This window comes from Castor canadensis, chromosome 5 (assembly GCF_047511655.1).
Source record: "Castor canadensis chromosome 5, mCasCan1.hap1v2, whole genome shotgun sequence".
NCBI classification, from domain to species: domain Eukaryota; kingdom Metazoa; phylum Chordata; class Mammalia; order Rodentia; family Castoridae; genus Castor; species Castor canadensis.
In genome coordinates this window covers 139,184,824-139,256,237 of record NC_133390.1, presented here as the reverse complement: position 1 = coordinate 139,256,237, position 71,414 = coordinate 139,184,824, and the positions used below count along the sequence as shown (strand labels likewise).

At 41.8% G+C, this 71,414-nt stretch overlaps 2 protein-coding genes and 1 non-coding gene across 12 annotated transcripts; 1 reads left to right on the top strand and 2 right to left on the bottom strand.

Moving 5' to 3' along the window:
- Positions 1 to 24,599: 24,599 nt before the first annotated feature.
- On the bottom strand, positions 24,600 to 44,756 carry Snx5 (sorting nexin 5). Of its 2 annotated transcripts, XM_074074267.1 has the most exons (14): positions 44,568 to 44,703; positions 35,614 to 35,715; positions 34,688 to 34,792; positions 33,819 to 33,929; positions 32,869 to 32,990; positions 32,186 to 32,309; positions 31,320 to 31,415; positions 29,695 to 29,800; positions 29,541 to 29,616; positions 28,872 to 28,911; positions 28,691 to 28,777; positions 27,527 to 27,686; positions 25,216 to 25,301; positions 24,600 to 24,793 (listed from the first exon to the last, which is right to left on the bottom strand). In XM_074074267.1, the coding sequence occupies exons 2-14, from the start codon at positions 35,623 to 35,625 to the stop codon at positions 24,743 to 24,745; spliced, it is 1,176 nt and encodes a 391-aa protein (XP_073930368.1). In that variant the 5' UTR covers positions 35,626 to 35,715; positions 44,568 to 44,703; the 3' UTR covers positions 24,600 to 24,742. The 2 variants fall into 2 exon arrangements, with proteins under 2 accessions (XP_073930368.1, XP_020035087.1); XM_020179498.2 differs by lacking the exon at positions 35,614 to 35,715 and having other exon boundaries at positions 44,568 to 44,756.
- LOC141423775 (small nucleolar RNA SNORD17) lies at positions 39,667 to 39,902 on the bottom strand. The gene has a single exon (XR_012448583.1). It is a non-coding gene; the product is annotated as a small nucleolar RNA SNORD17 (small nucleolar RNA).
- Positions 44,757 to 44,987: 231 nt separating the features above from the next.
- Mgme1 (mitochondrial genome maintenance exonuclease 1) lies at positions 44,988 to 56,958 on the top strand. 9 transcript variants are annotated; one of them, XM_074074269.1, is made up of 6 exons: positions 45,147 to 45,537; positions 45,679 to 45,817; positions 46,002 to 46,578; positions 51,112 to 51,331; positions 55,336 to 55,468; positions 55,872 to 56,953. In XM_074074269.1, the coding sequence occupies exons 3-6, from the start codon at positions 46,071 to 46,073 to the stop codon at positions 56,031 to 56,033; spliced, it is 1,023 nt and encodes a 340-aa protein (XP_073930370.1). In that variant the 5' UTR covers positions 45,147 to 45,537; positions 45,679 to 45,817; positions 46,002 to 46,070; the 3' UTR covers positions 56,034 to 56,953. The 9 variants fall into 9 exon arrangements, with proteins under 9 accessions (XP_073930375.1, XP_073930373.1, XP_073930371.1 ...); XM_020179503.2 differs by having other exon boundaries at positions 45,180 to 45,255; XM_074074274.1 differs by lacking the exons at positions 45,147 to 45,537; positions 45,679 to 45,817 and adding an exon at positions 44,988 to 45,107 and having other exon boundaries at positions 55,872 to 56,954.
- Positions 56,959 to 71,414: the final 14,456 nt, after the last annotated feature.

The following is a 71,414-nucleotide window of genomic DNA, read 5'->3' as shown; positions in this document are numbered from 1 at the left end:
AGCCCAAGAAGTACAGAGCCTGCCTAGTAGGTACAAGGCCTTGAGTTTAAGCCCCAGAAAAAAAAGAGCAAGGAGGCAGCCACTTGACTTGCCAACATGGAGTCTGTTGGGACCTTGACAAGAGCAGTTTAAGGGCCATGAGGGGTGGGGAGAGGGAGGGATCTGCAAGGAATTGAAAGCATTGAGTGCCAGTGACTCTTTCTGGAAGTCTAACTGACAACAGCAGCCAAATGGGATGTAGCTATCAGCAGATATGGGTCAAGAGAAATGCTTTTTTCACTTCTGCTCAGCTTTTTATCTTGAAAGTTTCACACCTGCAGAAAGTCAAACTAGTTCAACACACACCTCCACACCCTTCACCGTAAGACATCATTTGTTAACACTTTGTCACATTGATTTCCCCACACACACACCCATATGTATTGATTGTGGGGTGAATCATTGGAAGTAAATCACAGACACCCCTAAGTACTTCAGCATGCTTTTCCTAAAATTAAGACCATTCTCTACATGACCTCAATGCCATGGCCCAATTGGGAAATGTAGCATTGAATCAAAATTGACCAATAAACAGACCACATTCCCATCTCCCCAATGGCCCAAAAATATCCTTCATGGCAGTTTTCTTTTCTTCTGGTCCAGAATCTGATGGAGACTCATGCATTCCATTTGGCTGTTGTGCCTCTGCGGTCTCCTGTAATCAGAAACAGTCCTCTGTGGTTTTTCTGTTTTATGCCATTGACTCACTTGAAGAGTCTAGGTCACTTGTCACGTAGCATGTCCCACATTCTGGATTCATCTGATTGTTTCCTCATGACTGGATTCAGGTTAGACATTTTTGGCAAGAATATCACATCGGTGATGTGGACCATCAAGGGAGAGTTGTTTTTTAAAGGTGGAAACTCAGCCTGCTAAAATGTTGAGGAAAATGATCCAGTTAGGGATGGGTGATGGAGAAGGAAGTTGGGAAAATGAATTAAGGAATGAAATGTTGAGTTGGCAAGATGGGTAGGAGCACAGGCCAAAGGAGTTTCCTTTCCTGAGAGGGGATATGGCTCATGAGTCATGACAGACAGGAAATTCTAAGGGAAGATGGAGTCAGTAAATGGAGTGAAGGGAAGGTGAGTGTGGCTGAATCTGATGGCTTCTACTCTCTAAGTGAAATCAGGCAAAGTCAGCAACAGACCCTGACTGGAGGAGTAGAGAGAGTGGAGGTGGGCGGGGGTTAGATGAAGATAAAGTATGACATGGTCATTGGTGGAAGTAGCAAAGTAGGCTTCTCAGAGAAAACAAAAGGATAGGCAGTGAAATGGTATAGCTGTGGAAAGCAGTGTGGTGCTTCCTAAAACAAATAAAAATAGAATTACCAGGTGACTTATTGATCCCATTTCTGGCTATATGCCAACAGAAGGGAAATCAGGGTCTCTAACAGATATTTGGGATATTTGGGAAAAGAGCTCCCTGCCCTCATTGCCTTTGGTCTGGACGATGTGTCTTGCTTGGACCAAAAGGCAGGGGGCCAGTTCCAAGATTAGGCCTTAAGACTGTAGCACAAATTCCCACTTCTTCTCCAGCTCCTGCCACTGACCAAGGAAAGAGCATGCCCAGCCAACCACTGCTGCTTCTGGAAGGACAGATTCTGGAGCACCAGCAGGACTATTGGTAAGAAGTTGTCTTTGCCGTGGAAGCCACTGAGATTTGGGGAGGTCACTCAGGTGAATTTTAGGGTTTTGTACTTGCTTCCTTCCCTTGACGATTTATCTTGAGAAGTTACTATGTTACTTAAAACTTCAAAGATATCATTCTTTTTCTTTCTTTTTTTTTGTTTTCTTTTTTTTTTTTTTTTTTTTTGTGGGTCTGGGGTTTTAACTCAGGGCTTCACGCTTGCAAAGACACTCTACCACTTGAGTCACACCTGCAGTCTATTTTGCTCTCGTTAATGTGGAGATGGGGTCTTGTGAACTATTTGCCCAGGCCAGCCTGGAACTACCACCCTCCAGATCTCAGCTTCCCAAGTAGCTAGAATTACAAGCATGAGTCACTAGTGCCCAGCTCAAAGATATTATTCTTAATGGTTATATAATGTTCTATTTAATAAATATATCATAATTTCTTTAATTTTCCTCTTATGGACACTTGGGATTTTCAATTTTTTCCATTGTATCAAATCACACTGCAGAAAATATTCTAATATATAACTTTTTATCCTTAGACTAGATTGCAGAAATAGGCTATAAATATGTTTAAATTTATATTTCTACTGAAGTACACAATGCATATAGGCTTTAAAGAATTAAATGAAGCTTGGTGCTGGTGGCTCACACCTGTAATCCTAGCTACTCAGGCGGCAGAGATCAGGAGGATCGAAATTCAAAGCCAGTCCAGGCAAATAGATCCTATCTTGAAAAAACTCATCACAAAAAAAGTGATGAAGTAGCTTAAGGTGTAGGCCCTGAGTTCAAATTCCAGTACCAAAAAAAAAAATCACAGAAAAAGACCGGCACTTTGTCTCAAATGGTAACAGAACCTGCCTTGCAAGCAGGAGGACCCAACTTCAAAACCCAGTACTGCCAAAAAACAAAAACAAAAAAAAACAGGTGAATGCACAGAATTTAGTCTGCAGAGACCTGGCCAGGAAAACATGGCAGGAGCCAGTTGGAAGCAGCGTGGGGCTGGAAAGCCAGAAGTGTAAGTGACAAATTGCTGGGAGCAGGGGTGCATAGGTCTGAGAGGTAAAAACTCCAGGAGGCTGGTGGGAGAGGGACACCAGTGGAAGAGGGGCACCCACACGTCTGTGAGTTCCACTTCCAGGAGCCCCACCACGTCCTCACAGCAAAGAAATACTCTGTGCTTTTGGCAGGGAGATGGGAAAGCAGTCATTTTGAAATATGCCAGAGCATATTTCTCTGAACAAGGCCTGCCTCCAAGAGAATCATGGCCTAGCTTGAGCGATGACTCACACCTGTAATATCAGCTACTCAGGAGGAGAGATTGAGTCTGAGAGACTCCATCTCAATCAATAAGCTGGAGATGGTGTTGCACATCTGTGGTCCCTGCTATGAGGGTGGCTATAGGTAGGACTGCATCTGAGGCTAGTCTGGGGCAAAAAACGTGAGACTTTGCCTGAAAAATAACTAAAGCAAAAAAGGGCTGGGGGTGTGGCTCAAGTGGTACAGCTCCTGCCTAGCAAGTGTAAGGCCCTGATTTCAAACCCCAGTACCACCGAGAGAGAGAGAGAGAGAGAGAGAGAGAGAGAGAGAGAACCAGGGCCTAATCTGGGTAAAAGAAAAACCCAACTCCAGCTCCCCCAGCCATCCTCTCCCACCTAATGGGGGTGGAGGGAAGTGCTGAGAAACACCTGTGAAGTCACAGTCCAGCTCACTGAAGGCTGAGACCCCATCATAGGACTGCAGCATGCTTCCCTACCCCACACCTTGCCACCACGTTGTTGATGGCCTATTTGCCATATGATAATGACGCTGAATTCGCAATTCAAAAACTCCTCCAAAAGCGATTCCCCAGACCCCTGTGGTTTCACTGGGGAAGTCCATGGAACATGTAAGGAAGAATTAGCACCAGTTCTACATGATTTTTTCAAGAAAATAGAAAAGGAAGCACTTCCCATCCCATCAAGGTGGTGGCACCACCTTGGTACCAAAGCCAGATAGGATGGAATGAAGACAAACTAGAGACCAATACCCTCCCTGAATAGAGACAGGAAAATCCTTAACAAATATTAATTAGCAAGAAGAGTAAGTAACATATAAAACAAATCATAAATGACAAACAAGTGGGGTTTATTTCACAGATGCAAGGCTGGTTCAAAATTCAAAACTCTATCAATACAGTCCACCATACTAAGTCTAGAGAAGATAATCACATGGGGCCAGGCACAGTGGCTCATGCCTGTAATCCCAGCTACTTGGGAGGCAGAGATGGGGGAAGACTGTAGTTTGAAGCCAGTTAGCCTCAACAAAAGTTAGCAAGACCTCATCTCAATAAATAAGCCAGGTATGGTGGTATACATCTGTGGTCCCCAGCTATGCCAGAGGCATAGATGGGAGGATATAGGTACAAGACTGGCCCCGGGCAAAAACAGAGAGACCCTATTTGAAAAAGCAAAAAGGGTTTGAAGTATGGCTCAGGCGATAGAGTGCCTGCCTTAACAAGCACAAGGCCCTGAGTTTAAACCCCATCAACACCACCACCACCAAAAAAAAAAGACAACCACATGATCGTGTCAATCAATGCAAAAAAAGCATTTGACAAAATTTAACAACCATTTATGGCTTTGAAAAACTCTGAAAAAAATAGCTATAAAGGGAACTTCCTCAACTTAATAAAGAATATCCACACACAAAAAACTATAGCTAGCATTTTAATTAATGGCAAAATTCTGGGTGTTCTCCCCGAAAGATCAGGAGAAAAGCAAAGGTCTTGTGGTCTTATTCAACACCACACCGGAAGTTCCAGCCAGGGCAAAAGCAAAACAAAACTAAAGGGACAGAGAGACAAAAGACATTAAGACTGTAAAGGAGAAATAAAACTGTCCCTGGCTAGGAGTGAGACTTGGTGGTGGAGCTCCTGCCTAGCATGCACGAGCCTCTGGGTTTGATCCCAGCACCACAAAAAAATAAATAAATAAATAAATAGAACAGTCCTATTTGCAGGTGACATGATGGCCTCTGTAGAGAATCCCAAGGAATCTGAAAAAAAAAAAATCCTAGAACTATGGAATTCAACAAGATAAAGGCTACAAAATAAACATACAAAAATCTATTTTATTTCCTTATACTATTAACAGTTGACACCAAAATTAAAAGTATGCCACTGTTTACAATTGCACAAGGAGAAAATGAAATACCCAGGTGTACATCTAGCTAAACTTGTACAACATCCTGTTTGTTAAAGTGACAAAATACTGACAAAAGAATTTTATATCTAAATAAATGGAGAGACATGATGTGCTTATGGATTAAAAAAAAAAAACCAACAGCAAAAAGATGTCGATTCTCCATAAACTGCTATATGGATTTAAAGCAATTGCTATCAATCTCCCAGCCAGATTTATAGACAAGATAATTTTAAAATTTATTTGGAAAGGCAAAGGAACTAGAAGAACTAAACAATTTTGAGAAAGAGAACTAAAGTAGGAGGAATCAGCCTACACAATTTCAAAATTTGTATTGGAGTTGGTGGAGAGATAGATATAAATCAATGGAACAGAATAGAGAACCCAGAAACAGAGGTACACAATATGCCCAACTGAGTTCTTACAACAGTGCAAAAACAACTTGATGAAGGAAAAAATCAATCTTTTGAAAAGTGATAGTAGCAACTGAACATCCATGGGCCAAAAAATGAACTCAACCTAAACCCCATACCTTATTCAAAAATTAACTCAAAGCCAGGTGCCAGTGGCTCATGCCTGTAATCCTAGCTACTCAGGAGGCAGAGATCAGGAGGATCACAGTTTGAAGCCAGCCAGGGCAAATAGTTTGCAAGACTCTATCTTGAAAAAACCTTCACAAAAAAGGGCTGGTGGAGTGGCTTGAGGTGTGGGCCCTGAGTTCAAACCCCAGTACCAGAAAAAAAAATTAACTCAAAATGGATCACAGACTTAAATACAGACTTAAACATTTTTAGAAATAACAGAACATCTCTGGGATATTAGATTGACATTTGATAAAAAAGTCACAAATGGTTAAATTGGACTTGCCCAAAATTAAAAACTTGCTCTGTGAAAAACCTTGTTAAAACAATGAAGAGACAAGCCACTTGTCTGACAAAGAACTATAAAGAACACTCATAACTCAGCAGGATGAAAACAAGAATCAGGTGAGAACGAGTGAGAGCAGGGAGGGTGAAAATATGATGAAGTACTTCCTATGCACATATGAAAAAAGAATAATGAAATCCATTAAATTTGCTTTAAAAGGAGGGAGATATAAGAATGAGTAATAGAGGGGGTGAATTTGGTTAAAGTACATTATAAGCATAGATTAACATATCACAATGAAACCCCTTTGCACAATGAATATGCACTAATAAAAAAGAAAACAAGTAATCCAATTAAAAATGGGTCAAAATAACATAGAGACAGTTCTGTGAATAGGATATACACAAAGCAAATAAGTAGTTATCAGCCACCTGGGAAATACAAATTGAAAACTCTATCAGAATGGCTAAGACACAAAATAGAGACAGCATCAAATGCTGGTGAGGATGTGAAAAAAAAAAATCCCTCATACCACTGCTGATAGGAATGTAAAATGGAGGAGCCACCCTGGAAAACAGGGTGGCAGTCTCTTTTTAAATGTTTTGTGCCCAGAATGGTGACACTATTCTATAATCTCAGCCGGCAGGACAGATGTGCAGGATGTGCTTGATAATATACCCTATTGGCTGCCTTGACTCTTCCCTGTTTCCCCACAACCCTCCTATCACCTCCCATAAAAAGTACTTGTAACAGGATCAACTTCTGGAGGATCCCAAACTAAGCAACACTCCAGCTTTCCCCCTTGGTAAGCTCAGACAAAGTTCTTGGGCAGAGATCAAGGTTATCATTATGAAATTTTGGCACTATTCTGTATGACAGGCAAGGGGAGCTCCAAGTCAATCTGTGAGGGTATTCTAGGGGGTTTTCAATTCCAGCTGCTCACATAGTGACTTTAGTGAAGGACATATGCCACAACACACAGCAGAGGCTGTGGGTGGAGTGGGTGGTAAGCGCTTGCCTAGTATGCCTCGTTTTAACTGCTGCCAACACAGCATGACTTCCAACCTCCATCTTTCAAAGAACCAGATCTGCCACCAAACCAATCAACTAAAGAACACATAGAGCATTGTTGGTTGGGTTCATGTTGATTTCAAGCAGATAATATGATTTTGGTTTCAGTAGTTCACAATCTATGCAGAATCCAAAGAGAATATCTAAAACTGAATTTGGTAAATCCTAAAACATCATGCAGAACCTGGAAAATATTGGGTTTGGTGAAAGAACACAGAAGCCCCAGAGGAGCAACCAAAGGCCAAGGTTGGAACAATATGAATAGCAAAATAATAGCAGTATCAGAGTATAACTCATAGAATAACATAAATATCCATGAGTTCATACTGATATAAATATTTGATTAACTAAATCAACAGAGAAGTGACAGCTCTTCTTTGAGATAGCAACCCAATCAACCAATATGGAAGGAAGGACGGGAGGAGAAAATTGGGGTGAGGTAAACTCCAGGGAGGTGACTGTTACAGACAAGATCCACCGACAGAGGCTAGGATCAGTGGAAGGTCCTAGGAGAAGGGATTTGCAGAGCTTTGAGGCCTCTCTCCTGGGAGTTTTGTGGCAAGGGTGAGGATGGAGTAGATACAGCGTCACACAGGAAAGGTCTCAACAAGACCACTTGAGCAGGAAATAAAGACCATTGTTGCAGAAGTAAGATTTTAGTGTCATGCACCCCATGATATATTGCACTGAGCAGGACACTGGCCATGTCTGTTGTGCTGTGATGCACAATCAGGATGCATAGCTTCCACTGAAGCAGGAGAAAACAACAGGCCTGGGCTAAGGGTCGTCAGCAAGTAACTGATCAATAGTCCTCGACACAAAGCTCCTAAAAGCTAAAGAATGACAGAGGAGCTGCTGTGGAAGGCAGGAGGCCAGAGAGGAAACACAACGAAATTGCAGACACAAATCCTGAGTGGGATCCTGAAGCAAGAACAGGATTATCAGTAGAAAAACAGGAAAAGAAGTTGGCACTGAGTCTTTAGTTTGTCAAAGAATATTGTACCGAGGTTTAGAAATGTTAGCTGGGGGCTGGCACAATGGCTCAAGTGATAGAGCACCTACCTAGCAAGCATGAAGCCCTGAGTTCAAACCCCAGGGCTGCCAAAAAAAAAAGAAAAAAAAGGGAAAAGAAATATTAGCTGGATATGGTGATGCACACCTGTAATCCCAGTACTAGGGAGGGCTAAGGTAGGAGGATCATTAGCTCAAGGCCAACCTATGCTACATAGCAAGATCCTGCCTCAACCCCCATCCTCTCAAAAGTGCTGTGGTTTTGTAAGATTAAAGGAGGCTGAGGGAGGGATATAGGAAAACTATGTATTGTGCTTGCAACTTTTCTACTACTTTCTACTTTTTTTTCCCAGGGCTTGGGATTTAACCCAGGGCTTGTACGTGTTTCTACACAACCAACCCTGCTACTCCTTCTATTTACTACTACTTTTCTAAAAATAATTCAAAGTACAAAGTTTGAATATTTATTGAAAAAGCAAAGGTACAGTTTTTTAGTGTGTCTTTGTTAGAAAGGTGACATTTACATTTGTGTGGAACAAATAGTCATAATTGGGGTAGCAGATCTCAAAATATTTTGAAATATGGAAGTGGAGCAGTCAGGGCTGAGACGTTCTCTCTTTGAAACCTTCTTCTGAGGTTCAGAGGAGACAAAAATGACAAGATCCTAGCTGAAGAGGTTTAGCAGAAAAGATGCTGTGACCTGTCATACACTTGCCGGCAGCATTAGCAACCCCATGTTCCCAGTTCTGGTCTCTCAGGCCCATACCCTAGCATCTGCCAACACCAGGGTCTGATTCCACAGGAAAGGACGTGCATGTCCATTTCAAACCACGTGACTTTTGCTATAATCTCTTTTGGCTTGTTCAAATTTGGATCAGGGCCAATGCTAGGGTCAGGAGTATTTGGGAGGGCTGTGGGAGAGGGTGTTAGGCAGGCTCTAAGCACCCCCATTCCCAGCTTCTCAAGTGGACAAGCTGTATATATGGAGCTAACATGTGTGTGGATCTAAAGGGCCAAGTCAAGGAGTCTTCCGAGGGAAGTGGAGTCAAGAATGAAGTGAAAGCGGGGATAAGAAAGAGTAACAGAAGGGGTGAATTTTTTTGCAGTACTAGGGCTTGAACTCAGGGCCTCATGCTTGCTAGGCAAGCACTCTACCACTTGAGGCATTCCACCAGCAGAGGGGGTAAATTTGATCAAAGTATATTATATGCTAACAAAATAGTTTTTAAAAAGATGAAACACTAGAGAGAGAGAGAGAGAGAAAGAGAGAGGTGAGAAAGCTCTCGTAAGACCTCAGGCCCTAGCAGGCCCAGGGACAGAGGAAGCCCACCTGCAAATGGCAGGCAGGAAGCAGGTGCAAGGCAAGGAGGAAGGGCAGTCACGTCTGTCCTGCCCTGTAAGCAAATATCAGACTGTTTGAGGCCAGGGAAGAAACAAATATTGACAAAGGTGGGAAGCAGCAGCAAGACCTGGCCCAGAGGAGCTTGTCTCAGGAAGGGTCTCCCTAGAGAACTCTGGGGAAAACCAAGGACAAAGCTGCCCACCCACCCACGAAGAAGGCCTCTTTTATAAAGGTCCTCAGTGCCTCTTTGATGACACTATAGGGCTGGAGACTTGGACTTTGTTCTTGTTGAGCGAAGGCATGGCAGAGAGGGGCACAGAATATCTGAAGTGTGCCACAGCCAGAAGGCCATGGGACAACACCTGTCCTGCCTCAGCTGGGCACTTGTTGGGTCTCCCAGACCATAGAACCTGCTGGTCTTCTGAAAGTGTGGGCTCAGGACTCCTGTCAGAGGTCCTTGGGGTAATGGGTTAAAAGGCACATTCCTGAGCCCCATCCACCCCACCTCTACACCAGAGGCCCTGGGAAAGTGCAATTTTCCCACCTTTCCTGGTAATTCTGATAACTGATCAGGTAAAAGGCCATTAGACCCACTTAGCAGAAGAGAAAGCTGGGGTCCAGAAAGGAGATGGAACTTTCTGTAGCCACTCAAGAAAGGCAGTGAGTGGGAGAGTTCAGGTGTCCTGGCTGCTACCTGACCTTATACAGCAGAGGCTAAGGGAAATGGTCACATCTGCTTCTGCCCTTTTGGCTAGAAATTCTCTCCTCTCCTGCCCCTGAGCTATGGGGACTCCATTCACTTCTGACAAGAAGGCTTTCTGACCCCTCATCTCCAGGCCAAGGGTCCCTGCCTATCTCTGTGCTTTCTTGCCTCCAGTACTGACCACATTGAAGTGTGACTAACCAGACTCTGACTCTCCCACATCCAGGCAATGCCCAGCACACAGTGGGGACTACAAGACTCAGATGCCTGAGCGCCACAATCAGGAATTGCTCCTAGCATCTCAGTCCTGTCTTGCCCTCTACTGCCCCCTGTAGTGCCACACTAACCCCATTTCCACCTGCAGCTCTGACAGAAGCTGACAGCATCCTGAACCCCCAGGCCCAGCACAGTCCTAGGGTTGACTCTCCTTAGCCTGACAGGTCTTGTGCCTGTCTGTGAACTGATCACTGCAGCCTGAGTTGGAGAATGCTCTCCTGGCCAGACCAAGTGCTCTGGCCATACCTGTGTGCAGAGGGTGGGGTTAGCACCACCATAAGGGAACAGAGGAGAGGTACTTTATTGGAGAGCAAGGGAGGCTCTCCCCAAAGGCAAGAGGACAGCTGGATAGGCAAGGAAAGTACTTCAGAATCCAGTCAAATCCTGTCTCCTCATCTCTCCTACCTGCCATATCTAGCTCTGCCTCATTGTTCACTGAGAGGGTTTGCTGGCAGCTCATGACCTTACTAGCCACCCCAAACTCTACCCTCCTCACAGCAGTGGATCCCTGGTTGTGTACTCTCACTTCTTCATACCACTGTCATAGCTCCATCTTCACATCATGGATTCAGACCCCACATGCCAGCTGTCTGCCAAGAAATGAACATCTGTCATTCCCCATGCAATGGACCACTCCCTGCTCAACTCTCCAAATGAATCCCCATTATCTGCCATCCAAAAAAAAAAAAAAAAGCCACTTGATATTGAAGACTGCATTATCAACTTTCCATTACTGCAACAAACTACCTGATACTCAAAAAAGGAGAAATTTCTTTTGACCCATAATTTTGGCAGTTTCAGTTCATGGATCAGTTTGTCCCTTTGCTCTTGGGCCCATGGTAAGGCAGCACATCATCATAGGCGCACATAGCAGAGGAACTTCATTCATCTCATGTCAGGGAAGTGAAAAAGAGAGGAGGAGGAGGGGTTGGGCTCTCAATATCCCCCACCTGTGGCCTGTCTTTTCTTTTACTTCTTTGTCACATGAGATAAGGAAGATACCACCTGAAAATGTATTTGACTGTGAATGTGTTAAAGATCAACTTAAGGAAATTAAGCTAGGGGTTGAATTCAACTATTATATATTGTAAGAACTTTTGTAAATGCCACAATGTGCCCCCCCAGTACTGTAATAATACGATAATAAAGAAAAGAAAATTAAGCAGGGCATGATGGTACACATCTGAAATTCCAGCTACTGGGGAAGGTGAAGCAAGAGGATCATTTGAGCTGAGCCCAGAATTCCAAACTAATGTGGGCAAGACCCTGTCTCAGAAAAGAACAAAATGCAAAAAAGAAAAGAAAGCAAAAGAAACATAATGGCTGGACAAGAGGCAGATTATACCGGAAAAGGCACAAATCATGAAGTTGTGTGGCCTTGGGCAAGTGACTTGTACCTTTAACTAGCCCTAGTTTCTTAGCTGAAAAATTGGGAGTTACAGTAAATTACAGAAGTGGTTATATCTTCGCAGCTCCTCCCATCAAAATACAGTTTTCTCCCCCCTTGAACCTGAGTTGCCCTTATGAGTTGTTTCACTAACAGAATGCAGCAAAAGGCATGGCATACCTGCCTGAAGCCTATTAAAGGGTCCTGCAGCTCCCCCTTCCTCTCTTAGAGCCCTTCCCAGCTGCTGTAGGACCAGCATGAGCCTGGGCTAGCCTGCTGGAAGATGACCACCCACCTGGAGCGGAGTTCAGCCATCCCCTGGGAGGTCATTCTCAGGCTGCCCCAACACACCTGGCAGTTGACCTCCAACAATTGAATGATTTTAGCTACCAGAAGTGCCCAGTGGAATGCAGTCATTAAAACTAAATGACTGCTATTGTAAGCCCCTATGTTTTGGGGTAGTTTGTTATGTAGCAAATGAAAGAAACCATAACATGCCTCCCAGATTCAAAAGGTTGCTGAGCTGAAGACAAGATGCAGGAGCGCTCCTGACCTTCCCTTTCTGTCTACAAGCAGAACAGAGATTTATAAAGAAGAAAGATCTGTCTCTACTCTTCCCCTTCCAGCCTAAAGACAGAAGGTAAATTCTCTTTACAGTCCTTCTCAGCTCAGAGATGATGTTGGAAGATTTTGGAAGCAGACTTTATTCCATTAGTGTTTCCCCACATACTTCTTTTCCCACAATTTCCTGCCACTGGAAGCTTGGGACTGCTTTCCTTTGTCTTGTCACTTTTCTAGAATTTATTGTTGTTAGATATACTGTACAAGTCATGCTCTTAAACCACTGCCTTAAGTTACTTTTCTCCTGCCTGATGTGCATAGCATGAATTAATAAACTTGCTTTTCTCTTGTTAATCTGTCTTTTGTTATAGGACTCTGTCCCAATTATGAACTTAAGAGGGGTGAAGAAAAAGTGTTTTTCCCCTTCACTAACAATAGCTAACTGATATACACACTAAACACATCCCTATCTCACGACCTTTACCCTTGCTCTTTCCTCTGCCTGCAACACTCTTCTCTCAAATTCCATCTTCCTTTGTCCTTCACTGCCCTGAGGTCTCTGCTCCAGGAGGCCTTCCCTGGCCAGTCTCTATAAAATAAGGTTCCGGTCCCATTTATGTTTCCTCATATTTATCTCCCCATAGCCCTAATCACCTTACCTCTTTTGTATTTACAGTCATGCCTTGCTTCACAATGGAGTTATGTTCTAAGAACTGCACTGTTAGCTGATGTTATCATTGTGTAAATATTATAGACTGTAATTCCATGAACTTAAATGGATACAATGTCACAATCTTGGTGGTCACAAACTTGCTGGACCACTAATGTATATCTGGCACATGACCTTCCTTGTTTATTATCTCTCTTCTCTCAACACACAACAGAGCATGAGCTCTACTGGGCAGGGATATTGTCTGTTTCTTCCTCTGCTCTCCTAGATGACCACACACCTAGATGGGGTTGATATTTGTGGGATTAATGAGCTCATCTGACATCCCAGTGCCTCAGGTTCATCTGGCTATGGGCCACACTGAGACTTCTTGGCCTTCCCCATCTTCATCTTATTCTGGGACCTTGCTCCCTCAGTCACAGTGGTCATTGCATTTGCATAACCTGTTAGAGCATGCTTATGTATTTGGTCTTTTCCTCCATCTGCCAGTGGGGTCCATGGGCCCCATTCCCCACTCCCATTTTTCAGATGAGAAAGCACAAGCTAAGTGACTTAGTGACAGTGTTTTGTGGTGCATGTTACCACAGCTCCCTTGACCACTGGACACACATGCCTCCTCCCACTGCCAAGGATGCTGCCAGGCCCCCCAGTGAGGAAACCCCAGTCTGAGACTTTTCTTCTCTGAGCCTGCATTAAGGCCTGAATTTGCGGGGAGACACAAAGCCCTCCCCACAGTCAGGAGCCTTGAACAACCCCGGCACCTGATTACATAGACTGTGCATTGTTCCATATAGAGCAGACACAGGAAAAGAAAACAGGGGCCTTAGACCTTGGCCACACCTCTCAAAGAGTGTTGATGAGGCTGAGAAAGAAGCCCAAGGAGGAGAGCTTGATATGAGGGAAAACCAAGTAAATCCTCTAGCTTCACTTGCTTTTAGCTTCATGCTTTTGTCACCAGTTTCAGAGGCCACCTAGCTTTGCAGTACCCTCCCAGTAGTTTTGCTACAGATAACACCTCTGAGTTATTTTATAGGAATTTGTAGGTAGCCTTGTCCAATTCAGAAAGATTGAAATTACTGACACTTCATTTGTGCCTGTGTGGGGGTCTGGTGGGTGACCTTTTGATGTCAGGGCCCAAACTCCATCCTCAGGGCACGCTAACGCCTCCATTTTCTGAACACATGACCTATAAAGAACCATGAAGTTTGGTGATGCCATGTACAGACCACCAATTACTTCACTTTCCCTGTCTCTAAGGGAAGTCCTCATGTTTCACACTATCCTGCTTCTTTACCCCAGAAATACCCGCAAATGCTGCCCACCAGAAAGCAGATTTGAGTCTTGGTAACACCTGGTTGAATAAGCTCTTTTGAACAACTTGTCATCGCTTCCAGGATTGACCTACTATGCAGTGACCTGGGCAACAGGTCCACCAGGCATGTCCCACTCACCTCCTATCCCAGCTGGAAGCAACTCCACTGTAACAGCTTGGCTTCCCCACTGGGCACCTCAGGGAAAATCCACAGGAACTTGGGAGAAAACACACAGAGCGAGAGGCTCTGCACTTCTTGTGACTGCTCAGTCTGTTGCCTTAAGACAGGCTTCCCCAAGAGTCCATGGAGAGGAGGATTCAGGTAGAAACATCGTACCAGGGGGCTCTGGCAGGAAAGTGTGCAGTGAGAGATCATGAGCAAGCCACATGCAGCTTGACCAGGTTGGGGCCTCCTTGGGTCTGTGTGGAGGCTACCTTTGATTTATCCCAGCTTGGGGGTGAGGGTCCACCCTCACTGACGGATACCATTCAACAGAGCCAGTGCCTGATGCTGGCTGCAGCTGTGTGTATAGGGCCCCTGAGGAGCTTCAGGGGCCTAGGAGAACAGAGCCCTGGGAAAAACAGAGTAGCATTGCTGACCCCAAAGGATGTGCAAGACACAGAACACAAAGGATGACTCTCTAGGGGGCATTTCAGTGAGGAGACTAACTAGAAGTGGGAGGACCCTCCACCTGCAGGCTTTCCTGACCTGTTCTGTAAAGGTGGCAGGCAGCTGCCCTTCATCAAGCCAGGGAGGGGCATCCAGAATGGCAGCCAAGCCTCTGTCCCTGGGGGACTGCTGAGGAGGCAATAAAATTAGAGACAAGGACATGAGCAAATTACAGAGGGGAAACTGCAGGGCCAGAGAGCCTTTCATTAACTGATAAGGCAAGAGGCCCAGCCAAGGGGGAGGAAAGCCCCAGGGGAGGTTATTATCTACCTGGGAGGGTAGGGGTAAGGGCCCCTCCAAATCTAGGGAGCCTTAACCTCTGCCTTTTGATCAGACCCCATCCCTTCATCATAGGGGGGCATTTCTTACCCAGTGATCCTAGGCACCTGACACAGACTTTCTGCACCTCACTTTTTTCACCTGACACATGGGGCTGATGAATCTCCAGCTCCCAGCACATGACCGAGACTGAACTAACCACATGGTTATCAACTTTGGCTGGCTATTGGAATTACCAGATTATTTCTTAAACTACCAACAACCATACTGTTTTTTTTTTTAATTTCATTTGTTTTTTTCCATAGTTAAAAAAATTTTTTTTGCCAGTACTAGGTTTGAGCTCAGTCTATGCTTTCGAGGCAGTCACTCTACCACTTGAATCACTCTGCCAACCGTTTTTTACCTTGGTTATTTTTGCAACAGGGTCTCACTTTATGCCTGGATGGACCTCCATCCTCCTATTTATGCTTCCCACATGGCTGGAATAATAGGTGAATGCCACTAGTTGAGATGGGGTCTCAAGAGCTTTTTGCCCAGGCTGGCCTTGAACTGCAATCATTCTGATTTCCACCTCTCAAGGAGCTGGGCTTGAGCCACCCTACAGTTTTAAAAATTTCTTGTGGTAGGGTAGACATAAAGTGCACACTATAGGCCTGGTGGTACATGCCTGTTATCCCAGCGTTCAGGAGGCTTAGGCAGGAGGATCAGGAGTTCAAGGCTAGCCTAGGGTACACAGTGAGACCTTGTCTCAAAAAACAAAAGTAAACTGCAGAAAAACAAAACAAAAAACTTACCATATTTGGGCAGTACCCATATTTGGGCTGTATCCTGTATCACTGAACTCAGAATCTTTGGAGGTAGGAGGGCAGAAACATTATGGGCACAGAGGGAGCCATGGGAGGTGGGGGCCAGGTGTGTTCAGGAACTTCAAGGCACTGGCTGGAGCAGGAGGAGGGAGAGGGGGTAACCAGGAGAGAAGGACAAGATGGCAGGGAACTTCTAGTTATGCTTGCTGAGTGAGAAGCCAACCATGTTGAAAGCATGGAACCATGACCATTTTATTACAGAGCTGAGTGGGAATGGCTAGCTGTTACGCAACGTTGGAGGCTTTAGCAAGGAACATATGAATGTGTCAGGGTGACAAGAATGCCTAGATCTGGGGCTAGGGATGTAGCTCAGAGGTAGAACACATGCTTAGCACGTGTGAAGCCCTGGGTTTCTAACCTCTACAACACACACACCCACACACACCCACCCACACACACACACACACACACACACAATGTCTAGATCTGGAATCTGAAATTATCTAGAGGGCACTGTCCAATGCCCAGCCACTAGGCACATGTGTTTCTATTTCAGTATAAATTAACTCAAACAAAATTTACGTTTGGGGGTATACCTCAAAGGTAGAGTGCTGTCTACCATGTGCCTGGTGCTACTGCTCAGGTCTGTAATCCTAGTTACTCAGGAGGCAGCAATCAAGAGGATCATAGTTTGAGGCCAATCTGGGAAAATAGTTCTTGCTAGGCAGGCACTCAATCATTTGAGCCACTCCACCAGCCCAGAAAATAGTTCTCAAGACCCTATCTCAAAAATACCCAACACAAAAAAGGGCTTGCAGAGTGACTCAAGTGGTAGAGTGCCTGCTTAGCAAATGTGAGGCCCTGAGTTCAAACTCCAGTACCACCACCAAAAGAAGACAAAAAATTATAAGACTTGGCAAGTAAAAATGCATGATGCTCAGTGAAAAGCTGAATTTCAGATCAATGCCACATTTTTTTTTAGTGTAAGGATGGCCCATGTATGCATGGATACATTACACTAAAGAAATACTGTGTTATCTGAAAATCAAATCTGACATTGTGTCTGTCAGATGTGACTTGGCTCCTCACTACATGGTTAGTTAAGTCCCTGAGATCAAGGCTTCCTCTGCTCTGTCCTTGGAAGCTGTACCCCTAAATGTTACTTCTGTACCATTCTATGGGTTGCACACATGTCATTAAAGTGAACGCAGAGTCAAGAGGAGGGGAATTAGACTCCTTTTGCCAGGGAAGCAGCAAGGTCAAGATCACATTACAGAAGAGCAATATGACATTGGAAATGTTGGTGTGGACACCTTTGGAAAGTATTCTCTTGGGAGGCATCAAATCAGGTAGGGCCTTGTCATCAAAAGACTTGGGCTTTTAGGTGAAATGCGGTCATGAATTATAAAGTTTGCCTAAAAGTTTTCTAAAGTCAAAATTTAATGTACTAATGTGTTTAAAAAAATAGGTTTCTTTAATCAAAATAACTATCAAGATCTTCTGGTGCTATGGGCTGATACAAAATTTTACCAGAACCAAACAAAAGCACACCCTCCAGATGGGATAATAAGACCTTAAGTTTTTAAGCATCTATAAAAAGGTAGTTAACCCTAAAACACTAAATTACACACATCACTGACTCCCAGTGACTGAGCCTGTTACCTTTGGGCTCCAGGGGTTACATGCAGGTTAGCAACAACCTTGCTATGGGTCCCAAGTCATGCTTTTAGTTAACATCAGCAGTCTAGGATTAATCTAACAATATCTAAGCATGGCTCACAGTCATTGAGACCCCAACTTTATGTTTATCCCCTTATCTCTGCTTCTACATCTAATCATTTGAGACATTAGTCTTAACTGGTTTATTATTAAAAATGTGCATGTTCTCCCATTTTTCTCAGTTTACAAGTTGACTACATCCCCATGGCCTGATATGAAAACTGACCACAAGGATGGGTTTGTATCAGCCAAGCTTATCTTGATGTAATTTGGATTTGATAGTTAATTTTGTACAGGTTATACAGTTCAAATGAAGATTGTCTTCCTACATGTTATTATCTTTTCATTGTACATGTTGTTTTGGTATCAGCCTCTTTTCCCAGTGCATAATAGTTCTGATATTTTAATAGATGGGTCAACATTTAGGATCAACATTCCATTTAAAAACCCTTGTGCAGGGGTGGAAGAAGACAGGCCCTTAGGAGAAAGGTTGACTCACAAGACAGGGTACCCTGCCAGTCACTTGATCTAGAGACTTCTGCCAGAAAAAGGTTGGAGGGACCTGTATTAAGGCTTTCAAGATACAAGATGATCTTGAAAACTCTCATTCTCTCTCTGAAAGGACAACTTTCCTTCTTTCCTTTTCCTCTCTCACTTTCCATCAGCCAGCATAAGGGAAGCCAACTTATTCACTTGGCTGTATCCGTAAACACTGGGAGATACTTTGATACTACTAGCCAAAAATAAGATGACTGGTTCTCTTTACGGTCCATTTAAAATTATTTACTATCATTTACATCCTGCTAAAACCCTAAGTTATTTTTCTAATTACACTAAAAAAAAAATAATGCAAGTGCTTGCATAATGTTACAAAATCACTTAAGAGTTAAAAATGTACACATGTAAACAGCTATTTTTTTAATCTAAGGTACATTCTATCTAATAAGATCTTTAACATTTCTGCTGTTTATAATAAATGCTAAGTTATGTCATTTAAGCCTGACATCTGTTCATCATATAAACACTGGTTTATCCGACAATGGCTAAATAAGCATTGTTTTATATATATATGATATATAATTGAGCATCAAAATGGGCTATTTAAAATTACTGACACTGCCTTCCCCTAACCATTGGAAAATTTAGGGTTTTTAATTGTCAGTACTGACAACCACTAACTCATTACTTTACCTAACCAGTATTAAGGTTTTAACTTTAATTAACCATGGTTACTTTAAGTTTTGTCATTACAGTTCTGATCCTTCAGGCGCATTTCCAGACAAGCCCATAAAAAATGACTCTGACAAGTGCTTGCTATCAACCAGGACAAACATTCCTAAGTATTAGGGTCATTTTGTATTTTTCTTGTAAAAGTTGTAACCATTACCTGCTGACACTACAATTGAAAGGTGCTGGTGCAAACCCTATGGGACAGACAACTAATTAAGCGCAGCCTCAGAGCCATTTTTAAATAAGTTTCTTTGTTGCTCAATTGGGCCCAAAAGGTCACACTCTACTGACTTCTGGTCTGTTTGATGTTACTCCCCTCCTCTGTGGGACAAAATCTGACTTTCTGGACTTTCCCACACCAAGGGACAAAACTGCCAAACTGGCAAAATCTTCAGAGATGAATGTTCGGAGAAATTATTTTAAGAGCACGCAACCCCTGAGCAGTCAGCATTCCCCAGCTTCTTAGAGGAACAAATGGTATTCAACCACCCAAAACATCTCAAAAGGACTGCATAAATGAGGGGACTGCTCCAGATCCAGATGGAGTCAACTGTGCCAAACCTCTAGATGTAACCAAAGTTGAGAGGTTCTAAGCCTTCTAGGCGTCTTGCAAAAGGCAAACTTATGTCTTTGGCGTAGGCCTAATGTTTAAACAAAGCCAATATAACTTTCAATGGTATCTAACTTCTGCCTAGGGAACACTGAGAGTCTTTTCTATATAGGACTCATTAATGTTCACTCTCTAACTGGACTAACACCTGCCCCCTAATGTAATCAGCTCTTAACTGCCCACTAAAATGACAGTCCAAAATAGAGGGCCATCTGAGAGTTAAAATAGTTAAGAGATAAACACCTGTAGGCAAAGTAACCATTTGAGACTCTGTCACTTTTCAAAATTACTTTATCCTTTTTCCCACACCTGGCAGGGCCCCTTCTGATGCTCCTATCATTACTGATGTTCAGGTCTTGCTTTCTAAATCGGATATACTTCTTCCAGCATAAAAGCCTTTAAAACCCAAAACCATGACACAACAGGGCCATCAACTTCTGGAGGTGGACAAGATGCCCATAATTCTGATTGGGCTGGACAAAGATTCAGACCATGAACTTCACTGTTCAAGTCACCAGGGACAGCAACAGGAAAGGGGCAATATTCCTGATAGGCAGGTTCTACAGCCCCATGTTGGCTTGAAGCAGCTACTAAAGATGGACACCCCTCTTCAGCAACCCCTAAAGAGAATTTTGGGAATATTGTCCCTCAGGTGGAATTTAAGCAGGCTAGGTTAGGGATAGTGTGGGAGTGCTCCCCCTCTTGGCTCAAGGGCTCCTCCCTCGAGCCCACAGGTGACATATTGTCTCCCCACCTCCAAGTTCAAGGTAGTATAAAAACCTACCAAGACATCCTGGTCGTCTTCTTCCCTTCCCTCACCTGGCAGAAGGCGTGACTGCCCTTCCCTCAATAAAGCTAGTCTATGTGTTCTGCTTGGACTGTTCCATATGGAATGCAAGGACCAAGATCTTCTGAAAACACCATTTGCTGGTAAGTCATAGAGGGTTTGGCAGAGAAGGAGCATAACTTGACTGTCATTTCAAAAAGATTCCTTTGGTTGTGTGAACAAGACCTAAGGGGGTGACAATGGGTTTGGGGAATTTAGGTTAAACCCAGCTCTGAGCTAGGCTAAAATCAGACCCCAACCAAGTCCTCAGTGAGGGAGCGGTCATGACAACTCCAGCCTCCAGACCCCACATCCCTCTTAACTCTCCCCACCAGGGTCCGTGTACCTCATTATTAGCTTCATCTCTTGTCCCCAACTCTAAGGCAAGTCACATCTGGTCCATTTCATTCTCTTCCAGTGTGATAAGCTTTAACAGACTGTAAACCGGGTCACAAAGCACTGCAGACATGAACCAGACTTTAGAAAAACATCTAGTGCAAGGCCTGTTGAGATGCACAGCAGTCATTTGTTCCCAATGTTTCTTCCCAGGCAGCCTCAGACTTGGGATTTCCTGTCTTCTCAGGCATTCGCTGGGCAGGCCAAGATCAGCTTTGCCTGAAGGAGTGGGCTTTGCATGCAGTCTGTTTGCACACTCTCATTGGCTTCTTTTCCTGTGCCTTTAGGATCTTTTCATGAATTCTTCCTCCTATTCCTGTCATGTTTTCTGCCCAGCCACCCAAATCATGGGCTTATGATACAAATAAGAAGTTCAAGGAGAAGAGGCCCCAATAGTCAAAGCTGGACCCAGCTGGGTTCTCAAAGGCCAGCCCATTTGGTTTCCACCCTTCAGTCAAGTGTTCAGCTGCTTTACAAAAATCTCACTGACCTAGGGCAGGGCCTGACAAGAGGAAGCTGGAATTTACATGAACTATGCCAAGAATGACCAGAGGCGTGGGGTCTGGATGGGAAGTCAATGATACACCCAGAGGCACTGTTTGGGGACTTTGCCTCCCTGAGCTTAACCACTGAGAGGACGAATTATCTCCTCCTCTGGTTTTGCAATGTGGAGGGGGGTACAGCAAACAACAAATAAACAATCCCCAACCCATCTCCAAATCCCACCAAAATGACAGGAAAGAATCTGCAAAGTGGCAGTTCAAAGGAAAGGCCCCATAATCAACAGTTCCTAAACAAGAGGCTAGCAAGTCTTCCACGTTATCCTCAAAGCAAGCTTGGTGAAACCACCACCATTACCAGATGAACTAAAGCATGGACAAGAGCTAGAAGGCAACTGTGAATAATAAAAATGGCTGGGCTGGGATTAAAGGCTCTTCTTTTCCTGGATATATCAAGTTTCAAAGTTTTGTGAGTCCTCCCCAAAGTTTCCTAAATTCACAACTCCTAGCTAATGAAGCCTTGCAGAGGGTGGGTGGGGTGAGAGTTGCCAACAGTGGGGAAGAGGCTTGGAGGACCAAGATACCCTTCTCTGCAGGAAACTGTCCTTTTCTGGTGGTAAGCAGAGTAGTAGAAGGGCCTCTGGAGTATTCCATGGAGCTCCATGGGGACTAGTCCAAAAGGAGAGGCTAAGATATGGCTAAGGAATAGAGTACTTGCCAACCATAGGCAATACTTTGTTATATTCCCAGCACCCAACCTGCCAGTAAGACCTCTCCCATTCCACAGGAAGAACAGTTGGACACCTCCAGAAATTCAATTATCTTAAGACACACATAAATGAATAGGAAAGAAATCTACAAACATTTAACCATTATTTATGCAATGTGGTAAAATATGGGATTTTTACTTTGTATTCATTTTGTTTGAATCCCTTACAAATATGTATTACTTTTGCAATTGTATATAAAGATTAAAAGCAAAAAAGTCCACCAAACCTCCAATGAGGAATCACTTTGGAGGGCCCACCCAAGCAAGGAGGACCATGTATGTGTCAATAAAGGGGCAAAGGGAGAGTGTCCTTGGGCCTTTCAGCCCCAATCCTGTTCTCTTCCTGCCTTCCTCTCAGATAGGTTATGCCTAGGGTCACAGGTAGTGCCTCCAACAGGCCTGGGAAGTCACCAAGCAAAACTACTAGAGGACTACAAGATGGTATGGCATTCCTTCCTGCTATAATTATAACTTTAACCATAGGATGATGACCTGAGCAACTCTGCAGTTCTGCCAGGTTATCTGAGCCCCATCAGGATGCCAGGTCTGAATGGGTGGCTGCAGGTCTTGCCTGTTGCCTATAGACAGAAGGTTGATGGTACAACTCACACACTTCCTCATCTGAATACCTTCCAATGGAAAAGCCCAAAGAGGCTAGCCATTATTTCAACGTGCAAAGGTAAGGCAACTGGAGGAAACACACCTGCTGGGTGGAACTAGTGAGGACTTTGGGATGTAAGCTCACCCATCACCAGCAGCCCAATGTGATGTCAACTTTCTACAAAGACTTTAGAGGTGGTCTTCCCTTGCTTACGAACATCACTACTGCTTTTCTTCAGAAGAAATGTGCATCCTGTGGTTTGTGGTTTTGTGTGTGCAATGATGCAACCTTCCAGCTGTGTAACCAGGAGGTTAGTCTTTGGCTTGGTCTCCGAGGTGGCCCAGCTTTAAAACCACTTCCCTTTCACTTCCACCCTTGCTTCCAGAACCCTTCTGGAAAGGTTCCATAGAACTGTGCATTTTGGGATTTCCTTTCAAGGAAGCCTCAAACCACCACCAGGAGGAACAGTTCTGTATGTGGCTTAAGGCCACCTGTACCCTCAGCAGGAGGTAGGGGGAACTCAGATCTTCCTTATATAGACCAAACCAGGCCATTTTGTAAAGCAGGCTAGTGTTTTAAGGGGATCCTGCTGAGAACTGTACTGAGCCTGTTTTCTCAAGTCTCAGCTCCACTGTCCTCAGATTTGACCCCTAGAGTGGTCAGGCAGCATCTAGTTCCCATTTTATTCAGGATATTGGTGGCCACTCAAGCATGGATTCAGTTGGCTCAGAGTAGGAGGCTGCTCAGGCTACTCCTGGCTACCTTATACCCAGCAACATATCTAGTCCAAGGAACCCAAGCTCACTGAACCAGGTCTGATCAAATGGGTGCTCAAGCAGTTGTGGTGCAAGCACCTGCGTACTGAAGCACAAGCTCTTTCCTATCACTCATCCAAACACAGGACAGTGTACTCGTGCTACTATGAACACAGTATGGGGCAAGACAGTTAAGGACAGAGGGTGGAACCAGAAGATTCAATGCCAGAGCTTAAATTCACTTATTTTGTACACATTTTCCACATAAAGGTACTATGGAGGCAGTAGGTGCTGTGCCCACACAACTTTGGCTACCAGTAACTAACTGGGAGGCAAGACATCAGTTGATATATAAGTATTCCTTCCCTGTGGTGTTCAAATACCAGTTCTGTAACCCTCATTACAGTTACTAGTTACAAACAAGCTAATGATGTGGGTAAAATGAATTACCTAGTTTAAAAATATCTTCAGGAGTAAACTATTACAAAAAGTAAGCACTGCAGCAGAGAAAACCTGGCAGACACCAGTGGTGAGTCACCAACAAAGGATGACACACTCTGGGACACAGCATCACTTAAAGACCCAGCTAAATCAAATTGAGAACAGACACAGACAAGGACATCTAAGAAAAACAATACTCAATAATGTTGAGACTAGAAAGGTGGCCTGTGGTAATTAGGCAATGAATCCCTCAGCATGGCCAAGGATTGGGTAACCCAATTGCATTCTTGGGACACACACTGGCCTTGTTTTCCACAGAAACACTCCATCCAGTAGTATGATGTATTATTTTATTATGTACATAAAAAAAAAAAAAAAAAAAAGCCCAAGCACACATGACACCCTCCACACATATCAGGTAGGGGGAACTCAGATCTTCCTTGTATAGACCAAACCAGGCCATTTTGTAAAGCAGGCCATATTATGCTACTGTGCATAGCCCTAAATAACTTCTCTTCCTTTGATAGAAACATAAAAATGGAGGTACAAAGGGTGAATAAAGACAAATGAGATCTTGCCCTTGGTTTAGGAAGACTTGAAATAACTGAAGAACCATGATAGTAACGGAGCAAAGAAATACCAAATGAAGGAATGTCTATTACCTGTAAAATGTAGCTGTTATTGTTTGTTGTATCTGGCACCTCCCTGATAGAATCAGTCTATAGGGACATGGGCACAGGAATTGTTGAGACAGACATGGGCCAGGTGATTGCTTCAACTGTTTCCAGAAGGCACATGTCTCCTACACCTTTTCTTAGTTACTAAAGACAAACTACAGGAGAATCCAATATTTAGATCCTACCCACTTTGAGGTATTAAATGCATAAGGAAAAGATTAGTCATATCCAAGTAGCATGCAATGAAAATATTTTTAAACCAACATGGTTAAGTGTTAAGATTTTTAGAAATCAAAGTATTTATTCACATAATTTTAAACTAAAATCAATACTATTCATCTTCTGTGGTAATGGTAAGTGCAAGTGATGCTGGCTTTCACATTTGTTTCATTCCTTCAGAGTAAAGGCAAATCAGTTGTTCTTGAACAAGTCAATGCAGCTCTGCAAGAGGGAGACATTGTTCTGGGGGGGAGGGGAGAAAAAACAAGTAAACCAAAACCAGCCAAGGTAAATCAACTGCCTCTAGAATCTAAGAAACACAAACCCACTAACACAGCTTTCCAAGAGATCTGAAGCCTGTCAAACTGGGCTGTGCTCCCTCACTAAACCACAATTAAACTCCAACTACTTTGTCCCCTTTCCATTTCACAGGGATATTCTCCCCAGAGCAGCTGGACTGGGAGAGCTGCAGGCCAAGGAGCCAGTGGGTACTATACTAGTCCAACACCTCTGCCCACAATGGAAACTGATGCCTAAAGAAAGACTAAATACAAGTCCCTAGAAATTAGTTATAAGTGGTATTATAAAACAAGTAATAGCCCTTAATGATTCTGTTATTACTGCTTTATGAAGTTCTCACTTAAAGATGTGTAGAAAACACTTACTCTGGCGTGCTTTATTTCCAGTTCAGACATTTCAATTAGATTCTTTCTAAATGCTGCCACTCTCTTCCGTTTGAAATTTATTAGTTCTATTGGGGGGGGAGGGGGGAAAAAATTAAAAATTTTTGTTACCAAACCAAATTCAATTTTCACATTCACTATAGCTTCAAAATACCATTCTCATAAATAACTGATCACCAAATTCAGGAAAAAGGTTCAGCAAAAAAAAAAAAAAAAAAAAAAAGTTATCAAAAGATGAAAAATAACACCGAGTTGAACTTTTTTTTAAATTTTAAAGTGCTGCTTTGCACACAATCTACAGAACGTGCCAACTTTCCATCTGGTTTCCTTTCTATTGTCACAGAAGTCTATTGAAAATTAGGGCAAACCTAGAATGTCCTCCTGCCTGTAATCTCTTCGGTGAAGGTTTGACAGACATTACGCTCTGCCTCCCAGCTTTAGTCTTCACCCCTCTAGTAAGAAACCTCTGTAATCCATGCTGACACTTGAGTTCAAAGGAGCTAACTCATCCTACTGCCCACTGTTTATAGTGCTGCTCAACAGACTACAATGCAAGTAGTCATGCTAAAAAGCAGAAATTCACACAAAAAAAGTTAACACCCATGTTGCCAAAGTCCGACCTACCTATGAACTTAAGATTTCAACTCTACAGTTTCAAAGTGCATTCATTATAAATTTACATGAGTTGAACCCTGTCTCAAAAAGAAAAAAAAAAACAGCTGTTTTAAAACAGGCAAGAATTCAGGGATGGGAGCATAGCTCAAATGGTAAAGCACCTACTTAACAAGCACAAGGCCCTGAGAGTTTAAATCCATTACCATCTAAACCCCAAAGGCAAGAATTCATTCTGAGCATAGAACACCATGAAGGTTACTATAGAAACAGGCATGACTGCATGTCACTTGCCAAGTTACTGTAAAAAAAAACCTCCGTGCCTTGCAGTTAAGCATTATTACCCTGAATAGACATGAAGACAAATGACTAAAACTCTAGACATCCCAACTTTAAACATTGTAGGTAATTTCAAGGATGTTGCTAAATAGACCATCGCTAGTATTAAGGACATTTCCAGATAAAGTTAGATCTCTTTATCATTGCAAACAAGAGTTCTGAGACAACTGTCTTAAAATTTGATAGGAATTTCTCATAGAAACTTTAGGTATGGGGCAAGTCAAATCCAATGTTCCACTATATTCTAAAATATGTACTACAACATTTGCACTGGCATATTTTTCATGACCCTGCAACACCAGGGAAGTTCCACAATGGTAGCAGTACATTAACTCTCAATTAAGTTATCTGTAGGACTAGAGGTGCTGCTGTATGGTAGAATGTTTGTCTAGCATGAATAAGGCCTTAGGCTCAATTCCCAGGACTACACAAGCAAAAACAAAACAAAACATCTAGGTGTGGTGGCCTCTAATCTCAGCATTTGCACAAAGTGTAAGATTGGCATATAACTATTGCTCAAAATAAATGAATAAACATGAACACAAAATGTGCATGTCACAAAAAACATAAAACCTGAGCACCAAAATAATTTAGGACAATGAGTTCTAAAGTGTTTATTTTTAAAGGGTAATGCATTGGACTCTAATAAAGACAATAAATTAGGAAGGGTCTTGTTTGTAGCATGAGGCCCAGTTCTGACATAGGTATGGAATGAATGCTATAGCTGGAGGTACAGTGAACCTTATTTTTGCAACCATCAAAATATAGGCTGGTTCAGGCAACCTTTGAGTCATCAGTACATGCCATGCCTGGAGAGGAAGAGCAGGATATGTGTGGCCTGAAACTGCCCCCCATGAATGTGGGAGGGAGTACACAGCAAACACTGTCTGACTAGATAATTTAAATCAATACCACAAATGGGATGAACACTTATTTGGTATTCTTTTGGAAAACAGACCAACTAAAAATGAGGAACATTCTATTTATGAAGAATTTATACTGTTTAGCTCAAGGGATAGAGCATGAGCACACAAATGAGAAAGCAGACAGGGGAAAGTGTTAACACTAGGTGAAGGATATAGGAGTTTTCTTCTTTTTAAATTATAATTTAAACTTTATTTTTATAAACAACAAAATTTTTATTTACAAATTTTCTCTTCCCTTTATTCCCCGAGACTACGGATGGAACCCAGGGTCCTTGTGCAAGCTAGTCAAGTGCTGTACAGCTGAGGTCGATTCCCAGCCCTATATGGGTGCTTTATAATAATCAATACACCTTTTCCTTTCTATAACTTGAAATTATTTCCAAATAAAATATAAGAAGTACAGAAAAATATTCAACCTTCTTTTGCAGACTCAGAAAGCTGTTCAAATTTCCGGCAGCATTCCTGCTGGTGTGCCTCAGCCAACTTGACATCTTTGCTTTTCAACCGGGCTTTGTCCAAAGCTTTGTTTGAGTTCTCATAGTCAATAAGGGCTTTGGTACGCCTGTATAAGAGATCCTGAGAAGAAAATTAATAGCCATAACATAAAAATCTAGTGTGTGTCTATCATTAGTAAGCACTTGCCTAGTATATGCAAGGTCCTGGGTTCAGCCCCAAGCAACATAAAAAAAGTAAAGGAGAAAAGCAGGTTATCTGCATGTGGCTCTAACTGCCTCATGTCCACTTTTAAAAAAAAAGGCTGGCAGCTTGGCTCAAGGGGTAAAGTACCTGCCCAGCAAGCATGCGAGGTCTGAGACCGTAATACAGGAAAAGATTTAGCAGGGATGCACAACTCCACATTTTTAGAGTATTTTCAGAATTCTGTAAATGGATTAGGTGAAGAAAAAGTCCAATAAACAGTTTCTTTCCTAGTTGACTCAGTTAAGTTTCAGAAAATTAAGCATACTGTATTTAAAACACATGCACAGTTACCACTGAGGAGTCAAGTGGAATGCTGTTAGAACGCTGAGCAATAAAGTAGCAAAGAACACAGGACCCTGGACCTGCACATCCTGCTTCTGAAAATCTACACGGGGGTTCCACCTAATTTTCTTTATAATCTTATGGCAAATAGAAATTATCTCAGTATCTAAAATTGGTAATTATAATGCATGTGTAAAGTGGATTTTACTTAGTTTCTAAAAACTAGTGAATCTATAATCTATTTTTGTGTATGTGAAAATTTGTAAGTGAGCTCTTAATTCTATGAAACTACAAAATAAATTAAAAGTCTAAAAAGAGCATTAAAACATGTACAACTTAAGACTTAGAAAATATGCCAAAAGACCTATGGAGACCTTTTGCGGACAAGAACAAGCATTTTATTCACAAAGGCTGTTCTGCTTACCTTTTCAACTTTAATTACAGTGCAGCAAAAAATTTCACTTACATGATCAAGTCTGGTAAGTTCCTATCTTATTCCTGAACATAAAGTAACTTTTAACAAAAAAGGAGTATCTCTGGCATTAAATTCTGCTCATGGCAGGGTGATAACTGCTGATGGGTTAAACTTCCTACCTTACCTTTGCAGCCTCTATGTTGAGCATGTAGTATCGCAGGAGCTCTGTCAGCTTTAAATCTTCATCTGATGAAACTCGACCCTCTACTTTCTGTTTAAAAAAAAAAAAAAAAGAAAGGGTCACCATCAAGGCAGCCATCTACAGAATATAAAGTACTTATTGAGGATCAACACAAAATCCTTACCCTAAGTTTTTCAAATAGTTCAGCAACCTTCAATAGGTACCTGAAAATATACACAAAGTTGTAGCTTAAAGTCTTGAATTGTCTATGAATTAAAGTCTTGAACTGTCTATGAATTAAGAATCCTAAGTAGTGCTTAACTTCAATTAGCCTAAATAGTAAAGAAGATGGTTATAAAATTGAGCACATTTACAGTGGCCCCATCAGCACCAACTCTCATCTGACTGCCTTGTATCCAGGATGGTTTTTCCAATGTACTAATGCCCTGAACCATGTCAGGTTCTAACACTGGTGTCACAAAGCAGTATGATGTACTAATGCCCTGAACCATGTCAGGTTCCAACACTGGTGTCACAAAGCAATAAATGTTACCTTCTCAACTCGGTTCGGACATTATCCTGATTTTCAAACTCAAGTTACAAACAGGTCCTGAGTTCAACCTCAAGCACCACCAAAAAAAGGTCCCGGGTAATCACTATTCACCTACACAAGAGTTCTGCAAGTTCCCAACAGCTCTCAGAAGCACCTGTGTACAGTCTTATAATTTGGGTGTTGGAGGCCATGCCTTGGGCAGAACTGCAGTTACGGTCATTACTCAGAATTCTTTTAAATATACCACTCAGTAGTCTTCTATTAGGAGGCAGGAGAAATGCTCTTCTAACAAAAACTTACTTTTTGATGACTGTGGGCTCTTCTAAGGCCAGGCTATGCAAGCAGGCTGCAGTGTGGATATAGTCATCAGCAACACCTGGAGAAATAAGCACAGGCCTTTTAATATGGGAGTGCAGGCACACTAGAACAGTGTTCTGTGGGGAAATGTATTTACTTTTATGAGATCTGGTCATTTTGTCAGCTTTAGCACAGGAATCCTTGATCCTGTTGTAATAGTTAATAAGGAAGTTCTTCTCTTGCTCAAAGAAGTCGTCCACTTCCTAAAAAAGGAGGAAAAGATACTTAAAAAAGCAGAATGTCCAAAAACATGAATATGTATTCTGTACTAGAAAAAAACATTATGGGTAATCCCAGTACTCAGGAGATCAAGGCAGAAGGAGCATCAGGAGTTCAAAGGCAGCCTAGGCTCAAACATTATTGAGGCCCCATTTCAAAAAACAAAAAAAATTTGTGGGTAAAAAGTTTAACCTGTGTACAATATAAGCCTAATCGGAATTGCCACTAAGAATTCTCCCACCCTGTAAAATGAATATATCCTAATCAAAAAAAAAAAAAACTTATAAAAGTTTCAACAACTTACAAACTAACTTTGGTTTTCAGAAATCCTATTTCCTAAGGCATAAATAGTTTTGACTAAAGTCTCCTTATAAGGAAAATCCAGCTCTACACACACACACACACACACATTAAGGTACTATTTGATAACCAGGACCGACAAGTGCTGAAAGGATATGTTAGCAAAGAGAACCACTTTGTTGAACAATCTGCCGATGGCCTATAAGCTGATAACCCTCTAAGACTCAGCAATTCTACTAGTGCAATGGTTCTGCCAGAAGAAACACTTACCTTTCCTTGAATACCTAATCCCATATGTGGGTGGGTTATTTAAAACTTCTCCGTTTTTAACTTTTGAAAATTCTTTGATTTCAGACTCAGGCAATAGTGGTACATATGGCAGGCACTGGCCAGGAATATTCCACAGTGCATGGATGCAGAACAATCCACACACCTTAAAACATGATATCAAGTATCACTCTACTTGATAAAGTTTCTCAATTCCTCACACTGCCTACTCTCCAGGGCTCCCTAGTAACTCAGTTTAAAAATTAAAGAAAAAGGAGTATCTGAAGAGGGAAGAAGTTAGTTTTGGCTGAAGGTAAGACTTGTACTTTCTACAGCAGCACTGTTCAAAATAGGTGAAATTCATTTCAGTATCTCATTAAACACTATATTATCTAATAATAGAACCATTTTGCTGGGCAGTGGTGGCTCATGCTTGTAATCCTAGCTACCCAGGAGGCAGAGATCAGGAGGCTCCTGGTTGAAGCCAGCCCTGGCAAAGTTTGTCTGTAAGACCCTATCACAAGGAAAAAAAAAAAACACAACAGCAAGCACGCACACACACACACACACACACACTGGTGGAATGGCTCAAGTTGTAGGCCCTGAGTTCAAAAAGAACCATTTCAAAAAATAAAATCATTACTGAGAAGCATTATATTATTTGTACTCAGTCCTTAAAATCTAGTATGTAAATGAAATATTTTCTTTATCAATCAAGTAACCCCTATCCTTACAGAAAAGGAGAAACAAAAATGTGTCCATGTCACTTCTCTAAAGAGCAAGGTATTTTGAGGAAATAAGTGAAAATTGAGTGAGCAAATTACAACAGTCCATTTCTTAAATTAATGCCTTTGTTTCAAATATCTCTTCTGAAGAAATAAAGACATCTATTTCCATGAAATCAAGAATGTTCTCGAACTCCCAAAAGTTCCTTACCTTGACTCCAGAAAAAAGAACTTCATCAGCACTTTTCACCACACTTTTAAAAAAGCCACCAAACATCTCTTTGGTATTTTTCCGCCTAACGCTTAGCTAAAGGAAGGAAAAGGAACAGCTTATAGTACATGTTTTTCCTTAGATTTCTTAAGTTCTGAACGACGTACCAGGTAATCTACTAGCACAGGCACACACACAAAATGGCTTTCATTCTGCCTTAACCACTAAGTCTAAAATATCCATTAAGCAGTTAATCCTAAATACAGGCCATCTTATTCTAAAAGACTAACCTAAGAGATATTCTGAACAATTATGTAGGTGCCAAGTTTTAAAGAGGCTTTTTAATCCAGTTCTATATACACTGTGTATTATGCTTCAAAGGTTAGAAATTTCCAAGTCAAGGCTTGTCCCACATTAATAAATAAGCATTATGATGTTAAAAAAAAAAAAAAACTATGTGTAGTGACCCATGCTTTTAATCCCAGCTCAAGAGAAGATGAGGCAGAATGATTGTGAGTTCAAGACCAACCTGGGCTACACAGCAAGTTTCAGGTTAGTATGGAATACAATAGCAAGTCCCTATCTCAAAAAAACCTCACAAGTTTGTAAATGCCCTTTCAAAAGTAGTATCAATTTAAGTTCCTTCTAACAATACCAAACTTAATGGGGGGGGGGGGGCCCTAACACAGTCAAACACAAAATGACCTTTATAATGGTTATGGGGAAAGAGGGCATTAGCATCAGTTTTTTGTTTCCAGTACTGATGTGAACTTCAGCAGTTTAAGGGTCTTTCTCCCTCCCAGAAAGTATAAAGTACAGTGATACATTTTAACTGGACGACGGAGATGAAATAAAATTGCCCTTACATCCTGATCATATTCCAGGAATACATGAAAGTTGCGATCTTTACTGAGAACAGGGTGAGAAGAAAGCCGCTGAAGAAAGACTTCATGTGAGGACACAGTCTTCTTAAAGACAGCAAGATACTCACTGAAAAGAGACATGCACACAGAACTCAAATGGCATCATTCAACTATCTGACCTGTAACACTCACTCCTGTTCTGCTCATGCCATTACGTAGTACTACAACAGGGCCAAAACAATACCTTGCACATGTACTTTCTGCTGTTGCAGAACATCTGTGTCTTTTTAAAAAAAGAAAAAGAAAACCCTTTAATTCGGTAGTTACATACACCGCATTAGTCTAATAAAGCTTGGAATTAGCAGGAGTTATAAAGTGACCTTATCTTAGCATAGGCGATGGAAGATCACTTTAAAGCTTTTCAATGGTAGGAAGCTGTTTGGTGTTTCCTTCCTGAGCTGGTCTCCAGTGCGTGTTTAGTGACTCAGTGCCTGGAGGAGGTGTGCATGCTACCCTAAGCAACATGCTGACGGTGGAAGGCAAGGGGTGAATGCATTTGAGCCAAGATCCAGAAGTCCAAGGACGGCCTCACAAGAAAACCTCATAGAAGGCAAAGTGTACAGTATTTTTCTCAGCTAGGTGTTGCCTGCTATACTTAAAGATAGAGCCCAAGAAAACTCACTTACGCTTCCAGTTCTTGCTTCATCTTGGCAAATTCTTCTTTGGTCATAGACCCTTCTCCCTCTCCCAATTTCTGCATCTTCTCTCGAGGGCCATCAAAATCTGGTTTTGTAGGAGCAGGAGGAATCTGCAGCAGAGGTAGGTAACCTGTAAGCCTACTGCCCAGTGCCAAAGAGCCAGTCATCAGTGCCTCACCCAACTCTTGCCAGTGCCCAGATAATCCACCCCAGTGGAATCATCCAAAAGTCAGCAGGAAGTACTCTCCCCAGCCAGGCATTTTGATTGTAATCATCTGTTCAATTTATACACAACTGGCAGAGCACAATGAAATCAATACTAACAACCAACAACCATCAAAGTTACCAATAAAGTCTCCAGGCAGCAGAATGAATTTTTTCCTAATTCGAAATAATCAAGAACTTAACTTTTGGGATGGGGACGTAACTCAGTGGTAGAGTGCATGTCTAGTATGCATACCCTGGGTTCAATCCCCAGTACCAAAAGGGAAAAAACCTTTAAACATAAGTTTTAAGTACTAATTTTGTTCAATTATTGAGATCACCAATTGGTAGATTCTTTAGTCTACCTAGCAGAACAGGATGTCCTTCTCATTTTTACTGAGCACTACCGAGAAATTTCAAACCATCAATAAATACTACGGTTCCCTAGAAATCAATTCTATTAATGCCTGAAAAAAACACCAGAGAAAAATGTAACCTAAAAGTAGATAAAGACGTGAACCATTGAACTGTTTAACCTCACAATGTACACAACCTAAACCTGTATTATGGTTCATCTACACCAACACTCTTCTTTACAAGTAACAGAGTTAGCAAATACTCTAGTAGGAAGATGAAATCAGTCTTTACAACACAGTAAGTGACTGAAAGTCTTAAACAAAATAGTAAGGCAGGAAAAAACAGCTCAATCATTTCATTTTTCAAAATACACTCACAATAAGCCCCGCATAATCTGCTGTTTCAATAAGAGTATCGTGTAGCCACACAAAGTCTTCATGTTGCCTTGTAACAGAAAACTCTGGGCTCTGAAATGTGGGCAGTGTGGTCTGTAAAGAAAGGGAGAAGTTAAGTAGCATCTACCACTTGATAAAGTGGATCAGGTTTCTTGTGCTCCACTATGGGAAATGTTTACGTAACAGAACATCAAAATAAGATCCAATAAAGAACAAAGCAACAATACATGATCTCCTTCACTACAAAGTCACAGCTAGGATCTAACTTGATCTCTAAAGAATTATCCTCACAAAACTCTACCTTCTAAAGCTTAACATAAACATGTAAATAGGCAAGAATCTACTGTAAAGAAAGGATATTAAGAACAATGCTAGTTCTATTTGTCAAAGACTGAACTTACTTCAATTATGATAAAAAGTAGGCCAATGGTTTTTAAGTCTTAGCTACAGTTCACTACTGCTATGGAAATTGTCCTTGGTCTCCTTTTCACTCCAATCATTTTATCTACTTTGATCAGGTCACCTCAGGCAGAGATCTTGCTGCCAGTCTTCAGGCTTATCTCCCCCCCTTCCCCTAAATCAGGTCACTAAGGCACCAAGAGAAGACTAGGGAAGAGAACCAAAGATTACAGCTGTGTAGGTAGGAGGGTCTGGCTAGTAAGTTTCCTTTCCTTAGGGGTCCACCCCAGCAGATGGATGCTGAAGAAACACAACTATAGAACAAGGATAAGCAGTTTGGCACACTGCAAACAAGCCATTTCAGTTCAAGGAATCTCCTCTCATACCCACTGTGAGTAACAAGGCTGTAACCTAGCTCTTGGTGGTAGTACTAAGGCCATCCTGTCACTTACCTTGGTGTGCACTGTAAATTTGACCTTATCTCTCTCGCTGAGTGCATCAGGTATGTCAATCTGAAGTGAGGGATCAACATTCAGGTCCACAGACACAGATCTCAGCTGAAATACATTTTTTGATTATTAGTCTCAACTTCATTTCAGCCCTAAAAAAACTGTCCAAAAATGAGAGGAGTTCTATTACCTGAAATCTAGGAGAAACCCACTGTCTAAATCCACTTGTCCAAAGTATTCCTGCAATCTCCACAAAACAATTTTAAGATCCTAAGATCATATATAGCACATGAAAAATACATTTAGCCAAATATGTGACTACATATTTATGGAGACTTAAGTAGATGAGAATGAAATCTTAACCTTATATAAATGCCAAATTACAAGGAACATTCAAGAGGCCATAAAGAGACCACACAAAGATCTGAAAGAAGAGACTAGAAAAACCTGAGATGTAAAAAACCAGTCAGATGGTATGGGATCCTGGGAGAGATGAGTAAAGTTATTTATATTCAGATTGTTTCAACAACTGAGAAGTGGAGACTGGAAGGGTAAATTTAAACAACAAAAAAAAGTCAAGACAGAATACTATTGTGGCTACACAGGACTCTAAGTTTGGGAGCTGGAAACTGAGGACAACTAATACCCAACTCTTTGTTTAAAAAAACAAAACCCTTGCACTTATCACAAAGGAGAATTAAGAAAACAGTTGTTAACACCAACAATCAGGCTATAAACAAAATATCATTTTCTTATTTCTTTTGCTGTAACTATTGCTAAAGTAGCAAAAACAAAAAACCAAAAATACCCCACCTTTACAGATTAGATTACTTAGCAGACAGAATGCCAAATGCAGACTGGAGATAAAAGAATAAAAATTCAAGATCAAGAGCTGATAAATTTATCTCTAAATAAAAAACCTGGCCTACCTGGTGGCTCATGTCTATAATCCCAGCCACTCAGGAAGCAGAAATCAGGAGGATTGTGGGTTTAAAGCCAGTGCCTGGCGAAACAGCTTGTGAGATCCTATCCTGCAAAAAATCATCACAAAAAAGGGCTGGCAGATTGGCGAGCCTGAGGCCCTGAAAAAAAAAATAAAACAAAAAAAAACTACAAAGCATAGTTGCTTTTCTCTCTCTAGTTGTCTTAGAAGTTACAAGTACTTCCCTTTTCCCTAACCATTGCAACTAAAAAAAATTTCAAATTGTGAACATAAACAGAGGTAGTTCTGTAACTATAGCTTTCCTCTAAGAAATAAGCTTCAAGTTCTATCAACAAACCTGGTGATAGAACACACGTCTGTAATCTCAGCATTTGGGAGGCTGAGGCAGGGAGATCACCAAGTTGGAGGCTATCCTGAACTACCCAGTGAGACCCTATCAGTAAGACTAGTATACAACATTTGTGCTTATTTGGTTTCACAGGTTTACAACATCTGCAAACAGACAAAGCTGGAAGGGTGGGGATACCCTCCTGCCTCAGACTGCAGTGCTGGGATTACAGGTACATACTACCATACCTCGTTTTTGGCACAGAAGCTTTTTGTTGATAAAAAGCGTTTTTCCTTCTTTTAAGTTATTACTAGACAAATACAGCCTTCCAAAATATCAGCAAATAGCTGGAGTCCTGGCCCAAGCAGTAGAGCACTAGCCTAGCAAGCAGGAAGCCCTGAGTTCAAACCCCAATATTGCCAAAAGGAAACAAAAAACGACAAAAACAAAACAAATTTCAATGTGATTGCTGAGAAAAAACTGGCCTCTCCACCTATTATGTCTCTATAAGGGTCAGACAGGCCTAAGTATAGTAGCAAAGCTGATAAAGCCCTCCAGGTTACAGAAATGGCAACAGAAGCTCGTAGACACATGGGGCAGCCCATGGTATCTAAAAGCACATTGCAGAGCTCAGCAAACTTCTGTTTTCAGAGATCCCATTTCCTAAAAAAGCCACAAACCCTAATTTCTAGCATCTCAATATGCTAACAACTGCTTTTTACTCACTACAAATAAAACCTCAGTTAAGTCTGCAAAAGTTCCATATGGACTGCCTTCGGTATTACAGAATCCAAGGAGCTGATCAAGTAAAATGGTTCACATTTAAGTACCACAGCTACAGCTACAATGAATGGACTTTACCACTGAATGTCTTCTAGTCCTGTCTTTTTCTCAGACTTTTTTTTTTTTTTAAATAATTGTGTGATGAAAGCTGGGTTCTAGTGGCTCACACTTGCAATTCTAGCTACTTTACTTGGGAGGCTGCGATCAGCAGGATGAAGGTTTGAGGCCAAACTGGGCAAACAGTTTGGTGAAATGCCATCTTCAAAACCAAAACAAAATGGACTGGAGGTATGGCTCAAGCAGTAGAGCACTTGCTTTTCAAGTGGGAAGCCTTGTTCCTGTCCTATCAAAAAACAACAAAAAACCATGTGACAGGCCAAAGGAACAGTGGAAAAACGGTAGGTCTTGAAAACTCCAACAACAGCATGATGCTTTCCCAGTAGCCATTTTTTCTTGGACATACCAAGAAAAAACCCCTTTGGAAGGGGTTTAAACAAAAGTGTCTACCACCAAATAAGCAGATTAACACTCAGAAGTCTGTGTGAACCTTAGATAGGCTTTCTTACACTAGCATATAACCCTCCAGAGGAAGCTCACACCAAGGAGTAAAAAGCTGTGAAATGCTTAGAGCTTCCAAGTCAGCATTTGTATTCTCATTCTGGAAACACCAAGCATGATGAAAGTTCAGCATTCCTTCTTATGCTTAGTCAACAAAAACCAACACCCTGAATCTCATGTCACAGCACTTGCTAAATAAACCACTAGGCCAAAGGGTAGGAGAGGTAGCAGTTTTCTCCCTGTCATCTCTACCCCATATTTAAAAAAACCTTTGACAGACTTTAAAATATCCAGGACACTTAAATCATCAGGAAAAGGCAGGCTTCAGAACCAAGTCCAACCTCAGGTAAGTCAGACCTTTGATATATAGTTTTTACCTGTTTGAGATTCCCTACATCATTTATGAGAATCAAATTTAAAACAGTATCTACTCTCAATTTAATTTTTAAGTTTTTTTTGTGTGTGTGTATGTGTGCACACTACTGGGTTTGAACTCAGGACCTCATGCTTGCCAGGCAGGCACCCAGTTCAAAGAATCAGTGAATATATCCTTGGAATTTAAGTTTCAAAGCTGACTCTTGTAGATTTTCCTAGAAACCACTGCATCACATACTCATTTCAAATAATTCCAGCTCCCAACCTACTTCCCACCCGCACCAATCCTTATAAGGGGCATCATCACCCTGCTCACAATAAGAAACAAGGGGTAAAGCAGTATTGCTCCATTTAGGAAGCAAAGTCTTAACTTTCTAAGAAATCCAAGAGTGAGGTGTGGCAATACATCTCAGCAGGGAGGGAGGGACGTCTGAATGTTTTCAGTAAGTAACCCACAGCACTTCCCTGAAAGTAGAAAACCTGTTAGGAATCCCCTATACTTTTCTTCACTAGTCCATCAGCTTCCCAGCTGGGCACTACAAATACTGGATGCAGAACAACCCTACAGCACTCTCAGGTGCATCCTACTGGTCTTCCAGGCATTCACTTTTAGTCCAAACCTCACTATGACTTATTTGAGCACAAGACTTAATACAATCAGCAAAGGTTCAATGGTTCACAGATGGCAAAGGGGACCCATGTAACTGAACAACACAAAAGGTAAGATACCAAAACTCAAGATTCCCCACAAGGGAAACAGAAGATCTGTGAAGTATTATAGCCATTGTTACAGTGTTTGCAGGCTCTGGTTTAAGACAAAACACAAGACACAGCGGCAAGTCAAACAGTTAATTTTTAATCTAACCAGTTTTGTATAGGATGTTAAGTTGCACACAACGTTAACCCGTTTCCATATTTATTACAAAGAAACTACTGCAGAGAGAATATATGTATATTTAAATGATTTTCTACTTTTCATTCCCAAAGCAGAAAAAAATTTAGCCAGTACATGCTATCAGTATGCTTTCCCTTCAAATTATTACTCTTACTTTTTTGATGGTACCAGGTTTTTCTTTTTTATTATCATTACTGTTGTACTGGGGGTAGGTACACTGTAACATTTACAGAAGTTCTTACAATATATCACAGTTGAATTCACCCACTCCATCATTCCTTTATCCTCCCTCTCCTGTACTAGGGTTTGAACTCAGGGCTTCAAGCTTGCTATGCAGGCACCCTACCACTTGAGCCACTCTGCTGGCTCACTCTCTTGTCTTTCCCCTCTAAGGATTTTACTTTATCTTTCATCCCACTGCCTAAAGATCTAAGATTTCTGCCAGGAAGAGGGCCAACATGACAAGTCATGCAAGTCATGTCCACTTGGAGGAAAGAAGCCTGCCTCTTGAGCCATATTTTCACTTAAGGAAGCAGAAGCGCAGGGCAGGACATAGTTCAGCTAGAAAGGTATTCATAACTTACCTAGGCCAAAGCTCACTAGCAAGGAAAAGAAACCCAACGATGTTCTGCCACAAATACTGCAGATTTGCCTTAACTTCTGCAAACACTAATGACTCACATGCTTATAATACATGAACACTTTGTTACTGTTTCAACTCACAAGAAAATGCAGAGAAACTCTAACAATCTAACACTATAGTCTTTCTCAACATCCTTTTATAGTTCTAGTGCTTAAAAAGGCTAAAATATTGGTACTCTGAATTGTCAAGTTTTCTCCTACCCTGAAGATAGCCAAAACTTAACATATGTGTGCCAAATGAATCATCTATAAGCATATACTAACTGCTATTCCATGTAATTTGCTCTCATCTCACCCTCTCACTGGCTCTCCCCAATCCTATAACTGAGGTCAGCAATTGTAACTGTCTTCATAAATAACAGAACTAAGGACCTCCAGAAAATTTCAGACTACTGACATAGATGATAACCATGAAATTACTTAGGCACAAGCTCAACAAACTAGAAGGGCTGCAGGTAGTGATCAGATTTCACCACTCATCTTGGTGAGATGGGACCCAGTAGAACCCATCCCTGCTGACACCAACCATTCCTACCAGTAGTCTACCAACACACAAGCAGTCCACAATAGAACACTGCAGGCTGCAGGGCATTTGGAGGCTACATAGTCCCAAGTTCCTAGAACAGGAACTGAGGTTTGGAAGGAGGTCAGTACAGCGTACTCAGCGAATGGATAAACTGAATCATCATGTCACAAGACTGCAAAGCCCATGTACCAGTCAAATCTCAACAAGGCACCAGAAAGCAATTATGTTGAATTACCACCTTAAATAACTAATAATTCATATTAAGAAATCTACGTAATTAGGTATCTGGTCTATGGCTGGCAGAGTGGCTCAAAACCTCACGTGAATTCAGAATTCAGACCCCAAACAGACAACTGATCTATTCAAATGCATTCATAAAGCAAAAGTGCTGAAGTTTATGACCTGTAAGGATTACCCAGCACAGAAATTCTACTGGGAAATCAAATCAGCACCAACACTGCTAATGGAAAAAGCTCCAACAAATGAAAATCAGAAGTTATTCAGAGAGTAAAGCCCTTCACCTACTATTCAATTCTTTTGTATTTGTTTGCCTTTAGGGTTGTTAAAAAGCTCATGAATTCCATGTTCCCAGTAATAGGTGTTGGAGAGGAAAAGATTACTTTTTGGAAAGATCATACAGAAAAACTTATGGATTTATACAGGTATATTTATACAAGATATCCTGCAGCCATCTTCCTTTCCAGTTTCAAAAAGAAAAAGCAGAACCTAACAAAGCTCTGAAATAATGTCTCCCAAAACAGTGTTCAGGGAAACAATCCAACTTGTTCCCTAACTTTACTACTTATGTGACTATCTGGGACATTCAGTTTTCTAACCTGCAGAATTGTTCTCACTTGGTGTACACTGATAACAAAGACAGCAAAGTGTTTATTCAACAACAAGTTTGTTTTTTGAGACAAGGTTTTGATATGCTTTCCAGGTTAGCCTTGAACAAGATTCTTCTGCCTCCACCTCCCTAGTACCATGCTGGGATTATAGAATGCACCATGAGGCCCACAATAGCTGTAATTTAAACTGTGCTCCCTATCTACAACCCATTTCTCAGTGAGCTTTACTTCTGACCCACAATGCTTTCTGGGTGCTGCAATACAAGCACCTCAGATTTCCAAGGTCCAAACCTGGCAAATCACTCACAAAAAAAACAGCTTGTATTATTTTAATCCTTAAAAGCCCAGTGTCTGCTGATGAAAACCATCTTTTATCACCTTCTTATAAGGTTCCTCAATATTGGTGGAAAGTTAATTTTAATAAATACTCAACAATTCAAGTTTTATGTGACATGTACCCTAACACAATTTACTAATCAGAGACCTGAAAAAACTTGCAAATGGCAAACTATATTGGCCCCACCCATATCACATTACTTTAGAACATCAGTGATTCTCAGTCAAGGATAAATTTGATTGATCTCAATAGTCTCTTGGCCAGTTCTTCCCAAGGCCATAAGCACATCTCATGACTTGGTAAAGTAATACAAATGGGGTACTTAAGACACTGTCCAAATTACTGATCCAAAACTAAGGCATGGGCAGCTCTGATAAGCCACACTTCCTGAATTTAAGTCACATGACTGTAGAAAACTTCAGTTCAAAAAACTGGTAAATGTTTGCTTGCTACAGTACTGATCAAAGCTGAGTGCTGTCCTAACAGCTGATGGAGTAAAATGCCTCTAAAGGCATCTTCTATATGTCTGAACAACTTTTCACCTGTGTTGTCCATAAACATTAATGACTGGATCTTAGGAAAGATATCTACAAAGGTCAAACTATTTTCAACAAAAAAGGAGAACCCCCTAGTTTAAAATGGCACTAGGTTGAGAAGGTAGGGCAGGCTAGAAGCAGGAAAAGTTTGGGGCTCAGGTAAGTTTTGTGGGGAAGAGCCAGACAACTACCCGCACCTGGCAGGGAACCACCCATGCTCCTCCCTACTCAAATCTCCTGGGCCTGCCCTCCTATGAGGTAGTGTAGGTTTTAAAGGCACCTGAAAAAGAAAAGGCTGCTGCTCTCTCTGCTAGTGGACTCTACCTGCGCCACTTCTACCTTTTCTTCCCTTTCCTCACAGAACAGGTGACTCCCTGCTTTCTCAGTAAAGCTATCCTACCTCGCCCCATCAAATATCTGCTTGGGTATTTCCACTTGGAGCACAAAAACCAGAATGTTCTGAACACAGACTGCACCAGCACCAGTAACAAAAGGTTATCATCTAGCCCTGACAATATTAAGAAAGGCAGATTTCAATCTCCTCAGAGTTTTCCCCTCTTCTTTTCAGACAAGGTCTTCCTACATATATGTGGCCCAAGCTGACCTTGAACATTGAGATCCTCGTGCCTCAAAATCTTGATGATTACAGGTGTGCACCACTACATCCAGCAAGAACTTTTCCTTTTCATGTATTCAACTTACTTCAGTCCCTTTGGAATCATAAAGATTTTCAGAATCAAAGAAAGTCCCAGAATGGAGCCAGGACTTGAACACTCACAACCAATGCTGCTTTACTTTATTTGCCCTAAGTTAGACGAACAGATGACTCACCTCCAAAGACCCATCAAGACACACTGAATCTGTAAGTGTGCACCTAAACACAAAACGTGGCTACTTCATGACTTTCAGTAAATGGAAGGCCTGGAGAACCTAGAAGGTGCTAGATGACTGTAGACGAATAACTTATTTTTCCTAAAAGTAGGGCTTTTCTGTATAATCTCCAATCGTCTCAACTCCCCCACACACTAAAAATCCCAGACATGTGAGAACTCTCATCCAGTCCATACAGAGGGGGACGACACTATCTCTTAGCTAACAAAGTTGGGACCAAAATGGTGCATTAAACTGGTTTTCAGGACCTAAGCTTGGTAAAACTCTAGCTTCCTTAATATCAAAATTCAAATCTATCACATTAGCAGGAAAACTAAGAACCAAATTAAGGGCTCACAGCATGACTCAGTAATACAGCATACAAAAACCTCACCCAAACCAAATCAACCATGCAACTCTTCCTCTGAACTCTGCTTTTTAAGACACAAGTAAACATCTTGGACTAAAGGTTACAAAAATGAAGCTAGCCACAGGTGGCTCAAACCTGTAATCCTAATTACTTGAGACGATGAGTGAGATCAGGAAGATCGTGGTTAGAGGTCCATCCAGACAAATAGTTAGGGAGACCCCATCTCCAAAATAACCACAGCAAAATGGACTGGAAACATGTCTCAAGCAGTAAAATGCCTACTTTGCAAGTGCAAAGCCTTGGGTTCATCCCCCAGGGGATGGGGGTGGGGAGGTGGGAGAGCTGACAAAAATGGAAGTGATCAGCCAACCAGAACAATACTACTTTCAGTTCTCAACTTGCCAAAATGAGTATTGTACTAGCATTCAAACTTCTGAGCTGTGGCTCAATGGTAGAGTGCAGGCAAGCCCCTGGGAGAAGGAACAACAACAACAAAAAACCCTGTAGAATCAATTTTGATCCTTGTTTTTCCAAACCAAAGCAAATAATCAGAGCGTTCAAGCTAAGAAAAATCTAAAATATTTCAGCTGTCCAAGATGTGGGCTGTTAGTTTCACACTTGCCAAGAATTAACTGTAAAACCATCTAGACCTGACCTCCCAAGGCAGACTAGTATCAGCATAGTCCAGCCACAAAATAAATCTACATGTCTGGGTAATTCATTTCTGTACAACAAACCAGAAGAAAAATGTTATGTAATTTTTTTCACTATGGATATGGGTAACATTCTTGTTACTCACTAAAACCAGTAAGCAAATTCGACTTTTAAAGAAATAAAAAGTTCAAGGCGCTATTTCAATAACTAATACAATTATTAGTAACCCAGTTTCTTAGTGTTCAAGTTCAGCATTTACTTATTAGGTGATAAATAGCTTACCCAAAGATAAATCTAAAAGGTCAAGTTTCTACCATGGCTCCTAGTCTCTTCAATTAGAGAGCGCCTACTATTTTTAGTATTTTTGTCTTAAAAATCTATGTTGGCGGGCTGGCGGAGTGGCTCAAACAGTAAGCGCCTATCAAGCGTGAGGTCCTGAGTTCAAACCCAAGTACAACACACACACCAAAAAAACCTGTGTTAGCAATTCTGCACTTAAAGATTGCAGCTTAAAACCTGTATGCAATGCAAAACGATTTTATTTTAAAGGGCCAATAAATGAATGGTGACTTGTCTTTGAATCTTTAGCTGGCCGTAGTAACCTCAATTTATTGCATTAATAATCTTTTAGTTCAAGATATGCCTGGGGCTTCTATACACAGGATCCAAAAATAAAGGCCTAAGTTCACTAAATATTTAAGCATCTACTACTAAAGATTACACAACTCCCGCTACGATCACTTAGCATTTAGTAAGTTACAAGAAACATGCTACAGATACTTGATGAATTTCCCCAGTTATTTAGGTGGTAAAGTCCTTTTTATTAAGAAGGACTGAGGAGCACCAATTTGGAGGTAGCAACCCCCTGCCGTTTGGTACAGTTCACCTTCCAGTTACCACGCAGTTTTCAACACCTTTAATGCAAAAACACATATCGTGGGGTCTCCTGGGATTGGCCAGAGACTAGCCGAGAATCCGCTCAGTACCGAGTGGAGTACAGGGCCACTAAATAAGGTCCTGTGTGACCGGTTCTCTCCTGGGGTGGAAGGGGAGATTCGGGGTCCACTGAGACCGCTTGAGAGTGGGAAAGGCAGGGAGATGGCTCGCAGATGCTTTCCGTGCTAGGAAAGGCCACGAGCAGCCAGGACCTCGGAGAAGATGGGGGAAGAAATACCCGGTAGCAAGAGGTCAGATGCTGATGCGGGGGGAGGACCTCACCTTGCTGCGGTCCTCCTCCTGCTGCTGCAGCAACTCGGGAACCGCGGCCATGGCGACGCGGGCCTCGAGCAGGAGCCGCTTGGCTGTGCGAGGAAAGAAGAGGCTGGACCGCCGCCGCCGCCGGGGCGCCTCTCAGGGGCGGCCGCGGCCCCGCCTCCGCTGGCCTCCCTGCCCGACGGCAGTAGGAGGCCTCGGGACTCCGCCACCATCCCAGCAGCCCCGGGAGCAGGCGAGCAGCGAGCCACGTGCTCCCCCAGAGCGGCCTCCCCCGTCCCCGCTGCCGTCCATCTTGGAGCCGGGCAAAGAAGCAAGGCGGGCCTACCCTCGCTCCGCACGACGCAGTGTCGACCGCAGGACCGCAGCACAGACGCGGGGCCACAGAACCTCTCTCACCCACGCACGTCTCAAGAAAGAGCGCGCTCTAGGGCAGGGGAATTTATTGCTTAGCCCAAGCCCAAGATGGCGACGAGCAGTGACGTAACAAGATCTCGTGAAAGTGAAAACGCGCGATTTGGAGGCGCCCGCGCTTCCACCTGGCGGGTGGGGGCGGATTGCTAATCTAAGAAGGTGGAAGAGGGGTCAGGGGGTGGGGCGTGGGCGTCGCAGTGCATGCTGGGGCTGCCGTACTTTAGGCGGGACCCGACTCGAGGTTGAAGCGCGGGACTTATGAAAGTACGGGTCCTCAGAGGTAATTCGAGCCCCAGTTAGACCAAGCGTGGTGGCGTCTCAGGTACAGACTTCTGTGGTAGCCTAAGAGTCCATTAAGTCATTTCCACCCTATTCATACTCCTGCATGAGGAGCCATAGCTTTTTGTCCTTATGGGTCCACGCTTGTGACAGTGTGGGAGACCGCTCTTTGGGGATCAGGATGGTGGGCCCTGCTGATCTCGGTTTACCTGCTTCTCCCCGCGACAAAGGGACGTGACCCTTCAGAGGCTCTGGTTCCACTATTGTACCTACCTTAGAGGGTGTGAGTATTCAATGAGAAATGTCCATACAAAATATTTAGCAAAGGACTTTGTATTTAGGGATCCGTGTTTTGTTTTGTTTCAAGACATGGGCTTGCTGTGTAGCCCATGCTGAGTTTGAACTCACGATCCTCCTGCTTCAGCCTCCTGAGTCCTGAGATTACAGTCGTGCACCACCACGCTTGGCTGTGACTGGGGCTTCTGCAGAAAAGTCTCCAGACTCCCTTCCTGAGTGTCATTTCTTCAATTTAAAGATTGGGGCGTCTTGCCCAAAACTATCTGGTAATTGGCATTTAACAAGTGTTCGTCCTTATGGTATTGATGAATCTTTCTTGGGGAAATAGCTTTCTTTAAACATAAACTTGTTCAATACAGTTTTGATGTAGAATATTCTCACTTAGCTTTCACTTTGGTGTTTCAAGTACGTAAACGTCTGGAATCTTAACACCCTTTTTCTCCTTAATAGGAATACAAGATTTAAAAAAAAGATTCTCAGCATTGCAGTCAGACTAGACAAAAGTGGAAAAAAAATCTAATGATGAAGGCATTTCACACCATTTGCAGGCAGCTCAGAAGTTCAAAAGGTTTTTCCCTGGAACGAAGCCCCCATGTGGCTTTCTCTACTTCCTCTTATTCATGTAGCAGGAAGAAAAAAAACCCTTATGAAGAAGTGGACCAAGCAAAATACTCTCATTTGGTAAGGTCTGTCTTGTCATTCCGAGGCCTGACCCAGACCCCAGAATCATTGTTGGAGGAAGATGCTTTACTCTATGGACCTGTGAGTAAACATAAGCCCCCAAAGCAAAATGAGGAGGCAAAAGTTCCACAAAACTGGTTTCCTATCTTCAACCCAGAAAGAAATGTAAAACCAAATACACCTGACTCTTCAATTTTGAAAATCCCTTTGCAAAGAAAAGTGATGCCAAGTGTGACCCGTGTTCTTCAGCAGACCATGACATCAGAACAGATTTTCTTTTTGGAGAGGTGGAAACAGCGGATGATTCTGGAGCTGGGGGAAGATGGATTTGCAGAATATACTTCAAGTAATTCTCTTAATTCTGGTTATGTGTGGTCACTGTTTTCTAGAATATACAGCATTGTTATCAAAAGGATGAGGCTTTTTTAAAAACCCTACTAAGTGAAGAACTTTTAAATAATTAGCATTAAATAGCACTTTTTGTGTATTAACTCAATCTTCATGAAGCATGGATATTTTTTCCCGTTTTACACATGAAACTGAAGCACAGAGATAAGTAATTTCATGCACAAAGTTCATTTAACTCATAAGCTGTAAACAATATCAAAATTACTTGTTTTCCTTGATTAAGGAAAAAAATCAGTCACTTGATGACAGAATTCTTGTTTGGTAGGCATTCTGTTCAGAATCTAGTAATACCCATTACTCTACTGATGAGTGTAAATTGGTAGATTTAAAGATCCTTTAAATCTACCAATTTAAATTTAAATTCCTTTTTTGCCAGAATACATCTTGGTAAATTGTGCCAGTCTGATGCTGTTGATTAGGAACTGAGAGTAAGTAAACTTTAGCCTTCAACTACTAACTTCCTTAAACAAATGAGAATAGCTTCCTTAAAGCAGATTCCATTTAAAAAAAAAAAATAGACCATGAGATGGGCATAGTGGTAAATGTTTGTAATACCTGTATTCAGGAGGTGAGGCATAAGGATGGAGAGTTTGAAGCCAGCCTGGGCCATGTAGGAAAACCCTATCTCAAAAACCGAAAAGAAAAAAATTAAAAAATAAACCCATACCAATAGCACATACAAATTGGCTGGTCCATAGGTGTCTTTTGTTAAAGCCAAGTTTTACATAGGTATTCCTTAACCTATGCTTCCCTAAGAGTAGTCAATGTACCCCCTAAGTGGCACACAAACACTTTTTTTAAGAGTAATATCCTTAATTTTTCAGGTATGTTAGAAAAAGCAGTGTAAGCATGTAGCACCTTAACCATACAGTCACATATGTTTTAAAGAAAAAAATACTATGTAGATGGTACCTGGATATGGCAAAAATGGTCCAGGCTTTAGACCCCTGAATTTTCTTCAGCTGTGGGACAAGTAGGTGCCTTCTTAAGCTAATTAGTGATGACTGCTAAACTAGTTAGTCTCTGCTTTTTAAACATGAAAGTCTTTTTTTTTTTTTTCGACTTGACTTTGTGTTTTATTTCAATGGGCAGACTTCATTGTCTGAAAGAAAACTAGGCCAGGTCTCATTAATGGCATCTTAAGTTTTTTATTTGTGCTTCTAGAATTTAGACTTGATAGTTTCCTCTTGAGGAATTGTTTTGATTTTCCTTAGACCAGGAAGGTCACAGTGAGCTTTCAAGAATTCTGAAATTACTGATTAGAGATGGAAAAGCAGAAGCCTGCTGGGTCATGTGAGAGCTTAAGGAAGTACATTGCTGGCCCCCTTGATGAATTTGTTTGGAGTGCAAGTGAGCCCCAATACCCTGGCAGAATTTCAGAGTTAGCACTCTGCTGTGTTTCTGGTAACCGTCAGCCTTAAGAAATGAGCAGATTCTTTTTTTTATTTTTAATTGTGCAATTAGGGTTTGAACTCAGGGCTTTGCACTTACAAAGCAGGCACTCTACCGCTTGAGACATACTTCCAATTCATTTTGCTCTGGTTATTTTGGAGAAGGGGGTTTCTCAAACTATTTGCCCTGGCTGGCTGAATCTAGATTCATTCTTAAAATTAAGGACAGTCACTTACATATTAGTGTCATGGTGAGAAAGAAAAGGAGGGAGGAAGGAGAAGGAAAGCAAGTGTAGCAGAACTCACTAAATTGATTAATAGATCTGCAAAATACTTGATAAATTCCTTTTTTGCCTGATCTTTCTAAAGTCCATAACAGAGATGTGCTCAGAGCTGTCATTCTTCCAAATACTTGAGCAATTTCCCAAGCATCAGTTCACCTTTTGAAGATTGGTGAGGGTGGGAAAAGTCTGACTTACTCAGATTTATGTTTGAGTTGATCATAGTGAAAAGGGCTAAAGTTTGTTTTAAATGTTTTGTTAAACTGTTCTGTTTTTTGGTGTTACTGCACTGGAGTTTGAACTCAAGGCCTCATGCTTGCTAGGGAGGCACTCTACCACTTGAGCCACTCTGCCAAACATTTTGTGATAGGGTTTTGTGAACTATTTGCTCAGGCTGGCTTCAAACCTTGATCTCTTGATCTCTGCCTCCAGAGTAGCTAGAATTACAGGTGTGAGCCACCAGTGGCTGGGTAAACTGATTTTTTTAAATCCTTAAAATATCAGCCATCCTGTTAGTTCTAGCATCAGAATATAGGAGACGTGGTTTTTTTTTTAGTGCAGTTTTCTGAGACTTTAAAACATTTCACTTTCATTTAATTTATTGAATGAATGCTCTGATTTGATGGAACTATAATAAATCTGTTCTTTTTTGCTTTTTTTTTTTGTTTTTGAGACATTGTCTTGCTATGTAGACTAGGCTGGCTTCAAACTCTGATCCTCCTGCCTCCATCTCTTGAATGCAAATTACAGGCATGCTCCACCAAGCCCAGCTAGTAAGTCTATTCTTAAGTAATTTTTAATTTTATTTTTGTAAATTGAATCATGTTTAATGTTCTGAGCCTTAGATTCTCTGTGATCCTGAAATCTAGATTTCCATGTTTGTGGTCACATACATATAGGAAGAATCTAGCCAGGGCCAGGGATTAGGTCTGCTTGGGGGAGTGAATTATCTATTTGCCTGGCAGAAGATAAAGCTCTTTTCTTGTGGTGCTGGGCATCAAACCCAGAGAGCTTCTTGTGTGCTAGGCAAGCAGTCTATCACTGACCTACTCTCTCAGCCCTCCTCCTATTTTTAACATGTTTGTCTTCTGATTCATTAAACTAGTCTGTACACAGATACTACATCTCTTTTCTTTAGGTTTTAATTCCATCAGCCTTAGATTTCTTGTAGGCTTTTCTTATGCAAATAATGTCAACTGACCCAAGTATATGTGGAGTAGAATAATTTACTTCCTAAATTGAATTCCATTTAACTCTCCAAGTAATTTCCCAGAAGCAATTCCATTTTTCACTAATGGTAGAACTAACCTTTCAAAGTCTTTGTTTAAGAAAAAAAATAACTTGATAAACATATTATGGTTTAGGGTTGGGAATGTGGCTCAAGTGGTAGAGTGGCTGCCTAGCAAGCACAAGGCCTTAAGTTCAAACCCTAGTATTGCCAAAATAAAAACTAATAGGGCTTTATATTGTCTCATTGGACGAGATTGTTTTCCTCCTTTTCTGTGGGTCTGTCTCCAAGCATGTGTATTTCCTATTCTGTTTCTATATGTGTTAAAATGGTGGTCTCTGTTTCACTCCCTTTGCTGTGTGGTGAACTGGAAAAAAAAGACCCTGGTGCCAGAGTGCTGGTCAGCTTTTTACTTTTGGACAAATTAGCAGCACTGCTCAGGCCAGCAGGGCCTCCTTGATTCAAATGAGAGTAATGATCCTTATCTTGCTGGGTTGTTGGAAAATAATGTTTTGAAATCAAGGCTACTGCTTACCCTAACAGCACTCCCTCTTTCTCTCCTTCCCTTACCAACAATCGAATATGTATTATTTCTTGCATTACCTAAATGTTTGTGTTCACTTTTCTTAACTTAAAAGTATCTAAGGAAAAAAATCTAGGACACAGCAACTATCTCAGGCTGTTTTAGTACTAAAAAATAAGTGCAGTCCCACAAATTATTTCGTTTATGCCTTGATTTTCATTCTTTGCCAGTCACTACTTCTGTAAGTAAAAGGATTCTCTCACTTTAATTATGTTTGTAATTACGTTTTGGTTGTAAAAAGAGCCAAAACTTCTAATGATTTTTATTACAATCACTTAGCCTATTGAATACATAGTACTATAAACTAGGTGTTGTCCTGTAGCCCCCAAATCTTCAATTCTTGCTTTGGTCTAATGCTACTAGAAATACTTCATTTTAATACATTTAATTTCTAAATTCTAATCCCTTTGGTTTTTCAAAGTGCTTTTTTTTTTTGCCACAGTGGGGTTTGAACTCAGGGCCTCACAGTGCTAGGCAGGCACTTTTACCACTTGGGCCACTCCACCAGCCCTTTTTTTGTGATGGGTATTTTCAAGATAGGGTCTCAAGAACTATTTGTCTGGGTCTGGCTTTGAACCTGGATCCTCCTGATCTCTGCCTCCTGAATAGCTAGGATTACAGGTGTGAGCCACCAGCACCCAGCTTCAAAGTCATTCTTAGGTTTCACAAGAAACTGAAATTTGCCCAGCATGGTGGAACCTGTCTGTAGTCCCAACATCCTGGAGGGTGAAACAGGATTGAGAGTTCAACTTTAGCCTGGAAAAAAAAAAATGTGTGTGGAGAAGACTGGGTATATAGCCCAGATGTAGAGTGTTTGCTAGCCAGTGAAAGGCCTGAGGTTCAATCCTCAATACCACCAAAAAAAAAAAAAATTTTTTTTTTGTTGTCGTTTTAGGGGTTGCTACTTAAACATAATTTTAGGGTAATTTTTAGAGCTCTAAAAGCTAATGAGGTTTTGTTTTTTTATTTCTCTTGATTTTCTTTTCAGACATTTTTTCACAAGGGAAACGATTCCATGAAGCCTTGGAAAGCATACTGTCTCCCCAGGAGAACTTAAAAGAGAGAGATGAGAAACACCTCCAGTGTGGCTACATCGAAAGCATCCAGCATATTTTGAAAGATATCAGTGGAGTGCTAGCTCTTGAAAGCGCTGTTCATCATGAGACTTTAAAGTATACAGGTCTGCTGGACTGTGTGGCTGAGTATCAGTAAGTTTGAGACCGTTTCCATCACAGTGTGGCTGTGAATTAATGTCAGATGGGACAGATGCTGCTTGTCAATAGATTGTTTTTGCCTGCTAACCCTTGCTTCAAGGTGTGCCTGTAGATATTATGGCCTCTGTCTCTTTAAAGTCAAAGCTATATTATAAGTTTGACTTTAAAAGACAGGAAACAAGGACAAATGGGGGAGGAGGGAGCCACATAATTCTTGGTGGGGAAAAGCTATACTTTTCAGTATCCCTAGCACTAAAAAATAAGTGCATTTCCACAACATCCAGTTATTGTTAATTTGTGTGTGTCTCAATTTTTATTCCTTGGCAGTCACTGCTCCTATTAGTAAAAAGATTCCTTTATCTTAATTATGTTCATAATCAAGTTCTCCAGCCTGTCTTTCAGCCTGTCATTTCCCCACCCCCCAAGAAAGATAATAGCCATAAAAGGCAGTTTGATTCCTGTATTCTCTTTCCTGTTTTCCTAAAGATTGCACCATGATCTGTTGACCCTGAAAATCAACTCTCTTCCTGGCTTCCAGGCAGCAGTTGATATGATAAGAACTCTAAACTTACCAAAGCTTCCTGCAGATTTTAAATTTCTGCTGTGTTACTACTTTTCCCAAGTTGCTTCAGATTCCAAGGGTAACTATAACCTGCAGGACCCCTGTTTCCAAATAAAGCATGTGAGCAATTACAACAGGATGGGGAAAAAAAAAAATCTTGTTGTGTAATCCTTGGGGCCCTAGCTAAAATTTAACTTACAAAATAATTGATAGGACTAGGGATATAACTTAGTGTATACCAGGCTCTGGGTTTGATCTCCAGCACCACACAACACACACACACACACACACACCCCGAAGCATACACAAATTGACAGAATATTAGTCTAGAAACTGTTTAGAATACCTAACAGTTTTGTGGCACAGCTGCCGCATATCTGAGAAGAGCCCTGTGTGTCCAAGAGATAGGCTAGCTTTGGCTACCTTTTTTTTTGTCTTTGTTGTACTTTGGAGTTCTATTCAAGAAATCATTGCCCAGCCAATGTTTGGGACATTTTCCCCATTGTCTTCTAATAATTTTACAGTTTCTGGTCTTACGTATAAGTGTTTCATTTTGAGTTGATTTTTGTATACAGTATGAGATAAGGAACATCCAGTTTCATTTTTCTGCAAGTGGATATCCATTTTTTTCCTAACTACATTTATTAAGGAGACTGTCATTTCCCTCTTGTGTATTCTTGGCTCCTTTGCTGAAAACTAATTGACTGTAAATGCATGGGTTTATTTCTGGCTCTGCCCTGTTCCATTGTTTCATGTGTTTGTTGTTATGCCAGTACCATGCTGTTTGGAGTAGTATAACTTTATAATATGTTTTGAAATCGGGGATTATGATACCTCTAGCTTTGTCCTTATTGTTCAAGATTTCTTTGGCTATTCAGGGTCTTTGTGGTTCCATAAGAATTTTAGGATGTTTTTCTGTTTCTGTGAAAAATGACATTGGGAGAATTTTGTTAGGAGTTGAACTGAATCTGTACATTGCTTTGGGTAGTATGAACATTTTAACAATATACTTCCAATCCATAAACATGGGATATCTTATCATTTATTTGTATCATCAGTTTCTTTCATCAATATTTTATGGTTTTTAGCATGCTACTAAGATTTTTCACACTATAGGCTAAGCATCCCTAATCCGAAATGTGAAATGTTCTAAAATCTGAAACTTTTTGAGCTTTAAGTTTTCAGATTTTGGAATTTCTGGTTAGGGATACTCACTTGGCAAAATATTCTTTGTACTTGTTCTAAAACATAAAGAACTCCAAAATTCCAAAGACCTTAGGTCCCAAGCGTTTTGAATAAAGGGATACCCAACCTATATTCAATTCTACAATTACAGTATATTGCTATAAACAGTAGTCCATGGAAGAAAGCTTTTTTTGAAGTATTTGATTTATTCAAGTAATAACCAGGAATGTCAATGCCCTGGAATTACTGGGTCCCTCTCCTCATTCACTTAGATTATCGAACTTGGCAGTATTACAGAACCATTATAAAGACTCTAGACCTTCACTGTGTGAAAGAGCAGTCACTAACCACATACGGCTATTGAGCACTTGAAAGTGGATAGTCTCAACTGAGGAATGGCTGTAACTGTCTAAAAACTTGATTGTAATGCTTTAGAACAGCAACAGCAAAAATATAAAATGTCCCATTATAGTATCATTTTCATACCGATTATAAGTTAAATGTTAATATTTTAGGTATATTGTTTAAATGAAAATGCTAAAATTTCAACCTTTTTCTCCTTGTTTGACATGCCTACTAGGAAATGTAAAATGACATGTGGCTTATGTTTTCTTTCTTTTTGTTTTATTTTATCTCATTTTTAATTTTTGGCCATGCTGGAGATTGAACCCAGTGCCTCTACATGCTAGGCAAACACTTTATCACTTGAGCCACACTCCCAGCCCTTCCCTTTTGTTTTTGAGACAGGATCTCACTTTTTTTTTTTTTTTTTAATGGAACTGGGATTTGAGCTCAGGGCCTCATACTTGCTAGGCCCCACCCCTTTTTTGCTTTAATTATTTTTCCAGTAGGGTCTCAAGTTTTTGCCCAAGGTCTCAGACCTCAATCCTTCTATATATACTCACATAGCATAGCTGGGATCACAGGTGCACATCACCACACCCAGCTTATTGATTGAGATAGGGTCTCACTAACGTTTCGTCCAGGCTGCCTGGAACTGAGATCCTGCTGATCTCCATCTCCTGAATAGCTAAGATTACAGACTCACTTGAACCACCACACCACGCTTGGGTCTTGCTAACTTCTGCCCATACTGGTCTTAAACTTGTGATCCTCCTGCCTCTGCCTCCCAAATAGCTAGAATTGTAGACATGTGCCACCAATTGTAGACATGTGCCACCACATCTGGCTGCATTTTATTTCTCTTAGACAATGCTGCTCTTGACTGGTCTTGTAGATACTTGAATGAGATGTAACTGTGCCATAGTTACACTTAGTAATATGCTTTCTTTGTATAGAATTGCCCTGTAAACTGCTAGGCTTTAATTGAAGTCATGAAAAACAGATTAAAAAGAGTCCTTTGGCTCTCTGATTCTTTTAATATATACAGTTGGCAAGTATAAAATCCCACTAGAATGGGGAGATTGGGGAAGAGTGTCTTATTGGTAAGACACCCTACCACATATGTAAACTTTTAGTAGAGGAGCCAGGTTTCTTTATATGCATGTCAACATATAGTTGGTGCCTATTAATTGCTGATGGATTGAACCTCAGCTTTAATTTTTGAGCAACAGAATTTTGGAGGCGCCATAATTCATGAAGGTGAAATACTTCATGGTAGAGACTTGATATAGTGTGCTTTATTCTGATAGATATTTGAAGCAAAATCAACCAAGACAATAATAGGTATAATTTCAGTTACTGTCAGCTGTTAAAGGAAAGCAGTCCAAGGAGGTCCCAAGGAATCACAAGAAAGTTGAGAATCACAAGAAAGCAGAAAAGTTGTTTCTCAGCTCTTCCTAATAGCCCACATCTGAATTTCTCACAGATAAATTTTCCATCCTAGCCCCTGGTGTACTCATTACCCATCTGATGAAAGGATCAAGAGGAAACAGCATCACTTCTTTTCTGTCTCTCTCTCCCTTTCTCTTTCTTTTTCCTTCCTTCCTTCTTTCTCCCCCTTCTTGCTTTTGTTCCTTCTTTTGTTCCTCCCCTCCCTTTTTTTTGGTGTTTGTATATGTGTATTGTGGATCCAAAGCTGAGCCTCATGCATGCTAGGAAGGCATCTTTCACTGAGCCTCATCTCCAGCTTCATCATGCTTTTCTAATCTAATCCTAAGAAGTAAAGCCCATTTTGGAAAGTGAAGAACAGATGCAACAGTCATTGGATGACCCATAGTAAACTGTGCATAAGAGGAGAGTTAACCTAGTAGTTTTTCACTTTGACCTATTGCCTTTGGTTTCTCTTTAGGGGCAAGTTGTGTGTGATTGACTGGAAGACATCAGAAAAACCAAAGCCTTTTCTCCGAAATACATATGACAACCCACTACAAATTGTAGCATACATGGGCGCCATAAACCATGATGCCAACTACAGTTTTCAGGTTGGGCGCTGAGCCTCTGCTTACTTAAAGTTTACTTAATACTTATTTACTGCTACTTAACTCTTTATGGCTTTTACTCTATCTTTATACTACTGCTGACTGTTCCTCGCCCTTTTCTCACCTTAAAAGCACTTTTTTTCCCTCTCTCTTCCTGGGCTATTTCTTAAAAATAGTTATTTAGTGAGCACAGTCCATTCTTCAATGCTTTATCTGTCATCTTTGTGTTCTCATATGTCCTCTCAGTCTTTAATCAACAGTCTTTAATCAACCCATCTTAGAAAGTCAGTTAGGAGATAATACTGTAGATTACTTAGAACTGAGTTTGCCCTAGAGCATGAAGGAAATGAACCTAAACTCTGAACCTAATATACAAGTACTGGAATTGCTTTGTGCTTCTTTCTAGGTTCAGTGTGGTTTAATTGTGGTGGCCTACAAAGATGGATCCCCTGCCCACCCACATTTCATGGATGCAGAACTCTGTTCCCAGTACTGGGTCAAGTGGCTTCTTCGACTAGAAGAGTACACAGAAAAGAAAAAGAACCAGAATATTCAGAAACCAGATTAGGGAACAGGGGACTACTTGGGAACACTTAGTACTTTTTCTTTCACTGTTTGGGAAGATATATTATTGTTTACTGTGTTCTAAAGCTAGAGGTGCTACCAAATCTGAAAGCTACATTAATACAAGCAGAAGTATAAATTTGTTGAAATGTTTTGCTACTGAAAAGAGTAAGAAATCAGGAAAGTCCTAAAGAGCTAAAAGTCAACACCTGAAATACCAACTGTGCTACCTATGACTGTTACTTTCCTGAAAAGAAGGCAAGCAGGAATGTTAACCATGTTGGTGAATCTTGGACTCCCTTAAAGACCTTTTTGTGTACCTGGCAAGATGCCCAGTCTTTGAACTGAGATTGCAAGGTAGTGAGACTTGGTGTGCCACGCATTTCCCAGGGCTCCAGGGAGGGAAGGGGCCACACAGGGGCATTCCGTGGATGTATGTGAAGGGAGAACACTTCAATCACCCAACAACACAGTTTTCTAAAACTTGTTTTGTATTTTGGGATCTGTATTATTTCAGTTAAGGACAAAAACTTATGTTTAGCATTAATACATACATTTGTGATTGGCCTGGAGTGTGCACTGCCATCTGGAAAGGTGGAGCATATTCACCACATCATTGGCAGTATTTTGCATACCGCCAGCCCCTGGGAGTAGCCAGACCCCAGTGTGCAAATCACTGTAAGTGTTTCAGTTCCTGTTTCTGGTGTCAGTCAATAGATATATATATAAATGTATATAGAAAAAGTTTATAACTCATGGAAATTTTTAGCTATGAGAAGCACAAATCTTTTTCTTTTTTTTTTTTTTTTTTTTCTGTTTGATAGGTAATAAAAATTTTTGGTTGTCCTTGGGTTTGGGAAAGTTAAATGCCTATTATTGCCTTGGCGTAGAATCTTCTATTTTATAAGTAGCATTTATGTTATAATTGCTGACTTAAAAAAACAGGTTGCTACAATCACATTTTCATTTGTTATTATAAGAAAATAAAAGATAGAGTGATGAAGCTTTTGATTTCTGTTTTTATTTACATGTTTATAGGATAATTCCGTAAGCCTGGACATTGTTTGGACTTTGTCTTTATTTTTGGTGATGCTAGGGATTGAAATCAGAGCCTTGCCACACTGGACATGTTCTCTACAGAGCTGTATGCCCAGTTCTTGCACTGTTTTAGTTTTGTTTTGTTTGGCAGTACTGAGGTTTGAACTCAGAGCTTTGTGCTTGCTAGGCAGGCACTACTACTTGAGCCACACTTGTAGCCTTTTGCACTGTTTTTGTTTTTGTTTTAGCGGGACTGGGGTTTGAACTCAGAGCTTCATTTTGCAAAGCAGACACTGCTGCTTGAGCCACACTTCCAGTCTGTTTTGCTGTCATTTTGGCGATGGGGTCTCACAGCCCAGACTGGCCTCAAACTGCAATCCTCTTGATCTCAGCCTCCCAAGTAGCTAGGATTATAAGCATGAGCCACCAGCACTGGACATTACACTGTTTTTAAATTCACAGTTCACCACTGGCCCAGTAGTTTACTGATTCTAGATAAATGTGTAAAAGAAGGTAAGCTCTCAACCATGGTCACCTGGCAAAGAGTAATACCCAGGTAAGGTGGAGGAGGATTGAGGGAGACCACTGTGCATGCTGTATACATTTCTGTATTCATGCACTTTCTCTTCAAGCAATATATATTCCTGTAACCTACAATTTCTAAAATCAAAAATCCAAGTGAGACCACTGAAAGTTGTACTAATGGATTTTGCCACTCGGGTCTAAGAAACCTCACCCTAGGATTTGGGAGACTAGACCCAGCAAGATTTAATTTTAAGAGCCAGACATGGTGGCACATGCCTGTGATCCCAGCAATCCAGGAAGATCATGCATTCAAGGCCAGCCTGGGCTACACAGGGAGACCCTGTCAACAAAACGACAAAAAAGTTTTCATTTTAATATAGTTGGTCTGTTGGGTTAATATAAATTAACCCAGACCTTCACTTTGAGCCAGGAACCTCCCAAGTTAATGGTGGCCTGAAGAGTCCCATGACCAAGACCTTCAGAAGAGTGACCAGGAAGATGTGATTGGTATAACAAGGCACATCCCTGGGCCTGTTTCCTTGGAAGCATTCAAGGGCCCCACCAGCTTCTCAACGATCCTGATATTCCTACAATCTCACAGACTGAAGAAGTCTCAATCCTCTGAGAGGGAAATGACAGTTTTACAAAGTTACCTACATTCGTGTTCAGAAGGTTCAGGCAGCAGGATCCCTTGAGCCGAGGAACAGACCAGCTTGGGCAACAGTGAAACCCTGTCTTTTTTTTTATTAAAAAAAAAAAAAGGCAGTATTATTAAGGCACAGAAGAAGAAAGCCAAATTTGAGTTTCTAAATGAATCATAATTTTTAAAGAATTGATAATTATATGTTACTAATTTTTGGATACCACCTTTTCCTCTAAGCAATACGTGGTATATTCAGATCCAAAGGAATGAGCCAGGTGCCAGTATGAGCTAATAATCCTAGCCACTTGGGAGACAGAGATCAGAAGGATTTCAGTTTGAAGCCAGACTGGGCAAATAGTTCAAGACACCCTGTCTCAGAAATACTCAACACAAAAAAGGGCTGGTAGAGTAGCTACCTGTCTAGCAAGCATGACCCTAAGTTCCAACCCCAGGATCACCAAAAAAAATGAAATGAGACTAAGGGATCACAACAAGGAGAAATTTTCTAGTTAAGGATAATTTTTAAAGTTTTAAAGGAGGTGTGTATTGCTCTCAGGCTTCCTCATGTAAGTCCAAGATGAAGCCTTGTCATTAATTTTGAGGCAGAGCTAACTGCATTCCCTTTCTGATGCAATTCAGGGATGGGGACATAGCTCAGTGGTACAGCACAAGGCTCTGGATTCCATCCCCAGCACTGCAAAAACAGACCGATATAATTCTATTCATTAATGCAGTTAGCATCTGATGAAAGCTTCAAGCTAACACTAAAAACCAATTTTCAATTTCTTCCAAAAGCAAGAAAAATACAGCTTTTTTTACCCCCTTCAGATTTAGCCTCTTCTTTGGAGCCATTAGCCCGTGATATTCTGAGAACATTGACTTCTATGAAACTTTTATAATTCCAGGAAAACTTGGTAACATGTGACCTGTGGTTTCATACGGTTGACCTTGGTAAATACAGGAAGAGTGTTAGTGGGAAGTCAGTGTGTTTCTAGGTAACCAATTTGCCTACTGAAGTTACAGAGCAGTAATTTGTTCTAATCATTGCAGCTTTCCACCTGAGCTATTAAACATTTGATTATAACCTCCCCTTTCCCCTCCCCCGACATACAGAAAAGTGAGGCAAGGGAATAGTGGGAACTTCTGTTTTTAAAAGCACACTTAAGTTGTTTGAGCTGGTACCCAAAGAAAAGCATTCTTAAAGCAAAAGGCAGAAATGACTCCTCGCCCCAGAGGCTTCAGAGTTAAGCTCTGCTGCTCAAAGTCTAACCCTTAGGTTTTAATACTACAGTAGGGAACTTGAGAGAATTTCTCTGGGGGGATGATCCGATTGAGCAAAAAGTTTGTATGTTGCCTTGACAATGATAGTTTGCATTTGTGAAGATGCAATCATAAAATGACATTCTGGGTTAATGTCTGGGATTTTTCCTTTTCGATTCTTAGAAAATAAATGCAATATGATAGATAAAAGCCCTTGTGTTTGCCTAATCCTATTTGCCCCTCCCCTGGTACAAACAGGAGCATAAATTGGGTGTGTATCTTTCCAGTGTATCCTATGTAGTTTTACTGCATGTGCTGGTCTCCATGAATAAGAAAGTTTTGCTTTTTGTGTTTTTAGGGTTTCCCCCCACCCCCGGTACTGGGGCTTGAACTTAGGGCCTACACCTTGAGTCATTCACCAGCCCTTTTTGTAAAGGGTTTTTTAGAGATAGGGTCTCTCTCATGGTCCTCCTCATCTCTGCTTCCTGAGTGGCTAGGATTACTGGCATGAGCCACTGGCGCCCTGCTGTATATTGTCTCAACTTTTTTTTTTTTCTTTTTGCCATGCTGGGTATCAAACCCAGGGCCTCATACATTGTAGACAAGCACTCTACCACTGATCTAAACCCCCAGCCCTCAACATTTGTTGTTAAAATCTATCCAGGTTGAGGCGGGTGCTGGTGGCTCACCACTGTAATCCTAGTAACTTGGGAGTCTGAGATTGGGAGGATCTTGGTTTGAGGCCAACCCAGGCAAATAGAGCCCATCTCCAAAATAACCAGAGCAAATGGACTGGAGGTGTGGCTCAAGCAGTAGAGTACCTACTTAGCAAGCATGAAACCCTGAGTTCAGAACCCGAGTCCCCACCACAAAAAAAAAAAAAAAAAAAAAAAAATAGAATCCATTGAGGTTGAGCACTTCCAGATATAAGTGCATTGTTTTTAACTGTTCTGCAGCATCCCTCATTCTTTATTGTCACATTAATGAATATTAAGTTAACAATGAATGTTTTGCTCTATAAACAATGCTGTGGTGAACACTCTGTCCAAGTTTTCCCATACATACAAGGCACACACAATATAGTGGAAAGTAGGGTATGGGTCATGGCTCTGCCATTCACTAGCTCTGTGACCATGGACCTGACCTTCTGACCTGATTTCCTCCTTTTAATTGAGGGGAAATAATAACACTTTAGAGTTGTGAGGACTAAATGAGGCAAACATCTGGAACAGTGCCTGCCTCACACTGGGAACAAAATGTTAGTCATCATTATCAGCAATCAAACCTGTCCCTGCTGGGGTCACTGTTTGAGCATCACTGCCAAATTCCTCTCCAAAACAGTGATATTAACTTACACTCCCACCAGTAGTGGCTAAAACGTCCAGATTTCACACATAGTGCTATGAGACTTTTCCCCAAACCTGAGAGGTTGAAAACAATTTAGAACACCATTATTTGCTTGCATGAAATCTGCTTTAAAACCAGATTGCCATCTAGTGGTGGAAGATATGCATTGCAGTTATAGGACAGAAGCCAAAAATGAATATTGGCGTGATTTGGGCATTTTGGTCCATAACACAGGTCTGGCCTGATGACTTGTTTTGGTTTGTTTGTTTGTTTGTTTGTTTTTCATTTTTTTTCATTTTTCTTTTATTCTTCATATGTGCATACAAGGCTTGGTTCATTTCTTCCCCCTGTGTTTGTTTGTTTTGAGACAAGGTCTCACTGTGCACAGGCTGACCTCAAACTTGAGATCCTCCTGCCTTGGACTCCCAAGTGCTGTGATTACAGTAGTGAACCACCATGCCCAACTCTATTTTGAATAAGAGCAAGTAAATGAGAGTTTTCCACTATCCTCTATTTTTAAGCAACTTGTACTTCATTTTTTCTGCCATGATGACATGGAGCCTTTTCTCTCAGTTCCAGGTGAAGGAAGTCTTGTCCGCAAATCCCAGTGAAACCTTTCAGTCAAATGCATTCTGGGTCACTGCTTGGAAAAGAGGAGTGAGATAAATTAGGAATGAGGCTATTTACCACACTGGCAGCTCCACCAAGGTGGGCTTTCCTTGAGCAATGCCAAATCCCAATGGGAGAGACGGTAATGCAATCAGTACCGGTCTCACAAATACCACAGAGGACTGAGCTCAATCTGTGTGAGAATCCCAGCCAACAGCTCTCCAAATTGATCTTGGACTGTCTACTGTGAAGGCTTCTGAAAATCATAGTCTCAAAGGATTTAAGAGAGCTTAAAATGTTAGCTATCACTCATCATTGGAGGCATAGATGCATCTTAAAGATCCATATAAAAATGTTCACGAGGGTTGAACACATGTCTCAAGTGGTAGAGCACCTGCCTAGCAAGTGCTAGACCCTAAGTTCAAACCCCAGTACCACAAAAAAACAAATGTTCATTAAAGGTAAGGCTATAAAAAGCAATGTTGCTGAGATGTTACATAACATTTTTGAATAAGTGCTGTCACTAAAGTAATGGGGTATTAAAAGTTGAAAAAAGAAAACGACTAAACAGCAATTAAGGTCACCTGTAATTAGAAATATCCCACTGTCCCTCTGCACCAGGCTTCTGTCCATTTCTAAGCTTTTGTTTGTGCTGATGCCTCAACCTAGAATAATTTCCCTTTCTCACATCCTTCGGTGATATCTTTTTTTTTTTTTTTTTTTTTTTTGCGGTGGGACTGGGGTTTGAACTCAGGGCTTCACCCTTGCAAAGCAGGTGCTCTACTACTTAAGTCTCACCTCCAGTCCATTTTGCTCTGGTCATTTTGGAGATGGGGGAGAGGGACTCATGAATTACTTGCTCCAGCTGGCCTTGAACTGTGATTCCTCTTGAACTCAGCCTCTCAAGTAGCTAGGATTATAGGTGTGAGCCACTGGCACCCAGCTTATTTACTACTTTTATGTGAATTATCCTACGTACGGATGCTTCATTTTCTATTACTGTAATCAGCAGTTAGATGATATATGGTACATGTGGTCACAAGTTGAAAGACTTTGAATTCAAAGTCAAACAAATTAAAGGAATAGACAAAAGCCACACAGAACAGTGTTTTGAGACAGAGAGAGATAAGAGAAGGGACAAACAGCAGAGGAAACTGCCCTGCCCCAGAAAGCAGTAAAAGATCTGAGGGTCTGACTGGCTCACCAGAACTACAGTAGTTAATATTGGTCAGTCCTTGGCTAAGAGGCTGTTTGTGAGTTTAGAAGGGATGTGTAGAACTAAAGGCATCAGACAGTGAATCAGAACTTTAAAAATGGAAATTGTGAAACAATACAGAGAAGGGTGGGATTGTGAATTGGATGGGGCATTAGTCAGGGTACTCTAGGGACAGAAGCGATAGGATGTATGGATATGTGAGAGACTTTATTAGGGGAATGCACTCACATGATTATGTAGGTTGAGCTACCCCACGATATGTACGCTAGAGAACTAAGGAAGGCGCAAGTGTGGCTCCACTCCACCTGAGGCTAAGGGCCAGAGAGTCCAAAGCCAGAGAACCCAGAGTTTCTGATGACTAAGGGCAGAAGAAGGGTGGCCCAGGCCAAGGCGCAGTAAAGAAAGCAAAGTTGCTTTGCCTCTGCCTTTTTGTTCTATCCTGGTCCTTCAGCCAATTGGACAGTGTCCCCTCCCCCACCCTGACCCCTCACCCCCTCCCCCCCACACACACACTGGAAAAAGATGAATCTTCCTTGGTCTATTGATTCAAATGCTATGGGTTTTTTTTCCCCCCAGAAACAACCCAAGACAGACTCTAAAATAACTCTTTACCAGCTACCTGAGTATCCCTTAATCCCATCAGGCTGACACATAAAGTTAACCCCTCACAGACAGTAATTCATTCCCTTACCCAACAAATGAGGAACTCCAGGCTCAGAGGCTTTCGGTGATTTGCAATGGATCGCGCCATTGGGATGGTTCCAGTTCTTTCCTTCCCTGGTCCCACATGCTTTGCAATGTGATTTTGGCTCCTTTAATCAAGAGGTGGAGTTTATTTCTCCATCCTTTGAAGCCTGCCTTGGCCACCCGACATGCTTTGGTGAATAGGATGTCAGTGAATGTGGCCACACACTGAAGCTGTGAGATGTGTGTGCTCTGTGGCTTCATCCGCCTTTTTTGCCACATATGAAGACTGTTTATTAATGTTTTCCATTAAAAAGGTTCATGCTTTAAAGAAATTGATTTCAAAAGTAAACTTTTGGGGCTGGAGGCATGGCTGAAGTGGTAGAGCACCTGCTTTGCAAGCAAAAACTCCTGAGTTCAAACTCCATTTCTGCCCCAAAAAAAGTTTAAAAGTAAACTCTTATAGCACTACTACAATGCAAAGAAGAATGGCTATCACTTGCCATTAATTCAAGGTACCATAAAATAAAATAAATACAATATAGCTAAAACAGGGTCCTGGGGTTGTAATTCTGTGGTAGAGCACTTGCCTAGCATGTACCAGGGTTTTATCCCCAGCACCACGCATGAGCACTTGTGCAAACGTGCCAGGACTTCATTCCAACCCAATTCTTTCCAAAAGCAGAGTCTAAGGGCTCTCTCTTCTTAAAAAAGAGTGCATTTCAGCAAAACACAGGGGCCAAAGGCTATTACTTATGAAGGTTTTCTTCTCAATATAATCAAGAAAACAGAAAAAGTCTCACTTTTTCACCTTGTGCTCCTGGCTTATTTAGGGCACAGTGCAGTTGCCCCAAATTGTTTAGGAAACACTGAGGCTGTACTAGTAACAAGAGGGAGAAAAATGTCTATGCAATCACTCTCTACCCTTGTGAAGAGTGAGACACATGGGAACCATGGGACACAGGGAAAGGACTAATGCCTCAGAGACCTGCCATGTGTTAGCAGGGAACCTTGGACAAATCAGTTGACATCAGATGACCTGGTTTCCCACCTGAAAGATCCAGTTAATGACATTCTACCTGCCTCACAGAGTCACTGTGAGAAAAAATTGTGAATCTGTATGTCTCAGTGCTCCATACTATGTGAAACACTGAATAAATACAGAGTGGCCCAGGCATGAGGAAGCTGGCACAAAGAGGTGCTCTGGGGAGGAAGGGAGAGCCTGCTCACTTGCCACTGGAACAAAGTACAAAGTAAAGGTTCGTTCTCCTTGCATGTGGGCCATCAAAATCAAGGAACTAGCCAGGTGTGGTACTACAGTGAGTTGTAAGACCTTGGTGGCCTCTCCAACCACCTTCCAGTTTCACGACATCTGGTTTTTCACCAAGACCACCAATCCACCTTCCCTCCCTGAATGGCACCCAAGTGTCACCTCAAGACAGAGAGATGATTGAGAGGCTTCTGTGCCCTTCAGCAGCTTCCTATGCCAAGGGCATGGGAACTATTCCCTCATTAGGAGCTCCAGGAACCCATCACTGACATGTCCCATCACTGAGGGCAGCCCCTACATGGGTGCAGAAACTGAACTGTTGCCAACAGGTGTCTGGCTCCCAAGAACCAGTTCACGTTCCCTGGAAATCCCCAGTGGTCATTCTGCCACCATAGAATTTAATACAGGCATCTGCTCACACTGTGCACCACCTTTCCCCATTAGACTCTGAGTGAGGCCCCAATTTTAGGTTTCATCCATCCCCAGTGCTACCTCAGTGTCTGAGGTGGGGACATGCAAACAGTGTTGGTCACTGCATGTGGAGGGGAACACTGTCTTGCCCTAGCCACATGCTCTCAGCACTCACTGTTCCCAGTGATTCTTTTTCCTGAGAATTTCTGCCTGAAGGTTTTGTCTGGTTACAGATCAGGACAAAGTTCCATGGAGTGAATTCCCTGGGGAGGAGGGGACAACACTTAACTAATGAAATGAAAAACAGGAGTTAGTGGATAACTAACTTGGCCCAAGCCAGCTCTGGGCAGCATTCTGCAGTCACCCAGAAGTACCTGGCATCACTGAGCCCACGTACCCTGCTCAATAACCACCTGGCCTGGCCTTCTCTTCCTGCTTCTTTGCCCCACTCTCTATCACACTACTTGGGGTCAGACAACTATCTCAGGTCCAGCATCCAAGGGCACCCAAACCAAGACAGTTGGTCACTTGCTTAGATGTGTATTCAGTCTGCTTGGCAGGGAAGAGGAAATGGAAGCCAGCCTGCCACTGTCCCCAGCACATGCTCTGCTTCCACAGTGTGTCTAGACTACGTCGAAGCACATGCACAGGAAAAAGCACTCTCGGCTGTCCCCACCATCCTGCTATTTGTCATTCCATCCATCTGCTGTCCCCAAGAAACACTCACCCACGTCAGCTAAAATGGTACACTGGGCTTGGAATCGGCTGAGGAAATGTCAGGCTGATAGAACAGAGGAGAGAACCGAAATAGCAACTGTGCGGACAGCAGTGACACAGGCCTCTCATGGGGAGTTGGGCACTGGGAACCGAGCAGCTGGTCAGGGCACCTCCATCTATCTCCTTGGTACACAGGTGCTCTTGGTCCCTTTCTGGAGCCAGCCCTTTGCATTAGCTACTGCTTCCTGCCCCTTGGCACAAACAGGAGGGTCCCAAACATAGAATTGGGGTTGTTTAAAGTTGATTTTTTTTTTTTGGTGGGACTGGGGTTTGAACTCAGGGTTTCATACTTGCAAAAGGGGCTCTACAGCTTCAGCCACACCTCCAGTTCATTTTGCCCTTGTTATCTTGGAGATGGGGCTCTTAAGAACTACTTGCCTGGGATGATTTTGATCAACATTTCTCCTGATCTCCATCCTCCAAGTAGCTATGATTACAGGTGTGAGCCACCAGTGCCTGGCTGTTGTTGATTTTTAAATGTTTATGTATTAGTTTTCCAATCAGTCTTTCATGTAGCACTGCAACAAAAATTTGCGGATTCTCATGCCAGAGGTCGGTTGCCAGATGTTCCCTGCAGAACAGCATGTGTCATGATCTAGGGATTGGGTTCTTTTTTTCCTCAGAGGGAGAAAAGAGTCATTCTAAATTCAGGGCTGTGTGGAGTTAAAAGATTAGATACTTAAATATTCATTCATCCAACAAATATTTACTTTGGGAGTCTGCTTTGAACAAGGCACTGTCTCAAGCTCCATTAATAAAGCAGGGAGAAAAATTCACAAATTCCCACTCTCAGGGGGCCACAGTCCAGTGGAAGAGATTGATAGTTAACCACTCCAAGTATAAATGGCAGGACATTTTCAGTGCTGTGAAGAAAAGCAGCATAGAGAAAGGGAAGTGGAGAGAGGCAGAGGCTGCAGTTTGAGCTGGGTGGGCAGGGAAAGACTTCAGTTATCTGGTGTTAAATGACAAACCACCTCCAAACTAAGTGACTTGGAACAACAGTCATTGTCATATCTGTCAAGGTTTCATGGACGGGCTGGGCTCAGCTGGGTGGTTCTTTTGGTCCTTGAGAGCTACAGTCATATGGGTCCTGAAGGTCCTAGATGAATCACACACATGCCTAATGTCTTGGCAGGGATAGTTAGAAGGTTGGGCCCATCTCTCCATGTGGTCAGGGCCTTTCCTCTTCATGAGGCCTATTCATGTGGCCTTTCCAGCAGGGTAGCCAGACTTCTTACATTGCTGCTCAGGGCTCTCAAAATTCAAAAGCCAAAGCTACCAGGATGCCTTGAGGCTTTGGCCTGGAATTAGCACAGCATCAATTCTGCCATGTTCTGCTGGTTAAACCAAGTCACAAGGCCAGCTTAGATTCCATGTGGGAGAAGACCACACAGGGAGGGAACACTGGAGAGCAGGGCTCACTGAGGATCAGTCTCCCCAGAAGGCCCCACTGACTGTATGAGAGTGAAAGAGCAGAAAGGGGGCATGGAAAGGTCCTGAGACAGAAATGAGCTTGGGGCGTGTGAGGAAAGAAAAGAAGCCACTATAGCAGGAGTTGAGTAAATAAAGGGTAGGGAGTCTGGTGATGAGGTCAGGAGGCAGCTGGAAGTCAGACCACCTCAGCCCTGCATGATGGTGGATACAGGGATTGTTCTAAGTGTCACAGGAAGTTCTTGGTGTGCCTTGATCCACAACTGTTCCCTGATCTCAATACTGTTGGATTCTGAGCCTGGGGGTACAGTCTCCCTTCATCGTCTTATGAAAGGTCTCCCAGGACCACCAGCAGCCTTCTCTCCCTGCATATTCCAGGCTTATTTTCTACTGGAGGATTTTTTTGTGGTACATGTGTGGCACCTCCTACACCATCAATATTATACAGATTTATCTTATTGGTTGTTTACCTTCTCCCTCTAGAATGTAAACTCAAAACAGGAAATGATCTTGTCTGTTTGGGCTATAGGCCCACAACTAATATTTGGTGTTTGAACTGATCAGTCAATCTTTGAAGCCCCAGCAGTGTCTAACAATGTTTGATGCATATAAGGACCCTAGCAAATACTGAAAGACTGAATTAATTCAGCAACAAGATAAATTTTATAGTTCCACTCAGCTTGTCCAAAAGTCACCTTCTAGAAAGCAATTATCCAGGGAAATAAAAACAAAAAGGCCTTGAAAGCTGTCAAACAGTGACTACAGGTCACAGGATAGCCCTTCATTTACCTGCAACTAGTGCACTTGATAAGCCAGTTATGGAGCAATTGTAGTCTGAAAAGCCTTAGATTTTTTTTTTTTTGGCGGTACCAGGGTCAGGGCCTCACATTTGCTAGGCAGGCGCTCTTACCACTTAAGCCACTCCACTAGCCTTTTGTGATGGGGTTTTTTCAAGATAGGGTCTCGAGAACTATTTGCTTGGGGCTGGTTTTGAATCACAATCCTCCTGATCTCTGCCTCCTGAGTAGCTAGGATTACAGGCGTGAGCCACCAGCACCAGTCTGCACATTGCTTATTCTAAAAGAGCAAATGATGGTCACTGTCCTCTGTTTAAGATGAGGATGTACACATATCTAAGAAAAAAAAATTCATTTAAAACAAAAAGATTGTAGCACTGTGAGCAGGCAGAAAACACAACTGGATGGAAAATGATCCTCACTGCCTCCCAATTCACTGCTATGGTTTGAATGTGGTTTACTATGATTCATTATGATTAGACAATGGTTCCCAAGGTAATTGTATGGAAGATGGAGCCTTTAAGAGGCGGAGCCTCCAGGGAGATCTTTAGGTCACTGGGGGCATGTCCTTGGGAGGGATTGTGGGTCCCCAGTCTCTCACTCTGACTTCCTGTTTGGTGATGTAAGGTAATACACACTTGTTCCTGCCATGATGTGACATGACTGGGAGAGAGATCAGAGCTGATACCAGCACCACGCCCCTGAAGCTCCAATACTGCGAGTTAAATAAACCTCTTCTTTGTAAGTAACCTATGTCAGAAACTTTTAGTGACAAAAAGCTAACTTTGCTTCATTGATTCCCCCTTAGCTCTCCCACTTCTGCAGTAGGATGTTAGGGCTCTTTCCCTCACTGGAATATGAGGGCATCCAGCCTCATGGCTTCATGCTTCCTGTGCTCCAGCAACACTCAAGTTCCAATCTCCCCCTCAGACCTCCTTAACCTTCAGTCACCTATTCTACATGACCTTGTGCTTATGAGACACTCAGATGTCTAATTAGCAACTTGAAGATTCAAACCTGATTTAACTCACACCCTCTGCTAATCCAGTTCATAATTGTTCCTATCTTTTACCTCAATTATTCCAGTCCCTCAAAGCAGAATCTATGGAGCCATTCTGGATTCCTCTTTTTCTCATAACCAGAGTGATCATATAATTTATTACATAAACCAGAACTGTCCCAGACAAATAAGGATGTATGGTCTAGCCATTAACCCACATGCAACCCATCAGCAAACCCAGTTCGTTCTATTTAAGAAAAAAAACATATCCAGCATCCGGCCATTTCTCACTACCTCCTCCACTGTTCCTGGTCCAAGCATTCATTGTGTCTTGCTTTATTTTTGCAATGACTTCTTAATTGGTCCCCACTCCCACCCTTGCTTCCCACCCCCAAATCTGCTGTCACAGAAGCCAGAGCAAGCCCATTAAAACAAAAACGAGAGCAGGCAATTCTTCTGCTCAAACTCTTCATGGTTTCTCCTCAAGTTTGGGTGAACATTCTCCAAAGGCCCATTTGTTAGATTCGGTCCCTAAGGTGATGCTATTAAGAGGGGCTGTGGACCTTTAAGAAGTAGGGCCTTGTAGGAGGTCCTTAGGTCATTGGAAGCATATCCTGGAGCAGTCTTCTTTCTCATTTTGTTCCCTGGTCATGAGGTGAGATGTGTGCTCTACCATGTTGTCCCCATCATTGCCATGAAGCACTCCCACCAAACACCCAAAGCAATGGATCTACCCAATCTTGGACTGAAACCTTCAGAACTGAGACAATAAACCTCTTCTCTTTCTAAGTTCAATATCTCAGGTATTTTTGTTAAGGTAACGTGAAGTTAATAAGGTTTTCCAACTCATTGAGACCTCATGAGAAGTCTCTAATAGCCTGCAGTAGCTATCTGTACCCCCAACCTCTCTGGACCCATCTGTCTTTATGTTTTCCATTTCTTTGCGCTCCAATAAGCTGCACCAGTCCTTATGCTCTTCAAATAAGTCACTGCCACTTCTTCCTGGCTTTTGCCTGTGCTGTTCCTTCTGTCTGGAGTCCTTCAACAGATAGCCACAGGGCTTCCCTCCTCATTTCTGTCAAGTCAAATATCCCTGGCTTTCTATATATCACCAGTCTCTACCAACATCACCCCACCACCTTCCAGCCCTCTTTACCTTAGGTGTCAGATTATATTTCCTAAAAATGGCCATAGCAATACTTATGGTCCCATCTATTCTTCTAGAAACACTCCTTCCATCAAAAGAGTTTAATTTTCCTCCTTTGGAATACGGGTCACTGTTAGTAAGATGCTTCTAACACATTGTGGCAGCAGCTACACTGCAGGCCTGCACAGCTAGATCTTAATCTTATGCTAGATCTTAATCCATAAGATTAAGATCTAGCTGTGCAGATCTTAATCTGCACACTAGGTTCTCCTGACACTTAGGTTCTCCCTCAGAACCTACCATGTCATTGAAGGCCAAGTTAGCCTGCACAGGGGAGGTCCACCAGGACCAACAGCCAGCACTGACCATCAGGAGCATAAGCAATGGAGCCTTCTGACAAATCCAGGCCCCAGCCTTCAAGCCTTCCACCTGAGGCCCCAGACATCAAAGGGCAGAGAAAGCTGTGCCCTGTGCCCCTCTGCTGTGTCCTATCCAAACCCCTGACCCACAGAATCTGTTCCATAGAAACTGGAACACCTTATTTATTTTTTGTCTACAACATCTAATGTGAATATGTTTATTCTCCTGTTTATTTACTGTCTGTCTCCCCCCCAAGAGAATGTGTGCTTCTCACAGGCAGGGTCTGTGGTCTCTTTTTTCTAGCCTTAATAGCTAGAAAATACCCTGCATACCGTGGGCACTTGAGAAATATCTGTTGAACAAATGAATCTTTGCTAATTAAAGAAAACTGCTCCTTACTATAATTCGCACACCTTCTGCTGAGGCATGTGACCTTTTCCTGAAGAAAGTGTTCTCTGGTGTGTTTTGGACCAGCTCCCTGTTAAAAAATATCTCTTGTCAGCCATCTGGAAAATGATAAAGTTGGATCCATACCTCCCACCATATACCAGGAAATAGTCCAAACAGATCAAAGATTTATACAAGATAAAATGAAGCCATTAAAGTCCCAGAAAAAAGCATGGCAGAATTCCGATATAACCTAGGAGTGGGAAGTCCTGTCTAACTACAACTCCATTCCCAGCAGCCACTAAAGAAAAAGATGGGCCAATTCAAACTACATAAAAATCAAAAACTTCTGCTTGGTCAAAAAAGAAAAACAAAACAAAAAAACAACTCAGCTTGAGCAAAATCAAAAGCTAAATGACAGTCTGGGAGGAAAACCAGCAACTTAAATCACAAAGGGCTAAACTTCCTGATATACTCATGTCA

Bases quoted from the DNA above. Each gene is read 5' to 3' on its own strand.
- Snx5 (XM_020179498.2), bottom strand. From the start codon at position 44,618: ATGGCCGCGGTTCCCGAGTTGCTGCAGCAGCAGGAGGAGGACCGCAGC. The intron at 29,801-31,319 runs GTAAGGAACTTT...CTCCTTTTTTAG, and splicing joins TTCTTTTTTCTGGAGTCAAG to GAAGTGGACGACTTCTTTGA. The intron at 25,302-27,526 runs GTTGAATATTTT...CCCCCCCAATAG, and splicing joins TTCTGAGTCTGCAAAAGAAG to AACTAATAAATTTCAAACGG.
- Mgme1 (XM_074074274.1), top strand. From the start codon at position 46,071: ATGATGAAGGCATTTCACACCATTTGCAGGCAGCTCAGAAGTTCAAAA. The intron at 51,332-55,335 runs GTAAGTTTGAGA...GTTTCTCTTTAG, and splicing joins GACTGTGTGGCTGAGTATCA to GGGCAAGTTGTGTGTGATTG. The intron at 55,469-55,871 runs GTTGGGCGCTGA...GCTTCTTTCTAG, and splicing joins ATGCCAACTACAGTTTTCAG to GTTCAGTGTGGTTTAATTGT.